At 37.5% G+C, this 72,089-nt stretch overlaps 2 protein-coding genes across 2 annotated transcripts; one reads left to right on the forward strand and one right to left on the reverse strand.

Moving 5' to 3' along the window:
- Positions 1 to 36,918: 36,918 nt before the first annotated feature.
- LOC145129326 (uncharacterized) lies at positions 36,919 to 38,850 on the forward strand. The gene is made up of 3 exons (XM_079064023.1): positions 36,919 to 36,997; positions 37,304 to 37,920; positions 38,170 to 38,850. Exons 1-3 carry the CDS (start codon positions 36,919 to 36,921, stop codon positions 38,848 to 38,850), a joined length of 1,377 nt encoding a protein of 458 aa, XP_078920149.1.
- Positions 38,851 to 59,993: 21,143 nt separating this feature from the next.
- Positions 59,994 to 64,646, reverse strand: HDG11 (homeodomain GLABROUS 11). The gene is made up of 10 exons (XM_079068484.1): positions 64,130 to 64,646; positions 63,923 to 64,040; positions 63,485 to 63,673; positions 62,627 to 63,151; positions 62,415 to 62,516; positions 62,107 to 62,319; positions 61,771 to 61,951; positions 61,313 to 61,587; positions 61,120 to 61,209; positions 59,994 to 60,897 (listed from the first exon to the last, which is right to left on the reverse strand). Exons 1-10 carry the CDS (start codon positions 64,246 to 64,248, stop codon positions 60,469 to 60,471), a joined length of 2,241 nt encoding a protein of 746 aa, XP_078924610.1. The 5' UTR covers positions 64,249 to 64,646; the 3' UTR covers positions 59,994 to 60,468.
- Between the last annotated feature and the right edge of the window lie 7,443 nt (positions 64,647 to 72,089).

The raw sequence follows: 72,089 nt of genomic DNA on the forward strand, positions 1-72,089 counted from the left end.
TGAATAGTATGATGAATGAGAACTTTCAAGCATTGGAAAATCAAGACTAATTACTTGTTCACATGGATGTGTGAGTCAAGTGAAGGACTAAAGGGATCGAGTACACATTCTTGTGCACTGGTCATGTACACCACAAAGCTCGTTAAGACTATTTGATTTACTAAAGTTTAGTAAATATGGTTATACTTACAAGTTTAAGTATAATTCTGAAACATTGGAAAAGTCTCAATGTATGGCAGAACGAATGGGGAGAATCAAATTAGGCAGAAAGATAAAAGTTTCTCAAATCTGAAAAGATGGGAGAGTACTTTAGTATCATGTTTGTGATCATCTTAATGATTTAGAAATCATATCACAATTAGTCCTCTAAAGGTCATCTTAGTGCATTCTTATGACTAAGAAGAGGAGTCATGAATTGTTGAAATGGTTAGATCAGGAAGATGAGTCATACTTCGTTCCAAAACAATTCTTAGAGTCATACTCCAAGATTGTAACTTGAGTGACATATCTTTAAGAAAGGTTTAAAACACTTGTCAAATGTAAGAGTAAAAGTGTCCTACTCTTGTACATTTGAAATTGGTAAGTTGTGATGTTTTGGATAAAACAAAGACCAACTAAGGCCAATTGTGTGAAGTGTTTGTCTTGATAAAGAATCCGCACTATCTCTTGAATATTTGGCAAGATAGTCTTATATGTCAAGAGGATAGTGGGAGTCTTAAAGATCCTAAAAAGAATTTCAAGAACTAATCAAGAATAAAACCTGAGGTTCTTCACTAACACACGACTTGAGGTTTATAACCTATCGTGTTGACATATTCTGTGCCCATTCCAGTTAAAGTTGGCTTTGCATAGGAGTTCTAAAAGTTCTCAATTGGTTGCATAACAACTTGGAAGCAATGGCAGGCCCTGTACTGCCAGGTGGCAAGAAGTTAAGATTGCATAAGTTCAGTCCATATGAGTTTGGATTTGTCATTATCCTTGTCTTATGACTATGGTTTTGACGATTCACATGGATAAGAACACATACACCATAAAATCTAAGGGTCATAAGGTTTCTCTCCGATTCATGAAAATGATGGTGAGGAAACACTTCCACCAAGTAGATTTGAACCAGATGGCAAAAGGTCTAAACAATTGAGACTATGATTACGACATCCCTTTTCATAGTTCTGAAATTGTTTAGACACACATGCATGCTATCTAAGGAAAGGTGTATGATTTTGATAAAGTTTTATCAAAGCATCTCGTATCAGAAATCTGAACTTTGGTAAGGAAGTCAATAAAATATTGATTTCTAGAAGTCCAACTGATTTCTGAGTACATGTCAAAGCTAGTGGGAGCATAAGTGTTATGCTAATAATCATCATGTTAGTGGGAGCATGATAATTATTGTTAGTGTTGCAAGTTAGCAATGTTAATTATAGAAAACAAAAATTTCAATTCGTGAGGCTGCAGGGATTGGAAAAGTTGTTTTGCTATAATTAAGGGAGAGTATATACTTCATTTCAGTTCTAAAGGCTTAGATTGAGACATTAATCATCTTTAGTCAAGAATATATATATATATATATATATATATATATATATATATATATATATATATATATATATATATATATATGAATTTCATGTTGGATTGGTTCAACTTAAGGAAATTCTATATATTGCGTTCTCAAAATTCGATTATGATTACGGCATCCCTCTTCATAGTCAAATTTTGAAAACATGGCAAATAAAAATATTGTAGCAAAAGACTGGTCTAGAATCATGTCTTTATGTGAGACATCATGAATCGTGTACCATTTGCTTTGGGTACAGGATCGATTGCATGTGCTATAATATGTGTCATTTCTAAATTTTTCCAAATGCCCAGAGGCATTAAGAAGGGAAAAGGTCTAGAATTGGATATGACTAAAATGATTAAGCAATTGTCGAGGACAATTTGAGGTTTACCAAAGATTGGTTGCTCAGGGACAGTTGGAAGTATAGTGCTAATTTTGGAAGGACCATATTGACATATTCTGCAAAGAGGCATCTCTTATTCAGAAGTGATAGTCAAAATGAGAATATGGAGTTGTCTCAATAGGTGGAAGTTATCTGTGTAAGATTAGAAAACTTAATGCAAGAAGCATGTCCAAAGCAATGTACTTTGAATATGAGACTTAGTTTCCATGGAGTTGATCTCTATTGGAATACCTTATAATGACTGTTGACAAGTCTTTGTGACTTTGTACATATTCATTACAGGAGGGTCAGTGCATATAAGTTTAAAATCTAAACAGATTTCGATAAATGATAGGAATTTGAAATTCTCACATTTTTCGATAAGGATTTGGGAGTGTGAAATTAGAATCATTGAAATTATGTTCAATTGGTTTATTTCACAAAGTAAGGATCATAGACAAACATAGAGTGCATACTTGGTGTATGGCAAAGCTATTGTTTAAGAAAAACATAGTGTACATGCTTGGAGCATGGGACAACTAGTGTTTTTAATTCAAGTATAAAGTTGATAAAACTGAAACAATGAATAATGAGTAATCAGTATGGTGATAAATAAAAGTTTTTATTTATATTCATAGGGTTTGATACCATATTTGATTCATTCATTCTTGTGTTTCACTTCGCATGTTTTGACTTCCAGAATAACTAAGTCGCTATTCCTGAATGATTAAGTTATTCAAACCATCCACAGTCGGTCATATGTTGGAAGTAGATATGAATCAAGATTGTCATGGGTTGGTTTGTAGAGGTCCAAGTTGGTGGACAAAGTGGTGCTACAACACTCATGAGTGCTCATAAGTTCTGAGTATTGGATTCAACCCGCGCTCATTTGAATCACTTCATGGATTTTATCACGAGTGATCATGAGACGATAATATCTTATATTCTTCAAACCTAGAGATATGAGTTGTTACTATGAGTTGGTTGTACATTGATTGCACGAAAACGCATTCGGTAACTCGATGTTATAAAACGTGCCTTTGTGTATGATTCAACAAGTAGTAGAACAAGCCATATGAGTCGAAGTTTATCCATTCCTTTTACCTTCAGGATAAAAGCGATATATGTGGACCCCTCGATGATTTAAAGATGATACATGTGAGTGCTTGGCCAAGCCAGGACTGATTTGATTTGTTCAATCAGTCAGTCATCATGAATCGGAAATCGAGAAACAACAAATGGACAGAGAGAATGATTGATAATCCATGTCTCAGTGCATATGATATCTAGAATGGAGGAATATATGATCCCTTATCTAATAGACAAGTCATTGACAAAGGTCAGAGTTCATCGACAAGGTCAGAGTTCGACAGAAGCTTTTGAGAGCTACGATTGCTGATCGGTTCCTGAAGTCATACGCAATAATAGTTTTAGACTTATCCAAGTGGGAGACTATTGGATTAATGTCTAAGTCCATAACTATAATTGGTAAGACTTGACCCGACCCGACATGGTCCATTTGGGTTGCATGGCATCATGCATTTGGATAGACTATAATGAGAGAAATAACACTTAAGGTTGGTTAATATATTATAAGTTCTAATACATTAATAAGGTTATTTAATTAGTATTGATCAAGAATTAATTTGGAATTAATTAAGTGATCAAAAGGAGACTAATTAAATATATGGGTTGATTGTGTAAATCATTCATTCTTATATATGTGGGCTTGTGATCCAAGATTCCTTATGTTGGACTAAGTCCATGGGGTGACCCATGGATACTCCATGGAGGTTAAAATCCATGGAGCATAAGGAATGGGTAAAGTTATGAGTTACATGGTGTAACCCTAATAGCCACCATATAAAAGAATCCCATGGCTCAAGAAATCGTGCACTAATGTGTGAATATGAGGGCTAGACGATTTCAAGGAGTGTTCCATTTCTCTCAAGTCATTCCATGTGCATTTGGTGTTGTGTGAACCATTTGAGGTGTCACACTTGGGGCACTAGGCACTCAAGCTTCATGGAGACAAGCTACATCAAACAAAGGTATGTATTCTATCCATTTGATTACCCAAGTATCAAGTATTGTATGCTAGATAGGGTAATACCTTGGAAAGTTCATAATTGCATGTATAATAGAGAAAAACATAGATCCAAGGTATTTCGGGTTGCATGTACACTTAGGAGTGTTAGAATGCTCAAAACCCATCACCTAGTTCTATCTCATCCCTCCTTGACTCGAGTACGGATCCTCTGCTTTCAGTAGTATAGGCCCATACTACCTTTCACATCTATCCATACTTTCCTTAAGGATTGACTTGACTTCACCAAGTCCCTTTCACTACTACTGCTCGCTGCACTAATATCATCCTAGGCTTACCCTAGGGTAACTCTCCGCCATCAGCTGCATAAGAAATCCCTTCTACCTTTACCTAACTAGCTCGCGAATACCATTACATATCACTAAGACCAGATAAATATTTGAATGAGAGGTCCTACCCTACAACGGTTGGACTCAGACAAGAGCTACGAAATAGGGCTAGACCTAACCTTCTGAAATTATTTAGTCCTTGCAATATGTAACTTAACGTATTCGTTTACTAGTTAATTAAAGATAACTAGGAATCCTAAATGCACAAAACACGCAGCATTCGGGCATTGAGTAACCCAACCCAAGCATATCCTAATCAGGCTATCATATCTCTGACTAGTCGGTACTATCATGCAGCTCAACAAGCGCATACAACAGGCATATACGACATCTTCCTAGATCCTTTGCCCTAATCTAGCATGCAGTTCTCATGATCATATCATATATCATAACAAACATGTATGGGTATCTTGGGGAAAACTTACTTGAGCTCAACCGATTGCACACATCACACACCTTGTTCTTTCTCAAAACTCTTTATTTTAATTTTTAGAAAAAATATTTTCTTGTGAAAATCCTTCAAACCCTCGATTTGAGTCCAGACACCCCTGAAGGTGTGTCCGAATCCCTCACACCATGGCTCTGATACCAACTTGTAATATCCCAAAATTTACGTCCAAAAATTTCATTTTTACTTTAATAATTATAAAACCTTTTGTCTGAAAACATCATAGTACTAACTCATATCAAAACCAATGTATCCATAATCAAAACATGTCATGACAAAATAATATCAGAGTACAAATCCCATAGATCTCATGTGCGGAAATCCTGGTGTGATGCGCTGCAGTCATGCCGAATCCTTTCCCATCGAAGAGGAAGTACCTGAACCAAATTTGAACACCGTAAGCACAAAGCTTAGTGAGTTCCCCTATCATACCTGTGACATCCCCTAATTTCTCGTCCAGAAAAGACCGATTTATTTTATGCTTTTTAAAATAAAATCAGAGTAATCCTTTTAAAATATGTTGCGGAATTTGTTCCCAAAACAAAACATGATAAAAGTTTATCAAAACCTTTCTTTAAGAAATATATAATTTCCTTTTATATCAAAACCTCGGGATGTCATGTTCCGATACAGATCAAAAGCATAAACAATACATTATAAGCCTTACAACAGTTTTTTTACAACTACTGGCCTATAATCCAAAAATCACTCATCATCATCATCCGACTATGCTCGGGGTCCACTACCTGTAATATAAAAAGCTGAGTGGGTCAGGCTTGGAAGCCTGGTGAGCATATAGGATTTTCAACCCATAATAAATAAATTTATTATACTTAAACATCAATCAATCAACCAAATTACCCCAATCCCATTATCTTATTTATTTCTTAAGGACTTACCCTAAGATTCAACTATCACTCATTCCTAAGGATTCATCCTAAGGAATAGGCACGAAGTCACATCGTCGCCAGGGTTTATACAACAGACACTAAGTCCATGGCTGCCAAGGTTTATTCAACATGTGCTAAGTCCATAACTCTTATTTATCGACAGTATTATTCACGGAGAGTGACATGATGACTCCCATTGGACCGAAGTTCGGATGCGAGGGCAGGCGAAACGCCTCGCCAGGTGGCCTCGGGTGACTCAGCAATTCGGACACGTGGCACGTTTTGAGCGAGGGTGACGTGGCTTTTCCCGGTGAAGCTTATCTATGCGAAATTTCTCGAATTTTGTGCCAAAATCTTCTAAAATTCATAACTTTCGCATACGAGCTCCGTTTTTGACGTTCTTTATATGCACGCGTAGGTAAAATTACGCTCTACAACTTTCGTTTAGACTTCGTTGGATAATTTTGATTTTAATTTTTATATTATTATTTTTAACAGACCGGGACAGGAAATCCGTTAAAAATTCATAACTTCTTCATCCGACGTCCGTTTTCGTCTGTCTTTTTACCGTTGTACTACTATATACGAGACCTTCGATTCTCGTTTAGGTCGTGTCGGCTAAACATCACTCGATCATAAATTCGAGTTTTTAGCTGTCTACTGCTAAGCTGGAACTTGGAAAAATCATAACTTCCTCATACGAAGTCAGATTTAGACGTTCTTTTTATACATACTATCGGTTTAACGAACACTACGACTTTCGTTTATATCACTAAGGCTAAAAAGTAGTTTATCCAAAACTCACTTTTTCCGACATTCGGCACCGTGCCGGTTTTGTCGCGAAACTTCGATAGGTCATAACTTCTTCGTTATAACTCGGATTTCGGCAAAATGAGTTACAAAGGTTAACCTAGACTATTATGTCAACATTAATGCCTAGCCTAGAAACACGGGCGTTACAATTCTCTCCCCCTTAGGATGATTCCGTCCCCGGAATCACACATCAACAAACAACTACGGGTAGCGACTCATCATGTCACTCTCCGTTTCCCAGGTGAAATTTGGCCCATTCGTATGTTTCCAACGCACAAGCACTAAATCGACCATTTTGCGTCACAAATTATTAGTCTTACGGTCAACGATTGCCTCAGGTTCTTCAATTAACCTCTTGTTTTCATCCAACCTTAATTCAGAAATGGGAATTATGTCGGGCACATCTGCCGTGAACTTTCTCAATTAACAAACATGAAAGGTATTATGAATACCCTCCAGTTCTTCCGGTAATTCTAGCTTGTAAGCTTGATTCCCGATCCTCTGAAGAACTTTAAATGGTCCAATAAACCTTGGACTCAACTTTCCCCTTCTACCAAACCTTATAAGTCCCTTCCACGGCGAGACTTTAAGTAAAACTGAATCTCCAACTTCGAATGATATCGGTTGTCTTTTCTTGTCAGCATAGCTCTTTTGACGATCTTGAGCAGCTAACATCCTTTCCCTAATCACTCTCAACTTTTCAGCAGTCTGATAGACTATTTCAAGTCCCATAAACTGCTTCTCCCCAGCTTCCAGCCAACATGACGGCGTTCGACACTTTTCCCCATACAAAGCGTGATAAGGTGCCATCTTGATGCTTGAGTGGAAACTATTATTATAGGAAAATTCTACTAAAGGTAAATGTTCATCCCAGTTACCTTGGAATTCCAGGGTACATGCTCTCAGCATATCCTCCAATGTTTGAATTGTTCGTTCGCTCTGACCAGCGGTTTGCGGATGGTAAGTTGTATTCAAACACAACTTGGTACCCAATTCCTCTTATAGACTCCTCCAAAACCTTGAGGTAAAACGGCTGTCACGATCGGATACAATCGTTAACGGAACACCGCGAAGCCTCACAATTTCCTTCACGTAAGAGTTCGAAAGTTTATCCATAGACCATTTCTCGTTGGCTGCTATGAAATGCGCACTCTTAGTGAAGCGATCAACGACCACCCAAATCATGTCGTGACTGTTCCTTGTTCTGGGCAGTTTAGTCACAAAATCCATGGTGATGTCTTCCCATTTGCCCATGGGTACAGGCAAAGGTTTTAAACTCCCAGACGGTTTCTGATGTTGTGCCTTAATCCTAGCAAAAGTTACACACTCGGCCACATACTTAGCAACATCGAGCTTCATCGTCGGCCACCAGTAATAGGGTTTTAGATCCCTATACATTTTTGTACTGCCGGGATGAATCGAGTACATGGTCTTGTGAGTTTCTTCCATCAGAAGATCTCTTACTCCTCCTGTCTTAGGTACCCAAATCCTATCTTTGAATACCTTCAGTCCTTGACCGTTTGTATCAAACACCAACGTTTTATCCAAACGTCCTTCCTTTCGGTCATTTTTTTTTCTCTAAAGCTTCCTCTTGAGCTTTCTTTATACCTTCCCCAATTGTCGAGACAACTTCAATTCTCAACGCTCTTGGCCTTTTCTTTTCAAGATTTACCTTCCGACTGAGAGCATCAGCAACAACATTTGCTTTACGAGGGTGGTAAAGTATCTCACAGTCGTAGTCCTTGAGTAATTCTAGCCAGCGTCGTTGCCTCATGTTCAATTCCTTCTGATTAAAGAGATATTAAAAACTCTTATGATCAGTGAAAAGTTAGCGTTTAGTACCATAAAGATAGTACTTCCATATCTTTAAGGCGAATACTACCACTGCCAACTCCAGATCATGAGTGGGGTAGTTCTTTTCATGCTCTTTCAATTGCCTCGTTGCATACGCTATCACTTTATCCCTTTGGGTCAGAACACAACCTAACCAAACTCCAGAGGCATCACTATAAATTGTGAAGTCATCAACTCCTTCAGGTAACGAAAGAATCGGTGCTTCACACAACTTCTTCTTTAACTTCTCAAAAGCTTCCTTATGATTCTCATTCCAAGTATAAACAGTTCCTTTGTGGGTCAAAGCTGTCAATGGAGTCGCGATCGAAGAAAAGCCTTGGATAAAACTTCGGTAATATCCAGCTAATCCTAAAAAGCTTCAGATCTTCGTAGGACTTTCAATCGTAACCTTCGAGTTACAAAATAAATCCTTATTGAGGACTCCTTCTTCTTCTTAGAATAAGTACTTTCCTTCATTCATTGTAACAGACCGATGGGTCATGTTCTAATGATCTCTCATCGTATAATGCACTACTTAGACTCAGATCTCCTAGGGACAAATTTCGGAACAAACTATACCTTCCTTCATGTTCTAATGTGATACAATCACAGTTCAACATGTATCATTTCTAACTACCAACTTCTTTAACAATGAGTGTGATACTTCTATTGATCGCTTTGATCATCTTTCACTTCAATCTTCTGGCTTAAGTCAAATGCTACATCGAACTTGGTTCTCTGAACCACATATTAAACTCATCGTAGTCGGACTCGATTCGATATGACCTCTAGGGTCAGAATAACAATCATCTTCTTAGTCATTACCGAAACGATGGTAACGACAAACTAGAGGCTCGGACACGTCAGGAGGAGGCACGCGTCGGACTCCCATTGGACCGAAGTTCGGATGCGAGGGCAGGCGACACGCCTCGCCAGGTGGCCTCGTGTGACTCAGCAGTTCAGACACGTGGCACATTTTGAGCGAGGGTGACGTGGCTTTTCTGGGTGAAGCTTATCTATGCGAAATTTCTCAAATTTTGTGCCAAAATCTTCTAAAATTCATAACTTTCGCATACGAGCTCCGTTTTTGACGTTCTTTATATGCACGCGTAGGTAAAATTACGCTCTACAACTTTCGTTTAGACTTTGTTGGCTAATTTTGATTTTAATTTTTATATTATTATTTTTAACAGACCGGGACAGGAAATCCGTTAAAAAATCATAACTTCTTCATCCGACGTCTGTTTTCGTCTGTCTTTTTACCGTTGTACTACTATATACGAGACCTTCGATTCTCGTTTAGGTCGTGTCGGCTAAACATCACTCGATCTAAAATTCGAGTTTTTAGCTGTCTACTACTAAGCTGGAACTTGGAAAAATCATAACTTCCTCATACGAAGTCAGATTTGGACGTTCTTTTTATACATACTATCGGTTTAACGAACACTACGACTTTCGTTTAGATCACTAAGGCTAAAAAGTAGTTTATCCAAAACTCACTTTTTACGACATTCGGCACCGTGCCGGTTTTGTCGCGAAACTTCGACATGTCATAACTTCTTCGTTATAACTCGGATTTCGGCATTCTTTATATATCCGTAATCCTTGTCACGACCACTACAACTTTGTTAATAGATATTGGCTTTATCTAATATTTATTTTCGACGCTCATTTTTATTCTTAATTAATTAAATCCTAGTAATTAAGCATAAAACATATAATTCACATAATATTCACATAATTCCTTTTCATTTCTTCAAAATGAGTTACAAAGGTTAACCTAGACTATTATGTCAACATTAATGCCTAGCCTAGAAACACGGGCGTTACAATTCTCTCCCCCTTAGGATGATTCCGTCCCCGGAATCACACATCAACAAACAACTACGTGTAGCGACTCATCATGTCACTCTCCGTTTCCCAGGTGAGATTTGGCCCATTCGTATGTTTCCAACGCACAAGCACTAAATCGACCATTTTGCGTCACAAATTATTAGTCTTACGGTCAACGATTGCCTCAGGTTCTTCAATTAACCTCTTGTTTTCATCCAACCTTAATTCAGAAATGGGAATTATGTCGGGCACATCTGCCGTGAACTTTCTCAATTAACAAACATGAAAGGTATTATGAATACCCTCCAGTTCTTCCGGTAATTCTAGCTTGTAAGCTTGATTCCCGATCCTCTGAAGAACTTTAAATGGTCCAATAAACCTTGGACTCAACTTTCCCCTTCTACCAAACCTTATAAGTCCCTTCCACGGCGAGACTTTAAGTAAAACTGAATCTCCAACTTCGAATGATATCGGTTGTCTTTTCTTGTCAGCATAGCTCTTTTGACGATCGTGAGCAGCTAACATCCTTTCCCTAATCACTCTCAACTTTTCAGCAGTCTGATAGACTATTTCAAGTCCCATAAACTGCTTTTCCCCAGCTTCCAGCCAACATGACGGCGTTCGACACTTTTCCCCATACAAAGCGTGATAAGGTGCCATCTTGATGCTTGAGTGGAAACTATTATTATAGGAAAATTCTACTAAAGGTAAATGTTCATCCCAGTTACCTTGGAATTCCAGGGTACATGCTCTCAGCATATCCTCCAATGTTTGAATTGTTCGTTCGCTCTGACCAGCGGTTTGCGGATGGTAAGCTGTATTCAAACACAACTTGGTACCCAATTCCTCTTATAGACTCCTCCAAAACCTTGAGGTAAAACGGCTGTCACGATCGGATACAATCGTTAACGGAACACCGCGAAGCCTCACAATTTCCTTCACGTAAGAGTTCGAAAGTTTATCCATAGACCATTTCTCGTTGGCTGCTATGAAATGCGCACTCTTAGTGAAGCGATCAACGACCACCCAAATCATGTCGTGACCGTTCCTTGTTCTGGGCAGTTTAGTCACAAAATCCATGGTGATGTCTTCCCATTTGCCCATGGGTACAGGCAAAGGTTTTAAACTCCCAGACGGTTTCTGATGTTGTGCCTTAATCCTAGCAAAAGTTACACACTCGGCCACATACTTAGCAACATCGAGCTTCATCGTCGGCCACCAGTAATAGGGTTTTAGATCCCTATACATTTTTGTACTGCCGGGATGAATCGAGTACATGGTCTTGTGAGTTTCTTCCATCAGAAGATCTCTTACTCCTCCTGTCTTAGGTACCCAAATCCTATCTTTGAATACCTTCAGTCCTTGACCGTTTGTATCAAACACCAACGTTTTATCCAAACGTCCTTCCTTTCGGTCATTTTTTTTCTCTAAAGCTTCCTCTTGAGCTTTCTTTATACCTTCCCCAATTGTCGAGACAACTTCAATTCTCAACGCTCTTGGCCTTTTCTTTTCAAGATTTACCTTCCGACTGAGAGCATCAGCAACAACATTTGCTTTACGAGGGTGGTAAAGTATCTCACAGTCGTAGTCCTTGAGTAATTCTAGCCAGCACCGTTGCCTCATGTTAAATTCCTTCTGATTAAAGAGATATTAAAAACTCTTATGATATGTCAAAAGTTAGCGTTTAGTACCATAAAGATAGTACTTCCATATCTTTAAGGCGAATACTACCACTGCCAACTCCAAATCATGAGTGGGGTAGTTCTTTTCATGCTCTTTTAATTGCCTCGTTGCATACGCTATCACTTTATCCCTTTGGGTCAGAACACAACCTAACCCAACTCCAGAGGCATCACTATAAATTATGAAGTCATCAACTCCTTCAGGTAACGAAAGAATCGGTGCTTCACACAACTTCTTCTTTAACTTCTCAAAAGCTTCCTTAATTTTGATTTTAATTTTTATATTATTATTTTTAACAGACCGGGATAGGAAATCCGTTAAAAATTCATAACTTCTTCATCCGACATCCATTTTCGTCTGTCTTTTTACCGTTGTACTACTATTTACGAGACATTTGATTCTCGTTTAGGTCGTGTCGGCTAAAAATCACTCGATCTAAAATTCGAGTTTTTAGCTGTCTACTGTTAAGCTGGAACTTGGAAAAATCATAACTTCCTCATACGAAGTCAGATTTGGACGTTCTTTTTATACGTACTCTCGGTTTAACGAACACTACGACTTTCGTTTAGATCACTAAGGTTAAAAAGTAGTTTATCAAAAACTCACTTTTTACGACATTCGGCACCGTGCCGGTTTTGTCGCGAAACTTCGACAGGTCATAACTTCTTCGTTATAACTCGGATTTCGGCATTCTTTATATATCCGTAATCCTTGTCACGACCACTACATCTTTCTTAATACATATCGGCTTTATCTAATATTTATTTTCGACGCTCATTTTTATTCTTAATTAATTAAATCCTAGTAATTAAGCATAAAACATATAATTCACATAATTCCTTTTCATTTCTTCAAAATGAGTTACAAAGGTTAACCTAGACTATTATGTCAACATTAATGCCTAGCCTAGAAACACGGGCGTTACAATACCACATACCATACAATAAACATTCTGCCAGACATATATGGGTGCCCGACCTACCCTGTTGAGCATATCTGGGTGCTCAACCTACCCTTGTCAGGCATACCGGGGTGACCGACCTACCCCTGTCAAGCATATATGGGTGCTCGACCTACCCTGCCAGGCATATCTGGGTACCCGACCTACCCTCCGGTTTATTTCGACCAGTTACGGGGACTATTTCCCACTCTACCACTACTACATAATAACACATCATAACATACTGTCGGGCATATCTGGGTGCCCGACCTACCCTCTGGTTTATCTCAACCGGCTACGGGGTCTAAACTACCCCTCCAACCACTATTACATAATATCATAGCATACTAGCACATAAAGCATAACAGATTGTGGCGTACCAAACAATTATCACAAAGACAATCATCTTATTTATAATCAACTACTAGTGGCCAACATTGCTGTCTTCGACCCACTTCTACTGGAAGGTAACTCACCTCAATGTCGTGAAGTAACTGAACTGTCCTCGGCTCTGGATTCAACTCCTCTCAAAGTCCTACACATAAAAATCTCCTTTAATTACCCTTTCATACTCATAACCCCTTTAAGGGTCAACTCCGGTCAAAGTCCAAGACAAAGTCAACCTTCTGGATTAACTCAACTCGCCGAGTTCCATAAATCATAAACCCTGAAATCGCAACCCAACTCGTCGAGTTCTTTCATGAGCTCGTCAAGTTCCTTCCTATAATAGAATCAGGACATTTCGCTACAACTCGTCGAGTCCTTCCTTGAACTCGTCGAGTCCTTCCTTGAACTCGTTGAGTTCTTTAATCTTCAAAAATCGGAAAACCTTAACCAACTCGCTGAGTCGTCTCCTAAACTCACTGAGTTTTCTCAGGAATCAGAAAAGGTTGGGGATCACAATCCAACTCGCCGAGTTTCACGAAAAACTCATTGAGTTCCCTTAGTCTACACCCATTCAGATGTTTCTAATCGAGTTCAGTGCTTCCAAACCATAGATCTGGTCCCCTAGGACTAAGTTAACACGTAAAATTGCTAATTTTACGTCCATGCATGGTGTCATGAAGCTAGAAACACCAAAACTAAGCTATATAAGATATCTAGGGCATGGGGAAGGGCCAAGGCTTGATAAAGCTGACAACTTTAAGCCTCATAAGCTCATGAGTGCCTAGATCTGAAGTCACAACTTCATGATATACTCAAATCCCGAAAATGACTTCAATATGGCCCAAAAGTGACAACATACTACCCTAAATAAAGATCTAAGTAATAGAAAGCCAAGGTATCAACTTTATACCTTAAATGAGTCAGAAATGCAGCTCAAACTCTGGATCTACTACCTTCCTCTTAAATCCCCAAGCCTCTCCTTCCTTCACATGCTTCAAAATCACAAAGAATGCATAAAATGGCTCAAAACTCTCCAAAAGTGGATTAGGGTTTCTTGGCTAGGGTTTGGGATGATGGAGGTTGTAAATGAGGCCAAACTTTGGAGGTTAAGGTGTTTAAATAGGGTGAAAAACCCTTAAAATTAGGGGTTTATTCTGGCAGCCCTACTCGTCGAGTTGAGTCCCTCAACTTGTCGAGTAGACTTTAAGTTCCACGTCCAAAATCCATTCCTATTCGATGATTTTGGGGCCTCCAACTCGTCGAGTGCCTGAACAAAAATGAATAAATCTTATTTAAAATACATACCAGGAACCGGATGTTACATCTGTTTTTTGTATTAGTTTGTTTTCATTCCTAGTGCATTTGATTGTGGGAAAATAGTTATTATCCAAGCGTTGTCCAAGGTATTTGAAGTGTGTTAGGATTGATTATGAACACAAATGATATTATGAAAGCAGTAAAGAACACAAGATCTAAATATGATCCGGGTCACTCAAATATAATTCTGAAAGAGTACAAGAGTTCGAGAGTACAAGTTGAAGATGCCACTTAAGATCTTACTCTACTCCATGTACCAATCCTATTTGTAGGAAAAAAACAGACTCACAAAAAATTACAAGGGCTAAACATTAAAGTGTCGAAAAAACTATGCCTTGTAAAATAGATAGAGTATCGAAGTCATGTTGATTTCGACACCTTACGAACTCTTACTATTTCGACTCCTTGCTAAACACATTCGACCCTAACAATCTCTCCCTTAGTAAGAGTATTCGAAATTAAACAATCATCTTCATAGTTTGTAGAAGCTCCCTTCTGAGTTCTATATACCACAAAAGAATATTTCTAATCTCAGCTTTGTCTTCAACATCATTCTTCTTGTAGTTATTGATGTGAATCAAGATGTTAGTGAAATGGGAGTTTGTATATCTTTCAAGATCAGTGAGTTGAAATAAAAGCTTTGTTAAATTCCTCCTCTTGTTCTTTCCCTGAAAAACCACACCATAAGGTTGATGGATAATTTCACCGTCCTCAAATTAGTTGATGTTCAACTTTACCTTGGCAAGAGTTTGAGGCACATTCGCATTCTTCTTGATCGCCAAGGAAAGATCATTATCTGTAATGGCCAGATATTCGTAGTAGCTCTCCAGAAAAGCCTTGATATGACCAAAGCCAATGATAAAATCATTTCGATTTGACTCAGGGATCTTCGACACATCCACATTGATTAGGATCTTGGTTATCGAAATAAGATCATTCAGGTTCATCAATGGAAAGTCAGAAATTGTGAATTCAAACTCCATATTATTAACCCTCAGAACTGAATATCAAAAGTTTTGAAGCATACCCTCGAACAAGGCATCCCTTTTAATCTTTATCACTTTCAATATTTTCACCAACAGCCACACTTCATCTTTATTTTTCGCCAAGATAGCATGAAAATGAATCTTCAAGTTCTTGTATTCGTTTTGATCTTTGAAGTTATCTGCTACTTTGAACCGTGGAGATGTGAACAACATGTGGTTGATAGGAAAATCGAGTTGATTGAAGTCAGAATTTTCAGTTTCAAAGCTTTTCTTCGGCCTTTTAAGAAATTCATCATTCTTCCCCAACACTGCGATTTCAATGGTTTCATAACACCAGTGTTTGTTTGGGTCACCTTTGTTTAGGCCAGGTGGACATTCTCCCTTTGACGAAGAATGCTATTGATTTGCCTTTGTCGTTCCAATTCAGCTGCTTGTTGCTTCTTCTTTTCTTCATCCGATTGTTCTATCAGAACGACCTTTCCTTTGTCTTTTGGATCAATTGTTGAAGTTGTTTTTACAAGATCTCGACTTGAACCTCATTCTCCCTCCTTAATCAAAAATTTTGATGGAGCTTTTGGCACATTTGCTGTTGAAGAGGTTATTTTAGTCGAAGACACCATTACAAGCTTCATGGGAATTGAAGTTGGAATTTGAGTCGAAATTACTTTCCCAACAACTACCCCTTTCTTATTATCAGAGTCTTTTGAAGATCCAGCTCCTCCAACTCCTCTTTCTTCACTTTGCGAGACTTGCACAGTACGTGGAGCATTGGTTGGTAAACGCACCAAATCAAGAATTGGAGCGAGCTCAGTTTTAATGTTTGACTCGATGTTCGAGACCATTTTTATAGAAATTCTGGAGAAATTGTTGATAGTGTCGAAAGCAGAGTTCTGATTTCGGTCAATAATTCTTCAACTCTAGTAAAAGGTTGAGCATCCCCTTTTGTCTTATCTTGAAGACCAACCATATAATCATTTTTGAAAGAAGAAATGACCAATCAATCGGCTAGTTACTTTAGCTACCACATCCACCTTCTTCTGAAGGGTTGCAGAACTGTCACCAAATTTCTTAACTTCAGAGTCCAATAGCATTCAAATATCTTTTATTTGAGTCTATAAAAGACTTTCGTTTCCTCCAGCTATTTTGCAAGAAGTTCATGACGTTCTTTCGAAACATCACTAAGCTTAGAGATTTCACCATTAAGACTTCGAGAGTGATTAAGAACCCGTTCAACATTTCGTTTGTCAACATCATCGATTAGATCTTTCAGTCGAGACTCTTGAGCTTTAAGAAGATGGTCGCCTTCGACGCTACTCAATGAATTATTGCTTCCTGTATCAGCCAAGAACTGTAATAAAATTCATCTTGGAATTCAATATTTTGAATTGTTTTCCTGACATGATCCTTTCATTAGGAATATTCTCCTCTTCTGGATCAAAGTGAAGATCAACAAATGACACCATGACATCTTCATCGCTAAATTCTTCGGTGTATTGAGATGAGAAAAGTGTTGTGATAGATTCTTGCATGACACCAAAGAATGTTAGTGATATAGTCAAAACCCGAACTAAAGTGGGAATGGGTGATGATGGTGGTGGTAAAGTTGTTGAAGTTTTGAATGTAGATGTGACAGTAGATTCATTGTTGAGCATCCATTCATCCATGTTGTCATTTGTGCCCTTATTAGATAATTCCACAGTAATGTCTGGAGTTCCGACATCCTCCTCATCAGACTCGGTATTCGAAACCCCAAATGGTTTGTCTAATGCCTTCTTAGGGATATTTTTTTGTTGTGGATCACCCAAATTGATGTTTGTATCCGTATTAGATATGTTTACAGTGACAACATAAGTCCTTGTCTCCTTGAAAGTCGACATAACAGGGGAATATTTTCGTGGTGAACTTTAACTTCACCTTTATTCTTTTTTTAACTTTTGAGCCATATCAATAGCTCAATGCTTCTTGGAGGTTGGTGATCCAGGAACCGATATTTCACGAAATAGAACACCCCTCCTGGTAAATTGTGGCTTTCGAACCTTCTTTGGACCACCCTGAGAAGAAATAGGATTTGAAGATTCAACATCCTTGGGATCAGTACTTTTGACTACAGGTTCTTGTGTAGTTATCTTGATTGGAGATTCAGAAGGCTTCTTTGCTAGTTTCTTCATTTTTTAAGAACCCCAGTTTTCATGGGTATGGTTTCTTTGACAATTTCCTCCTCCATAAATTGTGGTTTTTCGACTTGTTTCTTCTTCTTTGAAGCCTTTGAAGCTTTAGATGTTCCTTCTACCCCCTTTTGTGGAAGAACCCCAGTTGGAGTAGACGAATCAGTAGAGGCCAAGTATTGCACCAATAATTGATTTTTAGGATCCACGAGCCTGAACATCGAATCCGAAATTCGAGCAACATTGGGAAAAACAATAGGATCATCCACAAAAACCCATGTAGTAGCCATTATCGGAAACTCGACAGTTTCGACACCATAGGGAACAAGAATATTCTCTTGATTATAAAGTTCCTGTAGAATTAAGCTCCAAAATCGAGCACTCGAAACACCATTTGTTAGATTTGTGTGTGAGATTGAAGTTCCAAACTCTTCCCATAAATGTGAAGCATAACACATTCAGACCATAATACAGTCCTGTTATGATTGAGTATACTTCAAGCTTAGCTTTGTCGAGCCCAAAGATTCTTCCAGTTAAACACCAAAGTACAATCCCAAACAAAAAGCTCCAAACACAGGGAAGACTATACTTCTTAAAATGACAGATGGCAGTTACGGTAGGTTGATGCCCCATTTCATTGAAAATATGAATCACCTGATCATTTGTAACTTCATAGAAAGTACCTAATGTTAGTAATTTTAGAATTTTTTCAAACTACTTTCGAGTGAGCTTCTTTGTTTTTGAATTCAAGAGCTGGAACGTAACCACCGATAGTATAATCGATAGTATAGAATTTTTTCAAGCGATTGAAGCAACACTTGAAAGCCATTCCACCAGGATTGCAAACCATGAGGAAAGTGTGATCGATAGTACAAATTTTTTCAAAGTTTGAACAAGCATTCCGTAGTTCCTCGGGGTATTGATCAAAGGATGGAACAAGACAAATATTAATGGTTTGGATATTTATCATCGGTTGTGAGACTTCTTCATCATTAGTAGTTGTTAGATCAACATTGTGATGAGAAGCAGCCATTGCAAAGAATTTTGGAGAAATTTAGAAATGATGAACAATTAGGTTTCTTTGAGGTTTAATCAAAGAGCATAAAGTTTGATAAGGAAATCAACATCTTCCTTTTATAACCTTTGATATTTCCAAATTTGAACTGTTATCCAATAAGAAAAAGCCATGTATTGTGTTGGTTACTTAACTGTGTCCATAAAATTCGGCACATCATAAAAGTGATCACCGCGCTCCTTGATTCCATTGAAAATCCCGAACTGTCAATTCCATCGAGTCTTTAGATATTCCCAATTGGATAAGAACGGTCACTAGTTTCATTCCCCAAATGAGTACGCTATGTGTTTCGACAGTAAGATCATAAACATACATTGCATGGAGAATAGGCTCATTTACTTATGGGAAGGATAAGTAAAATCGTTTTCCAGTCTTTGCGAAATATAAGTTTCGAGTTGGTAAGACTAAAAACCTCAAGGATTTAATTGTTTTTGTGTGCCAAAGAATAAGATAGAAGAAAATAAAACAAAATGTGGATTTTGTGATATCAAATTTCATTTGATACGAAAGAAAAATGATCCTGGGAAAATATCTCTTCATTCGACATCAAGAGAGATAAAGAATAGCTTGTGTGGTATCCCGTGAATTAGAATTCAATACTCGTTGATGAGCATCAAATGGCTTCTTTTTCTTTGGATTCTAAGGCGACTTCAATTTTGCACAAAGTCACAACTTAACATAAGTGTGATGCATCTGAGCAAAATTACTTGGATGACCAGTGTAGTCAAGAACAAGTATGGTTGGTTATGATTTTTAGTGACAAAAGTTCAGAACAGATATTCAGACGGAAATCTCATTCCAAAAAAAATTAAAATACTGGATCTTTTTGGGCAAAAACGTCTTGGTGTTAGAAAATTTTATCAAGATCACTCAGTTCGAATGGAATGAGATTTTGAATATCGAAATGGTACAATGAAACATATGTTTCGTGAAAATATTAAACAATGGTGTTCACCGTCAATTCTTTGATAGTTAGGTTCGTTGGGTTTCACCATCATCACGGAAGAATGACTCAGGATCATTAACACAAAATTTTGACATATCTACATTCTGGTAGGTTTCAACCAGAGATGTCGAGGATATGTAGTGTAGTGTGTGATTGTGAAAGAAATTTGGGTGAAAAAGATTTGGTGAAAGAACTCATTGTACCTCTGCTAAAAACTTAGACAAAGCGGAAAACTCTTGACTCATCATGAGATGAGTAAGGTAGCTCATCTACTAATGTGAATACAGCCTGATTGGGAAGAAATTTTTGTGTGAAAATTTTCATTAAGGCTTCGACACACATAGTGTCTTTGAGGCTTAGAGGACAACATGCAACAACATGCTTCTAACGACACTTAAGTAATACATAATTTCGATTAATACTTGTTCCCTTGATGAATATGTTCATTTGGCATGGAAAATAGCATCATGTTGTTAAAATGAGAGTTCAACGACAATATTTTCGTATTTTTGGATTTATCAAAGAAAAACAAATTTAAGAAAATCTTTTTGGATTTTTGATTTTTGAAAAAATAGAAACAAAAATAAGAAAATCTTTTTGGATTTTGGATTTTGGATTTTTGAAAAAATAGAAACTTAAATAAGAAAATCTTTTTGGATTTTTGATTTTTGAAAAAAATAGCAAAAACAAAAATAAACAAACTTAAAAATATTACCTAGATGCGTTCGCCACATGGTCTAGCAGTCATCAAACATAAGTTGAGTGTCGAAATTAGAATCATGCACTGAATGATGTAGAAGGAAGTCAAATGCGAAGCCAGTCGAACGCTAAACATGAACCGTAACCTATGAACATAACAAAAACAGAAAAAATTGAGTTATAACCACACGAAAGAAATACCTACTAATCGAAAGTAACATTAACCATCGAAAGTAAGATAAAACTTATGTTCGAGTCAGATTTAATCAGAATGAGGAATTGAACATGCTTCCATCATACCCAGACCATTGAAAATCCTTAAGAATGATTTTTCATCTAAAGGTTTTGTTAAAATGGCAGCGAGTTGTTCTGTTATTTTGACAAAATGGACTTCTACGTTTCCATCTTCAACATGGTATTTGATAAAATGATATCGAGGAGCAATATGTTTTATTTTTGAGTGTTGGACCAGATTGTGACAAATGCAAATTGCGCTTTGAGAATCACAATACAAAGGTATTTTCTTCATGTTGATTGCATACTCACGCAATTGAATTTGAATCCAAATCACTTGTGATGTGCGCAGCAACAACAACGTATTCTGCCTCAACAGTCGAAATAGAAACACAAGTTTTCTTTTTCGATTGCCACCTCACAAATTTCCCATCCAATAATTGACATCCTCCAGTTGTGCTCTTTCGATCCAATTGACTTCCACCCAGGTCCGCATCAGAAAATGCTTGGATAAAAAATCATGTCTTTGAAGGATACCATAATGCTAACGAAATTGTTCCTTTGAGGTATCGAAAGATATTCTTTACTGTAGAAAGAAGGGGGTTCTCTTGGGTTCGATTGGTACCTGGCACAATTACATACAATAAACATAATATCAGGTCAACTTGTAGTTAAATACAAAAGCGAACCTATCATGCTTTTATATGTCGTTAAATCCACAACAGGCTTATCCAAGAAAGGACTTAAGTGCATGTCAATTGCCATAGGTACTTTGACTTCCGTGTTATTTGTCATGTCAAACCTTTCAAGCAGATTTCGAGTATATTTCTCTAGGTTGATAAAAATTCCTTCCCTGCTTTGACGAATATGCAAACCCAAAATGTTATTAATTTTACCCATCATACTTATTTCGAATTGACTTTTCATGAGTTCCTAAAATTTAGGTGCATGAAGAGCTTAATGGGTTAAGGACTTGTGGGTAAAACTTTGGCTTTATGAAGGCTTACAAAGGCTTTCATTTTGGCTAGGCAAAACCATAACATCCTCCCATTTTCTCTCTAGAATTGTTCTTGCAAAAGGCATTAAAAGTTCTTACTTGTTACATGCTCTCTTGAGAATAAAACTTGGGTTTTATTCTTCAACCTTAAGAGTTAACAAAAGAACTAGCATTCTCTTTAAGTTGATCAGTTGTTGGTGTCTCAAACTGTTGGATTAGGTGTCTAAGCCCATAACTGTAATTGGTATATACTTGAATTGATAGTAGCACAGTCCTTTTGGGTTGCCTTCATACTAGCAACTAGACAGGATGACCTATTGAGAAAGAGGACGAATTTATTATTTGGAATAATAAATTGATATAAATGATTTATTAATGTATTATGGAAATAATATATTAATTGGAAATGATATTATTTAATTAATATTTAATCACAAATTAATTTAGAATTAATTTTGGGATTAAAGGAATTAATTAAAGTGCAGGGGCTGTTTGACAATTTATTGATTGTTGTGGAATTGTGTTCTAGAACCCTCCTAGATGGGTTGGGCGAAATTCTCTAGGAAAGGCCTAGAAATTTCGTCCAAGGGCATCTTGTTGGATATAGTGTCTAAGTCCATAACTTTATTTGGTATGTACTTGACCCGACCCGGCATGGTCCATTTGGGTTGCATGGCATTGCAATACTTGGATAGACTAAATGAGAGAATAAGGCACTTATCATTATTAATATATTATAAGTTCTAATATATTAATAATAGTATTATTTAATTAGTATTGATCAAGTATTAATCTAGTATTAATTTGGTGATCAAAGTGAGACTAATTAAATATATAGGGTTGATTATGACAATCATCAATTCTTTTATGGTGGATTAATGATCCATGGTTTATGGGTTATGGATGTAACCATATGGAGCTCCATGGATAGTCCATGGGAGTTACAAATCCATGGGTCATGGGAAATCAAGAGTCATGACAATTAAGGGCATTCATGTGTAAACCCTAATTGTGACAACACTATAAAAGGAACCCTATGGCAAGCAAAAAGTGGAGCTAGTGGACCTAGTGTTACTAGAGAGGGCATAACCGATTTTGAGTGCTAGAAGTATTATCTCAAGTTATTCCAAGTCTTGTGGTGTTGTGTGAAGCATTTGAGGCACAACATTTGGGGTGCTAGGCTCACAAAGTCTTGAAGGAATCCAAGCAACAACAAGGTATGTATTTCTACTAGTTTTATGTTTTATGTAATCCCCATGCCATGCTAGTTAGGAAATAACCTTGAAAAAGAAATTTGCATGTATATAGAGAAAACATAGATTCAAGGTTATTAGGGTTGCATGTACACTTAGGAAGTGTTAGAATGCTCATAACCCATCAGTGGTATCAGAGCCAGGTTTGTTTTCTGTATACTTGATGCAAAACTGCTTAAAAATCGAAAATTCTGCATTCTGACGACTGGACTCGCCGAGTCCATGGGGAGGACTCGCCGAGTCCATGAACAAATTCATTCTACTCGTCGAGTAGAATAGTGCACTCGGCGAGTAGGAGCGTGTTGGGCAGTTTTTTCGAGTTTTGTTGCTGGAAATGGATTAAGATCATTATCCCAATCTGTTTTGGACTTGTAAAATCTGTTTTTCAAAATGATAATGATTATGTTAACCCATTTTTGCATGACTTTTATCAATTTTCAAGTATTGTATATAGTTATATGATTTCTTGAAATTGCTTGACATGAATTTGTGTTCTTATGAGTTTTTAGAAGATCATAGGAATTATGTGTAACCACCATGTGTGTTTAATTCATGATCTTAATGGCTATGATGGTGTCCATAACTTGTCCTCAAGTTATGGATAACCAAAAGTCACTTCTTTTAATTGTGATTAAAGAACTAAAGAGGTTTCATAAAATGAAGAGTCTTCATTTTATGAACCATTAAAACTCATAAGTTACAAATTGAAGAGACTTGGAATAGTTTCAAATCTTGCCCTCAAGTTTTGGAATTTGAAAAGTCTTATACTTTAATACTTTAATTCCAAATTAAACCTTAGATTTTTAAAAAGTTTAAAAATCAACACTTATACTATTATTATAATTTTATTATATAGATATGTATAAGAATATGTCATTCTTACCGTTAGTAGGCCTCATTCACGAAGCCGGTCTATAAGGGGGGTATAAGGTTGTTGCCTATAAAATGGTGACTTAATGGGTGTCCACTCTCACCCACCGCTTCCTTGATCGGTGGAGGGTCGTTAGCCGAACGGGTAGGATACGACTTTAAATACTCGTTAAAAGTATAATGAATTATAAAGTAACTATACATTATAAATTCCCAATCTTAGTTACTTTAGGAAAATGTGAAATTGGTGCTAGCCCATAAAATTACACTTTGTACCTTACCAAGTCGTTAGTGGAGCGTGTGTGGTTAACCGGCACACTAACATGGACTAGTAAGAGTGGCAAAGGGTAACTTGACTTTATTATAGATCGGTGGAGCGTGTGTGGTTAACCGGCACATCGATTAGGTAATATTGTTGAGGGTACCAAGTCAATTTGTATGGTTATTCACACCTTGTTTGTGATCCTCGGCATCCCAGTCACAAACTTGAGAGGGCACAATCGAGATACAAACATGCCATTGAAAGTTCAATGTATCTCAAAAGATCTAGGAGTTTCAAATCCAATTAAAAACTTAATTATATTTCGTTTTTATGGTAGGAAATTGGTAAATCGTCATTTACCTACCTTCAACTATTTTATAATTTGGATTACGGCATCCCTCTTCCAGTTATAAATAGGTTGTTGGGTCCTAGCCTTAATATTTCATATTGGGTGTTATATTAAGGACTTTAAATCAACTAACTTGAATTTCTCCCATTATAGATGTCTAGTTTAGACAGCTATGGTCTTCCCAAATCTTTAGGAACAAGCTTCCTCATGAAGATGATATCCCAAATGGCAACCAAGGTGAAAGATCAATCCCTTTGTTGTGCATTAGTGGGACTGGAAATCATACTTCACTTCCTCCACCTCCTCCAATAAATCTCCTTATCCCACAAGTTTCAAGACATGATAAGTTCTAAGTCACTCAATCCCTATTGGCAAACAAAGTCTATATGTGCTTAGGTCTTGGAGATTAAGTCACATATTGACAAGCCGGGAGAGTAGGGTGTCGAAGTCTCAAGGTAGCTGGCTGTTGACTTGGTCACTCCATGATAACAGATCACGACATGACCCTTAATGATCTTACCTATTTGCTTGATGATGCTGAATCAACAATGATTTGGAGCATTGGTAAAGCAAAATTTGATTGGAAGATCAACTTCCCAAACTTCCATGGACATTGACAATGGTAACATTGGAAGTCCAGAAAAACTTTCTCTTCCCAATTGAAAGGGATTGGCCATAGTCAACTCGGTTGACCAAATGGTAAAGAGAAAGGCTAAGTCTGTGATAGTCCCGTGTACCGTTTCCAAAGAGTCCATATGTTTCTGTTGCCAAAGGAAGGGCATTGGTTGCGAAGCTGCCAAATTTACCTAAAAGTCCATAAGGATAGTAAAGTCAAATGTTTGACTCTACTTCAGGTAAAGTCCATTGTCTAACTCTATTAAGTTTCTATTCTGAGATTCTTATTGCATGATGTGACTGGGTCACATGTTGATATTTTAAGAATCAAAGAAAAGTTAAGAAACTTAAAGGAAGTATATGCTGATTCTGATCGCGAAGAGGGATTTTGATCGCATGGTTCGGTGATCAGAATTTTGAGCTATTACTTAAGAGTTGAGACATATTGCTTAGGAATAGATAACAACAAGGTTTTCATATGGGTTGTAAGGATAAGTTTTCCGCAAAGTTTTAAAATAAAGAAAAGTTTTGATTTTATTTATTTTAAGTATCCTTACAATGGCATTTGTGAAAAATTGTTGATTATATGTTTCCATTAATAGCAATATTTGAAAATGGATTTGATTCTTTCATTTGTGGTAGTATCATAATTTACCAAATAAGGAAAGATTCTCATCGCCCAAGTTTCAGTTAGATAGAAACTTGGAATCATGCAACTTGTATTGTATGATGAATGAGAAGTTTTCATCTTTGGGAAATTAAGCTAATTCCTTGTTCACATGTACATGTGAGTCAAGTGAAGGACTAAAAGATTGGGTACACTTGGTTGTGTGCTGGTCAGGTCCACCACAAAGATAGATAAGATTATTCGTTATGATTTACTAAAGTTTAGTAAATATGGTTATGCTTACGAGTTTAAGTGTAATTCTGAAACATTGGAAAAGTTTCAATGTACGGCAGAATGAATAAGAAGAATCAAATAAGGCAGAAAGATAAAAGTTTCTCCAATCTGAAGAGATGGGAGAGTACTTGTGTATTTCGTTTTATGATTATCTTAGTGATTATGGAACCATATCACAATTGATCCTCTAAGGACACCTTAGTGTGTTTGTTGCCTGAGGAGAGGAATCGTGAATTGTTGAAATGGTTAAATCAAAAGATAATTCATACTTCGTGCCAAAAACAAATCCTGGAGTTATACTCCAAGATTGTAACTTGAGTGACATAGTCTTTAGAAAGTTCATAACACTTGTCAAATGTAGAGTAAGATGTTTCCTATTCTTGTACATTTGAGATTGGTAAGTTGTGATGTTTTGGATAAAACAAAGACCAGCTAAGACCAATAGTGAGAAGTGTTTAACTTGATAAGAATCCGCACTAGATCTTGAATATTTGTTTTGTCAAGGAATGGTTCTTGACAAAGAGAAGTCTTATATGTCAAGAGGATAGTGGGAGTCTAAATGATTCTGAAATAGTTTCAAGAACTAAATCAAGAGTTTTGTTAATCACTAGCCCACGACTTGAGGTTTGTAACCTATCGTGTTGACATATTCTTGTTTCTGTGTCTGTTCCAGTTGAAAGTTGATTATGCTTGTGAGTTCTATGAGTTCTCAATTGTTTGCATAACAACCCGGAAGCAATGGTGGGCATTGTGCTACCAGGTGGCAAGAAATTAAGATTGCACAAGTTCAGTCCCTATGAATTTGGAAGTGTCACTAACCTAGTCCTGTGATTATGGTTATGACAAATTCACATGGATAGGAACACATACACCACAAAATCTAAGTGTCATAAGGTTTCTCTTCGATTCATGAAAATGATGGTGAGGAAACGCTTCCACTAAGAAGATTTTAAGTAGATAGCGGTTGTGATATTTGCATTCTCATATAGTTAGTGGAGCGTGTGTGGTTAACCGGCACACTAACTAGTGAGAATTGCAAAAGGTCTAGACAAACATGTGAGCTATCTAAGGAAAGGTGTATGTTTTTGATAAAGTCTTATCAAAGCAATCTAGTATCAGAAAAATGAACTTTGGTAAGAAAGTCAATAAAGTATTGATTTCTAGAAGTCCAGTAGATTTCTGAGTACATGTTAAAGCTAGTGGGAGCATAAAGAGTTATGCTGGTAATCATTATGCTAGTGGGAGCATGACGATTATGTTAAATATTGCAGGTTAGCAATGTTAATTATAGAAAACAAAAGTTTCAATTCGCCTTGAAAAAGTTGTTTTGCTATAATTAAGGGAGAGGATTTTATACTTCACTCCAATTCTACAAGCTTAGATTGAGAATTTAATCTACTTTAGTCAAGAATATATATGAATTTTATGTTGGAATGGTTTAACATAAGGAAATTCTATATATGTTGCGTTCTCAAAATTCGATTATGATTACGGCATCCCTCTTCATAGTTCGAATTATGAAAACATGGCAAATAAAAAATTTTATAGCATAAATCATGTCCCATATGCTTTGGGTATAGGTTTGATTACATGTGCTATAATATTCATCCATTCTAAATTTTCCAAATGCCTAGGGCATTAAGATGGAAAAAGGAATAGAACTGGAAATGACTAAAATGATTAAGCAAAGTTGTCGAGGACAATCTGAGGTTTACCAAAGATTGGTTGCTCATGGACAATTAGAAGTATAGAGTAAGGACCATATTGACATATTTTGAAAAGAGGCAACTCTTGTTCAGAAGTGATGGTCAAAATGGTAATATGGAATTGTCTCCATAGGTGGAAGTTATTCTTTGAATCTGTGTAAGATTAAAGAACTTAATGCTAAGAAGGATGTTCAAAGGAATGTACTTTGAATTTGAGACTTCATTTCCATGGAATTGTTTTCCATTGGAATACTTTGTAATTTCTGTTGCCAAGTCTTTGTGACTTCTGTGCATAGTCATTACAAGGGGATCATTGCATATAAGTTTAGAATCTAACAGATTACAGTAGATGGCAAGAGTTTGGTATTCTTTCATTTACAACGAGGATTGGAATTGTGAAATTAGCATCATTGGAATATTGTCAATTGATCTATTTCACAAAGAGAGGACCATATGTAAACATAGTATGCATACTTGGAGTATGGCATAATTGTTGTTTGGAAAAACATAGTGTACATGCTTGGAGCATGGGACAACTAATGTTTTAATTCAAGTATAAAGTTGATTAATCGAAACATAAATAATGAGTAATCAATATGGTGCTTAAATAAAAGGTGTTTTTATTTACACTCAAAGTGTTGGGGCCATATAATATTAGTATTATTCTTATGTTTCACTTTGCATGTTTTGACTTCCAGAATAATTATGTTATGGTATATATCATATTATTCAAACCATCCACAGTCAGTCATATGTTGGAAGTAGATATGAATCAAGACTGTCATGAATTTGGCTTGTATGATTTGTCTAAAGTGTTTTAGACAATGCAATGGTTGCTACAACATTCATGAGTACTCATAAGGGCTGAGTATTGGATCCAACCCACGCTCACTTGCATCACTTCATGGAATTTATCTCGAGTGATCGTGAGACGGTAATATCATATAAATCTTCAAACCTAGAGATATGAGTTGTTGACTATGAGTTGGTTATTCATTGATTGTACGAAAACGCATTGGTAACTCGATGTTATAAAACGTGCCTTTGTGAATAATTCAACAAGTAGTTAGTACAAGCATATCAGTCGAAGTTTATCTGTTCCTTCTAGAAATAGAAGCAATATCTGGGCCCCTTGATGATTTGGTTTTGACCTATGTACCGGGCCCGGTCAGAACCTAATTGATGTCTTCAATTTAGTTCTATGTCGAAACAAATCAGAGATCGAGAAACAAATGCTGGACAATAAGTAAGACCATGTTCCATGTGTTTGTCCAGCTGATATCATGAGAACAGAGGATTATATGATCACTTATCTTAAAATGGCGTATCATCATCATCTCAGTTCCGAGAGACTTTGAAAGAGCTACGATTGCTAGTCGGATTTTGAAGTCATATTTGCAAATATAGTTATTAGACTTATCCAAGTGGGAGACTGTTGGATATAGTGTCTAAGTCCATAACTTTATTTGGTATGTACTTGACCCGACCCGGCATGGTCCATTTGGGTTGCATGGCATTGCAATACTTGGATAGACTAAATGAGAGAATAAGGCACTTATCATTATTAATATATTATAAGTTCTAATATATTAATAATAGTATTATTTAATTAGTATTGATCAAGTATTAATCTAGTATTAATTTGGTGATCAAAGTGAGACTAATTAAATATATAGGGTTGATTATGACAATCATCAATTCTTTTATGGTGGATTAATGATCCATGGTTTATGGGTTATGGATGTAACCATATGGAGCTCCATGGATAGTCCATGGGAGTTACAAATCCATGGGTCATGGGAAATCAAGAGTCATGACAATTAAGGGCATTCATGTGTAAACCCTAATTGTGACAACACTATAAAAGGAACCCTATGGCAAGCAAAAAGTGGAGCTAGTGGACCTAGTGTTACTAGAGAGGGCATAACCGATTTTGAGTGCTAGAAGTATTATCTCAAGTTATTCCAAGTCTTGTGGTGTTGTGTGAAGCATTTGAGGCACAACATTTGGGGTGCTAGGCTCACAAAGTCTTGAAGGAATCCAAGCAACAACAAGGTATGCATTTCTACTAGTTTTATGTTTTATGTAATCCCCATGCCATGCTAGTTAGGAAATAACCTTGAAAAAGAAATTTGCATGTATATAGAGAAAACATAGATTCAAGGTTATTAGGGTTGCATGTACACTTAGGAAGTGTTAGAATGCTCATAACCCATCAGTGGTATCAGAGCCAGGTTTGTTTTCTGTATACTTGATGCAAAACTGCTTAAAAATCGAAAATTCTGCATTCTGACGACTGGACTCGCCGAGTCCATGGGGAGGACTCGCCGAGTCCATGAACAAATTATTCTACTCGTCGAGTAGAATAGTGCACTCGGCGAGTAGGAGCGTGTTGGGCAGTTTTTTCGAGTTTTGTTGCTGGAAATGGATTAAGATCATTATCCCAATCTGTTTTGGACTTGTAAAATCTGTTTTTCAAAATGATAATGATTATGTTAACCCATTTTTGCATGACTTTTATCAATTTTCAAGTATTGTATATAGTTATATGATTTCTTGAAATTGCTTGACATGAATTTGTGTTCTTATGAGTTTTTAGAAGATCATAGGTATTATGTGTAACCACCATGTGTGTTTAATTCATGATCTTAATGGCTATGATGGTGTCCATAACTTGTCCTCAAGTTATGGATAACCAAAAGTCACTTCTTTTAATTGTGATTAAAGAACTAAAGAGGTTTCATAAAATGAAGAGTCTTCATTTTATGAACCATTAAAACTCATAAGTTACAAATTGAAGAGACTTGGAATAGTTTCAAATCTTGCCCTCAAGTTTTGGAATTTGAAAAGTCTTATACTTTAATACTTTAATTCCAAATTAAACCTTAGATTTTTAAAAAGTTTAAAAATCAACACTTATACTATTATTATAATTTTATTATATAGATATGTATAAGAATATGTCATTCTTACCGTTAGTAGGCCTCATTCACGAAGCCGGTCTATAAGGGGGGTATAAGGTTGTTGCCTATAAAATGGTGACTTAATGGGTGTCCACTCTCACCCACCGCTTCCTTGATCGGTGGAGGGTCGTTAGCCGAACGGGTAGGATACGACTTTAAATACTCGTTAAAAGTATAATGAATTATAAAGTAACTATACATTATAAATTCCCAATCTTAGTTACTTTAGGAAAATGTGAAATTGGTGCTAGCCCATAAAATTACACTTTGTACCTTACCAAGTCGTTAGTGGAGCGTGTGTGGTTAACCGGCACACTAACATGGACTAGTAAGAGTGGCAAAGGGTAACTTGACTTTATTATAGATCGGTGGAGCGTGTGTGGTTAACCGGCACATCGATTAGGTAATATTGTTGAGGGTACCAAGTCAATTTGTATGGTTATTCACACCTTGTTTGTGATCCTCGGCATCCCAGTCACAAACTTGAGAGGGCACAATCGAGATACAAACATGCCATTGAAAGTTCAATGTATCTCAAAAGATCTAGGAGTTTCAAATCCAATTAAAAACTTAATTATATTTCGTTTTTATGGTAGGAAATTGGTAAATCGTCATTTACCTACCTTCAACTATTTTATAATTTGGATTACGGCATCCCTCTTCCAGTTATAAATAGGTTGTTGGGTCCTAGCCTTAATATTTCATATTGGGTGTTATATTAAGGACTTTAAATCAACTAACTTGAATTTCTCCCATTATAGATGTCTAGTTTAGACAGCTATGGTCTTCCCAAATCTTTAGGAACAAGCTTCCTCATGAAGATGATATCCCAAATGGCAACCAAGGTGAAAGATCAATCCCTTTGTTGTGCATTAGTGGGACTGGAAATCATACTTCACTTCCTCCACCTCCTCCAATAAATCTCCTTATCCCACAAGTTTCAAGACATGATAAGTTCTAAGTCACTCAATCCCTATTGGCAAACAAAGTCTATATGTGCTTAGGTCTTGGAGATTAAGTCACATATTGACAAGCCGGGAGAGTAGGGTGTCGAAGTCTCAAGGTAGCTGGCTGTTGACTTGGTCACTCCATGATAACAGATCACGACATGACCCGATTTTGTTATATATATATATATATATATATATATATATATATATATATATATATATATATATATATATCATGATGATTTGAATGCCTAGAAATTTGGAAACAAATATTTGACTTGATAGATTATTTGGTGATTAATATAATTGATTTTTTAAGTGTTTAAATAATTATTTTGGTTATTAATTGAACTTAATAATTAATGTCAAATATTATTGGGTTGTTTTAGATTTAAATTAAAAGGTTAATTTTTGAAATTTAAGATGTAAACCTTAAAATATATCCATATGGATGTTATTAATAATTTAATTAAATGATTAATTAAAGGATAATTAATAAATCTGTTGGGGTACAAAGTTATTCATGATTGACTTTGTAAATGTTTGACTTTTGTAAAACCCACTTGCATGTGGTGCATTAGCCTTTTGACTCATGAGATAGAGAGTGAGAGAGAGACATGTAAACACCTCTATATAAGGTGGGTTCATACCACTTGTAGAGGTGTGCTTGAGAGGTGTAAAAGTTGAGTGTGTAAGTCTGTGTTATTTATGTAGACTAGATCTAGATCCTTTTTTGTACACAATACATAATCAATACATCTCTTGAACACCCAAATCACCATGTTCATTGTGCAATCTTTAATTCCGCATGCCAAACCATGTTCTTATGTCACTACAAAATCCATATATGGTTTAAATTTAATTAAATTAAAGGTTTAATTTATTAAAAGATTAAACCCTTGAAATTTTAAAATGTTTAAAATTCACCTTATACTATATATATTATTAAGAGTTTAATATATATTATATGTATAAGAAAAGTCAGTCGAACCGCTAGTACACCTCATTCACGAAGTCATACTATAAGAGGAGTTTAAGGAAGCGGACAATAAAATGACTGTCATTGGTTATCCATTCTTTCACACCGCTCTCTTGTATGGTGGAGGGTCGTTAGCCGAACGGGTTCGATAGGAAAAATTAAATCTCATTAATAAGTATAATGCGATATAAAGTAACTAAACCATCTTCTAAAATCCCACTCTTAGTTACTTTAGGAAAAATGTGAATTTGATGCTAACCCATGAAATTGCACATTGCACCTTATTAGCTATTATTGGAGCGTGTGTGGTTAATCAGCACACTAATATGGACTGATTTTGTTGGCAATGGGTGTCTACTAAATTATTATTGATTAATGGAGTGCATGTGGTTAACCGGCACATTGATTAGATGATAAATGACATCGAGAGTACCAAGCTAATTTGCATGGTTATTCACATCTCGTTTGTGATCCTCGGCATCCCAGTCACAAAGTGAGAGCATAATCGAGATTAAGCATGCCATTGAATAGTTCAATGAATCTCATAGATATAAGAGTTTCATGAGATTGAAAATGGTAAATGCTTTACCTACCTAAAATAGATTCAAATTTGATTATGACATCCCTCTTCAAAGTTCGAATCGAAAATATGGATCCTAGCCTTAATTTAAATTTTTAGGTTAATAATTAAGGATTAAAAAAATCAACTAACTTGAATTCTCTTTTATCCTAATATAGATGTCAAGTTCAGACAATAATGATTCTCCTCGCCCTTCTGGAAATGTTTTTCCTTCTGAATATGATCTTCCACATGTTGATCAAGGTGAAAGAATGTTCTCTTCTTCAAGCAATGGCGGAACTGGAAATCATGCTTCTCCAAATCTTTCTCCACCTCCTCCAGTGACTCTCCCCTAGTTATTCCTTCTTCAAGTTGAAAAGTACGAAGTCACTCAAGCCCTGTTGGCATGTAAACATCAAGATGGAAAGTTTGTGTGTGCGCATGTTCTGAAAATGAAATCGCACATTGACAGATTGGGGATGTTGGGTGTTGTTTTCCCAAGGGATCTGGCCATTGACTTGGTTCTTCTTTCACTTCCTGAGTCATATAGTCAGTTCATCAAAGACTACTATATGAGGGATCACGACGTGACCCTAATTGATCTAACATATATGTTGATTGTTGCTGAAGCAGAAATGCTTAAGAGCAAAAGTCAAGCAAAAATATTTGAAGGATCTGTCTCCAAAATTTCTATGGACATTGACAATGGCAACATTGGTAGTCGAGAAAAGGTTTCTCTTACCATAGGAAAAGGATCGGCCATGGTCAAACCATTTGACCATATGGTAAAGAGAAAGTCTAGTTCTGAGATAGTCCCATGTGTTGTTCCTGAAAGGTCCATATGTTTCTATTTCCAATTGAAGGGGCATGTGTTGTTCCTGATAACTTATTTTATTTCCTTATTTTTATTAGTTTATTTTAGTATTTTTAGCTCTTTTTATTAGTATTGCATTATATATTCTTTATTTTCTTTATCACGAATCGTGTCTGGTACTTTCTGTTTTGCATGAGATATTTTGCAGGGTTTTAGAGCTCGTTGTGGTTGCGGTTTGACTGCAGTTGGCTTGTTGGGCTTTTCGATGCATTATTGGGCTTTACGGATCCATCAAAGGAGATTTGGGCTTAAAAAGTTGAAGGCTTGGACGAAGTGGGCTTGTGAAGATGGGTCATGGATTGTTATTTTGGGCTTGGAGCATCCATATTTGAAGCTTGAAGGTGATTAGCCAATTTTAAATCATATGACTCATGGAGGGGACCAAGGGAATCTTGGGTAGTGGAATGGTTAGTGGAGAGGAATGGACCAATAGCATTCCAGCAACACCTGCGAGGGTGGAATCTCAGGCGCGCGGGTACCCGCGTAACTGTACGCTTTTGGGCATTTTGGTCATTTTGTTTACCATTTACCTTGGGGGTTGGATCTTTCAGCAATAACTTCGATTTTCCACCATTAGAGAGCTGGAGAGGCAATTTTGGAGCTTGAAACTCATTCTTCTCATCTTTCTAAGTAATTGGTAGTTTCTTGATTCAATTATACTTTTGTGACTGTTATTTTGTTGCCATGAGTGGCTAATTTCTCTATTTTGGTTAACTTTGGCTAAAACCCTTGGATGTTTGTGGGTTTTTGAAGGATTCATGCTTAATTGTCATTTATCTTATGTTTATGATTCTAGTTCATATTTCTTATACTTGTTTAATACTTTGATCATGAGCTTGGTACTTGAATGATCAATTGTTGGTTTATTTCTTTGGTTTAGCATTGAATCATTGAATTTACTTAGAACAATGGCTTTATGATGGTAGAAATCATCTCTAGATTATGAATCATGACTCCTTTATGGATGTGTAAGCATTGACATCCTCTAGGAATTGATGATTCATTCATTCTTAAGGCTAATCAACTTCTTGGGTTCAATTGCTTCAATTGGATCTTTGATTTTGATTAAGAAGGTGTGTTGTGGGCTTCCCTAACCTCCATACTACCTATGAGGAATCTTGACATATCATGCTTCATGATTGCTATAACCAATTTGGGATGAATGATAAGCTTCATGTTGAATCCTAATGATAAACACACAAATGTTCATTGTGTTGAATTGCCTTGGTTAACCAATTCCCTCCAATATTTGAGCATCTCACCATCTTGCTTAATTGCAAGCTTTTTAGTTATTCAAGTCTTTTAGTTTTCAAGCCATCACAACACCCCCCCCCCCCTTTAGTTTAATTGTAGTTAGTTAGTTTATTTACACTAGTTCTATTGGATTGCATTGGTGATTGAATACAGCCATTTCCCCGAGCATCGATACCCCTTTTACCATTATATTACGTTTTATTTGCAAACAAATGGTGTAATTTGCTTGGTGAACTTGACATCCCACCAAGTCTTGGCGTCGTTGCGGGGAAATTGGTTATTGTTATTTGATTGTTTATGCCTAGGTCTACAAGAACCGGTGAACTACTCTACAATCCAGAGATTGAAAAAGAAGCAAAAAGGTTGAAAAAGTTAGCCAAACAAGCAAAGCAACAACAACTCGTTCAAGCCTCTTCATCTTCTCAACTAATCAACATAGAAGATCAAGTTCATACTTCAAGTGATACCGACACCGAACCGAGTTCTCCAATTGTTGGTCATTGCTTTGAAGACATTCAGTTTGAAAACTACATAGCCATGAATCACACTCCACCTCACAATCCCAACCCAAACCCAAACAATCAAGATGCCAATACCCCACCCCAACAACCAAGACAACAACAACAACATCAAGAACCTCTCATAGATATGCCACCTTGGAATCAACCCCCTCATCAACCAAATCAACCCAATTATCAACAACCACAACCACAAAACCAAAACTTCCATCAAAACAACCAACCTCAAAACAATGCTTTTAAAGTTCAACAACAACGAGCACATCAACCAAATCAACCTAATTACCCACAACCTCTAATGTACCAACAACTAATGTACCCCCAACAACAACCTCCCTACAACCAATACCCTAACTACCAACCTTATCCACCACAAATGTACAATCACCAATAATACCCATACCCACCATACCAACAACCTCCCAATTACATGCAACAATATCCCAATAACCCCAATCCCCCTCAAGAGTTGACACTTCGACAAATGATGGAGACGGATGTTACTCACACACCTCTTGGTATTGTTCATCCCGCAAACCGCCGAGGGATAGAGTTGAAGTCAAGTTTCATACATCAACTCACCAAGTTCCATGGTTTGGATAGAGAAGACCCTCAAAGTCATTTGAAGTCCTTTCATATGATATGTGTTAGCATGTTGCCCGAACATGTGACATTGGATAATTTCAAACTAACTGCCTTCCTGCTCACCTTGGAAGATAAAGCTAGAGAGTGGTTATTCAACTTACCACCAAGATCTATTCACACATGGGAAGAGTTACTCAAAGCCTTCAATATCAAGTTTTATCCCACCTCCCGGATATCAAGTCAAAGAAGTGACATTTTGGGGATTCGTCAAGGGGAGAATGAGACTTTTCATGATTTTTGGGAGCGATTCAACAACTTGTGTACAAGTTGTCCTCAACACAACATACACGAACAACTACTTCTTCAACAATTTTATGAGGGTATGAATGAAAAAGATCGAAGGATGATTGATGCTTCAAGTGGTGGTGACATCTTCAACAAGACACCTCAAGATATAAGATCACTTTTTGGAACCATTTCTCAAAATCAAAGGAACTTTGGGACTCGAAATGAAATGAAGAGAAATTCTCCACAAGTGGTTGGTGAAGTTAGCAACACCCAACACTTAGAATCAAAGCTCTTATATTTGACTAATGTGTTAAGTCAAATGGTGGTGCGAATTGGTCAACAATTGATGGTATGTGGTATTTGTGCAATGACGGGACATTACACGGATAAGTGTCCCACACTTGGTAGTGATCCGGAGGATGTTAATGCAATGGGAGGATATCAAGGTCAACCAAGACCCACAGGGTTTCAAAACACTTACAACCCAAATTGGCGGAATAACCCAAACAACCCATACCCACCAAAGAAAAACCCACCACATGTTATGATGAGACCCCAATTTTCTCAATACCCATCACAAAAACCTCCATATCCCCAAACATCTCATCCCACTCCAAATTACCAACATCATCCACAACAAGGCCAATCAAGTGGTAACCATCAAATGAGCCTTCAAGAACTTGTCACTTCTCTTGCTCAAAGCCAAACCCAATTTTAACAAGAGACCAAGAACACTTTCTCCAATATTCAAGTACAAATTGGAGACTTGGCCACCGCTCTCAAAAAGCTGGAACAAAGGGGTAAACTTCCTTCTCAAACCGATAAGAACCCCAATGTGAGTGAAATAACCTTGAGAAGTGGGAAAACACTTGGAAAAAGCAATCCTAAAAGAAATTCAAGAGAAGAAGAAGATGAAGTTATTATTGTTGAACCTTCGAAAGTTGTAGCTACTCCAAAGGACCCGATTATGCCAAACATTGATCAACCCGAATCTTCCAACAAGACCATCAAGCCATTGGTCATATCGCCACCTTTTCCTTCCCGGTTGGCTCCCTCAAAGAAACAAGAGGAAGAGAAAGAGTTTCTTGAGACTTTCCGCAAGGTCCAAATCAGCATTCCCCTATTGGATGCCATAAAGAAAATTTTGCGCTATGCCAAGTTTCTTAAAGATTTGTGCACCAATAAGAGGAAATTTAAGGCGAATGAAAAGATTCAAGTCAATGCAAATGTGTTTGCGGTCATCCAAAAGAACTTACCACCCAAATGCAAGGACTCGGGAATGTTTGCTATCCCTTGCACTATTGGTGGTTTTCATGTTGAAAGTGCAATGCTAGATCTTGGAGCCTCGATCAATGTGATGCCATACTCAGTTTTTCAATCTCTCAATGTTGGACCTTTGGAAGAAACCGGAGTAATCATTCAATTAGCGGACAAGTCGAGTGTATTTCCAAGAGGCGTGTTGGAGGATGTACTAGTGCAAGTCAATCAACTAGTATTTCCTGTGGAATTCTATGTCATTGACCTTGACGAGAAGACTCCTTCCAAGTCATCTACGATCCTTCTTGGAAGACCCTTCATGAATACCGCTCATACAATTATTGATGTCCATAATGGGAAGATCACCATGGAATTTGATGGAGAAATCATTCACTTCAACATCTTTGAAGCAATGAGATACCCTAGCAATATTTCTCCATTGTATCGGGTTGATGTGATTGAGCCAATCACCCAAGAACTATTCGAGTTATCACATGGAGACATTTTGAAGATGGTGCTCAACATGAGTCTTGATTGTGAAAGTTTGAAGAAAACATTGGATATGTATACATTAGACTCCGAAGTTGAAGAGATTGTGAAGACTTTAGAAGTTAACAATTCAACAAAGAATGATGTTTCTCAAGTTGCCCTATCTCATTCTCCAAACAAGATGCCCCCTTCCATAATCCAACCACCCACACTTGAATTGAAAGTCTTACCTAGCCATTTAAAGTATGATTATCTAGGTAAAGAAGAAACTCTCCCGGTGATCATCTCCTCTCAATTGAAAGAATTTGAAGAAGATCAATTGGTTGAAGTTTTGAAAGATCATAAAGAGGCTATGGGGTGGACAATAGCGGACATGAAGGGGATAAGTCTTAATGTATGCACTCACAAAATCCTCATGGAAGACGATTGTAAGCCTAGGAGGGAAGCTCAAAGACGATTAAATCCCCCTATGATGGAAGTTGTCAAGAAAGAGATAATCAAGCTCCTTGATGCGGACATGATTTACCCCATTTTCCGACTCCAAATGGGTTAGTCTGGTTCAAGTGGTTCCCAAGAAAACGGGAATCACGGTTATTGAGAATAACAAAGGCCTCATGGTTCCCACTCGAGTTCAAAATGGATGGAGGGTGTGCATTGATTATCGAAAGTTGAATTCAAGCACACGAAAATACCATTTTCCTCTTCCTTTTATCGACTAAATGCTCGAAAGATTGGCAGGCAAATCGCATTATGTTGCCTCGATGGCTACTCGGGTTTTCACCAAATACCCGTTGCCCCCGAAGATCAAGACGAGATGACTTTTACATGCCCTTTTGGCATGTTTGCCTACAAGCGGATGCCATTTGGATTATGCAATGCCCCCGCCACATTCCAACGATGTATGGTGAGCATCTTCTCTGAGTATGTTGAGAATATAATTGAAGTGTTCATGGATGACTTCACAGTGTATGACAATTCGTTTGATGAATGCTTGGATAGCCTTAAGAAGATTTTGAAAAGGTGCATTGAGAAGAAATTGGTGTTAAACTTTGAGAAGTGCCACTTCATGGTCAATCAAGGCATCATCTTGGGACACATCGGCTCCAAAAAGGGAATTGAAGTTGATAAAGCCAAAATTGATGTCATACAAACCCTTCCTTACCTACCATGTGTTAGAGAAGTGAGATATTTCTTGGGCCATGCGAGATTCTATAGAAGATTTATCAAAGATTTCTCGAAGATCACGAGACCGATGTGCCTCCTTCTCTAAAAAGATGTTGACTTTGACTTCAATGTAGCATGTCAAGAGGCCTTTGACAAACTTAAAGACTTGCTCACCTCCGCTCCAATAATCCAACCTCCAAATTGGGAGCTTCCTTTTGAAATTATGTGTGATGCAATCAATTTTTCCATTGGATCGGTTTTAGGTCAAAAGGAGGGCAAAGCATCACATGTTATCTACTATGCTTCCAAACCTTGGATAATGCTCAAGCCAATTATTCCACCACCGAGAAGGAACTTCTAGCCATTGTTTTCTCCATGGAGAAATTTCGACAATACCTTCTTGGGACAAAAGTGATTGTATACTCCGACCATGCGGCCTTGAAGTATCTAATGACCAAGAAAGATGCCAAGCCACGGTTAATTCGGTGGATTCTTCTTTTACAAGAGTTCGATCTTGAGATAAAGGACAAAAGTGGTGCCGAAAACCTAGTTGCGGATCATTTAATTCGGTTGAATATTGGTGGTTCTTCTTCTTCCATTCTTGATGAATTTCCGGATGAACACCTCTTCTACATTTCAAACACCATTCCTTGGTATGCGGATATTCTCAATTACTTGGTTACTAAAGAAATTCCACACGCATTTACCAAGTACCAAAAGGCCAAGTTGAAGAGTGATTCCAAATACTACGTATGGGACGACCCTTATCTTTGGAAACATTGTCCGGATCAACTAATACGGCGGTGTGTTCATCAAAATGAGGTCGAATTAATTTTGAAGTTTTGTCATGAGTATGCATGCGGAGGACATTTTGGTCAAAACAAAACCATGCAAAAGGTGCTAGAATGTGGACTCTATTGGCCAACAATGTCAAGAGACACCTATATATTTTGCAAGAGTTGTGATAGATGTCAAAGAATGGGAACCGTATCCATGAAGAACGAAATGATTCAAATCCCTATCCTCATTTGTGAGATCTTTGATGTATGGGGAATCGATTTCATGGGCCCATTCCCCGTCTCTTTCGTTATACTTATATACTCTTGGCGGTTGACTACGTCTCAAAGTGGGTGGAAGCAAAGGCTACAAGGCATGATGATTCTAAAACTGTAATTGACTTCTTGAAGTCCAATATTTTTGCAAGATATGGTGTACCGAGAGCCTTGGTGAGTGATAGGGGCGCTTATTTTTGCAACAAAATGATGGAAGCCATGATGAATAGATATGGTGTCATACATCGGATTTCAACCGCTTATCATCCACAAACAAACGGCCAAGCTGAAGTGTCAAATCGAGAAGTCAAACAAATTCTTGAAAACACGGTTAACACCACACGAAAAGATTGGAGCTTGAAGTTAGAAGATGCATTGTGGGCGTATCGGACCGCCTATAAAACTCCAATTGGAATGTCTCCATTCCGCCTCGTCTATGGAAAGTCTTGTCATTTACCGGTGGAATTGGAACACAAGGCATATTGGGCGGTTAATAATTGTAATTTCAATATTGAAGAAATCGGGAAGCACCAAAAGATGCAAGTTCAAGAAATCGAAGAGTTGGGGAATGAGTCTTATGAAAATGCAAGCATCTACAAAAACAAGACAAAAGCGTTTCACGACAAGCACATCACTCGAAAACATTTTATTCCGGGCCAAAAAGTTATTCTTTATCATTCACGCTTAAAGCTATTCCCGGGAAAGTTGCGATCTCGATGGCACATACCTTTTATCGTTATAAAAGTGTTTGATCATGGTGCGGTTGAAATTAAAAGTTTGGAAATGAATCAAATATTCAAAGTGAATGGGCACCGTTTGAAACCATTTTATGAAGTCTTTGACACGAGAGAATTCGATAACGTAACATTGAAAACCCCGATTTACGAAGGTTGATGGAAGCGGGGCTATGTCTTGGCAAAGATGTTGAATAAATGCATAATAAATAAATAATCTCCGTTTGAAGTTTTGGTGTTTCTAAGCTTGAAGTTGGTCAAAAATAAGCATCTTAAAGTTTAAAAATGATCTTGGTATTGTATAAAAAAAAAAGTTGTGCGGGTGCCCGCGCAAGCGTTGCACGACCCAGCCCCAGCCGTGCAAATTCCGAGCTCCAACTTACCCCCACATGGGATGCTATCTGATTGCTGCGTGCGGCCTGACTCCACCCTCGCAGATCCTTATGCGGCCAAGACCAAAATCCCATTCCCTTTTTGCGCGACCCACCCGTCTTCAAGATTCCACCCATATCCAAACCCATTCGGCTAGACCCGACCCACCCGGCGATTTTCCGACCACCGTCAGTCATCGCCACCTGCCGACAAAGACCTCCGCTGCCACCGCCTCCAGTCGTCACCATCGTCGGTCGCCAGCATTCTTCCCCTACAGCTTCCACCTCCGCAACAGCCTCCTTTTCTTACCCCTACGTCGCCGGAAAAACGCAACCCACTCCTACCGCCGTCCCCCTTCCTTCTAGCACCGGCGCTCACCATCCACCCTACTTCCCACACAATTCCGACCACCAAGCACCCATTTTACTAGGGGTGAGCAAAAACCGCACCGCAATTAAAATTAACCGCAAAAACCGCATAATCCGCAACCGATTAACCGCAACCGTAATAAAAACCGATGGTGAGGTTTCTGTTTTTCAAAAACCGCAAATTAGCGGTGCGGTGCGGTTATTAGTTTTAAAAAAACCGCAAAAAAACCGTACCGCACCGCATTTATTATACACAATTTTTTTATTAATTATTAATATATTAAATATAAAAAATAAGACCTCATGGATGAAGGAATGATAAAATTTTAGAAGACAAAAGTGTTTGTTTTTTCTTATGTTTAACTTTGGAAAATGGTGAAATTTGACAATTTTAAGATATTTATTTTTAATTACTGGTGATTTAACGTTTTTAAGATATTAGTTGTTTGTAATTTAAGTTAATTGTCTTATACCTTATACTTTTTTTATTATTACAAGTAATATGTTTAAACTCTTAAAACTGGTTGAACTCTAAAGTGCGGTTAAAAACCACACAAAATAACTGCACCAAATCCATGCGGTTAATAACAGAAACAAAAAAAAAAAAAAAAAAAAAACGCACCGCAAAAATAACTGCCTAACTGCACTGCAAAAATAACCGCACCAAGCGGTTTTGAAAATGGATTAACCACATTTGCGGTTAGTGGTGAGGTTTTGGCAATAACCGTACCGAACCGCACCGCGATCACCCCTACCTTTTACTACTGAGAACAGCCAACTGCTGCCACCATTTCTCGCTCGCCGGAAAATCGAGATAGCTCCATATCTCCGCCAATTCCTCTCCAAATTCAACATTTCTTGGGGCATTCTTCACAAAATACTCCCGGGCACACCGATCTATAGTCCATTTGGCAGATTTCACTCGCCGGAAACCCTAGCTCCGCCGTCGGTCGCCGCCACTCATTTTGACCAAAAATTTCAAAATTTTTGTTTGTCACCGGAGACTCAAAAGATTCAACCTTGCGGGTCAAATTCAAGCTTGGGGTGTGGTTTTAGCGGATTTCTTTTCGGTTTTTGACACTCGAATTTTGTACAATCTTTTTAATTTTATTGCATTCAATTTCTAATTTGAATAGACTTATGCTATGCATTAGATTGATTAGAATTGGTTTGCTTTGAATTGATTGGATTACATTGCATTGTATTTTTCCAAATTGCAAGTTTGGAGTATTTGCACGTATATATTTTTCTTTTTGTTTGGATTGATTGACTTGGTGTGAGGCGAGTGTGAGGGATAATTTTGGCCAAGTTTTTGTCTTTGTTAGGTGCTATTTACAGGTACAATGGGAAAGAACAAAACCATTCATGAGTCTCATGGTTCTTCCCGTGAAGGTCAATCATCGCAATCAACCAAAAAAGTGTCCACCGACCATGTCGATCGTAGTGATAACCTTGCCCTCACTAGTGCACAAATCAAACAATTCAAGTCCAACCTCCAAAAACGTGCGATCCAAGCCACAAAATTTCACCACCAGGAGTCGATTACCCACCTTGGCCTTGACGATTGCTTGCAACAACTGTTCTTCAACATAGGTTGACACAATTATCTAGATCTTTCCGCACGCACATACAAGCAGCCCACACTTGAGTTCCTCTCCACTTATGCACGGGATGACACAGAGGGGGTGATCACATTTAGACTCCAGGGTCGGCAGCACCGACTCCCATACGCCACCCTCAACACTATCATGGGCACATACGATGACCAAAACACCGACATCTACAGTTATCAATGGACTGAATTCAAGAGTCGGCCCAAAGTAGAGTTTTGGACTTAGATCACCAGTCTTCCAAACTTCAATCCAAGTCGACAAAAATATCCTTACATCATCCATCCTTGTTGGAGAATCGCCCACCGGATTCTTTCCACCTCCATCTTTGGTCGTCACGAACAGGGACAAATAAACACAGTCGAGTTATATTTCCTCTATTGCATGACTAGCCGCCGTTGGTCCTGCCCCGGTTTTGCCACTTTTTTCTTGGATAAATGTGTAGCATACGCACGAAGACCACTAGCGACATTTGCATTGGAGGTCCCATTACCCTAATTGGTTTGGGTATAGGCCTTCAATTTCCCGAGTCTGAGTATGTGCCAGTGGATGACCCACCTCTCTACCTCCTCGACTGCTTCGCTCTCACCCGAATGGAATTATTGGTACCTATCAACAATCGTCAGTACTCTTGGCTCAATCATGCCATAGATTAAGTTTACATCTTACCTAATATCAGCATATCCGCCTTTACCACCAGCAACCCTGAAACTTGGTTCTTTCCTGAAGAGTTACATGATAATGATGCAGGAGATGATGACGACATGCAGGTAGACACTGGCCATGTTGATAGCCCATTTGAGGCTGAAGACCAATATGACCTCCCACTCCGACAACTGCGGCCACCATCTTATGCTCAGCCTTCGTGAGCACACTTCGAGCCACAACATGAGTACCAGTCCTATCAACAACACAACGAGCCCGAGCCCGAACCCAAGTTTCCTCTTGATATATATAGTCAGCTTGTTGCCTTGCGCCTCCAGGGCAACCGAAATACAGCAACCATTTGGCACATCGAGGAACAGCAAGCTCGCACCAACAACTACATGGATGATCTTTGGCATCACTTTCAGCCCGAAGGCGATTACCGTCCTCGCGGGCCTCCTCCACCTTGATCCCGATACGATCCTTCCTTACTCTCATCCTAAGCATTGAGGACAATGCTTAATTTTAAGCTTGGGGTGTGGTATTCTTTATCTTTTATTTTTTTTGCATTTAAGTTGTATATAGTTGCATTTAGAGTAAGTCATTTAGGTCATTCATAAAAATTGCATAAAAATTAAAAAAAAATATTGCATGTTTTGTTTCTTTCTTTTCGAATTTTCATACTTTTTTAGATGCATTCTAGTTTAAGTTCGTGCATTTTTTATCTCTATTGTCTTCTCATCCCTACAGGTACCATAGCGACGAGTCATAAGTATTGAATCATAGATTGGTCCCGGGTCTTGATATGGAATTCCTTGTATTGGATAAATGGGACATGTTTTGAGCCTCACAGACCACTTTGAGACCGCTTGTGTGGGGATCAGATGCAGGTAGCTTGATTGGGTCTAGGTGCGGAGGGATGTGGTTGGTCAAACCGATGTGTGCGAGCAAAGATTAGCCCGGTAAGGTATTTTGAAGACATTGAAGACTCGCATCTTGGTTTTGGGGGGAGTACCCCTTAGTACTCCCTAGTCTCGTCCGAGTCTTACTTAGTTAGATTCTCACCACCTTTTTTAGGATAGGTCATCATTTTTTCTTGGGGTCTAGAGTAGATTGTTAGATATATTTTGTTTATCACACCTTGCATTGAGGTGCTCGATGAACTTTGAGGCGGGTCCCCCAATTCACATTTTTTGGGACCAAGTCTTTTCGGTAACACCCATTTTTGAGTCATTCCCCACCTTTTTTTAGTAGATAATGGCTTATTGTCAATGATCATTAGGTGTTCATGTTAGCCTCCATCTATTACTCCGTTCTCACTATTTGAGTCCTATGTTACATGGTGAAATTCCTTAGACCTTCCAAGAAGAAAACACAAAAAAATGAAGAAATTGGAAAAGTGAAGACAAAGAAGAAAAATGAAGAAAAAGAGCAACACAAAAAGAAGAACAAGAATCAAATTTCAAGACTTCTCTCCAAAAAAAAGAGAAGAAGACAGAAGATCGAGCAGCAAACAGACTGAAAACCAAATAACAGAAGTTCAAGATTGAAGATTTAAGCTATTAGGTTTAGATTTAGGTTAAGTAGAATTTATTTTATTTTATTTTATTTTTGATTTTTGGTGAGAAAAGGCTATCACGATGAGAAGGTAGATTGTAAAGGACAGTACAAGGGAGAAGCCTCTGAAACCGGATGTTTTCCCGGAGGCCGTGCTGCAAAACCCTATTTCGTTACTATACACTTTAGCCTGTCAAATGTAGGAATTATAATGTGTGAATAGGTGCCTTTCCTTCATGCATTATGGTCTGCATTAGTGATTTAAAGTGCCCCCACTGGGCGCATCCTCTGTTTCCTTTGTCTTGTACACCGCGACTACATCCAACCGTGATCTATTCGCCCATCAAGAGGTTCGAGAATGTAGTTTATGGCTCTAAAGTGGGGAACATTTTGAAGATGCATATGGTCCATGAAAGACTAATTCTGACCATGTTGACTGATATTGACCAAGTTCTATGGTATCTTTCTTTTTCCTTTTTAGTTTAGCTCATCCCAAGCTCATTTTAGTCTTGTTCTAACTTGAGGACAAGTTAGGTTTAAGCTTGGGGTGATTTGATAGCTTATTTTATTTCCTTATTTTTATTAGTTTGTTTTAGTATTTTTAGCTCTTTTTATTAGTATTGCATTCTATATTCTTTATTTTCTTTATCATGGATCGTGTCGGGTACTTTCTATTCTGCATGAAATATTTTGCAGGGTTTTAGAGCTCGTTGCGGTTGTGGTTTGACTGCAGTTGGGCTTGGTGGGCTTTTCGATGCATTATTGGGCTTTGTGGATCCATCAAAGGAGATTTGGGCTTAAAAAGTTGAAGGCTTGGATGAAGTGGGCTTGTGAAGATGGGTCATGGATTGTTATTTTGGGCTTGGAGCATCCATATTTGAAGCTTGAATGTGATTAGCCAATTTCAAATCATATGAGTCATGGAGGGGACCAAGGGAATCTTGGGTAGTGGAATGGTTAGTGGAGAAGAATGGACCAATAGCATTCTAGCAACACTTGCGATGGTGGCATCTCAGGCTCGCGGGTACCCGCGCAACTGCACACTTTTGGGCATTTTGGTCATTTTGTTTACCATTTGCCTTGGGGGTTGGATCTTTCAGCAATAACTTCGATTTTCCACCATTAGAGAGCTGGAGAGGCGATTTTGGCGCTTGAAACTCATTCTTCTCATCTTTCTAAGTAATTGGTAGTTTCTTGATGCAATTATACTTTTTTGATTGTTATTTTGTTGCCATGAGTGGCTAATTACTCTATTTTGGTTAACTTTGGCTAAAACCCTTGGATGTTTGTGGGTTTTTGAAGGATTCATGCTTAATTGTCATTTATCTTATGTTTATGATTCTAGTTCATATTTCTTATGCTTGTTTAATACTTTGATAATGAGATTGGTACTTGAATGAGCAATTTTCTTTGGTTTAGCATTGAATCATTGAATTTACTTAGAACAATGGCTTTATGATGGTAGAAATCATCTTCGCTTATGAATCATGACTCCTTTATGGATGTGTAAGCATTGACATCCTCTAGGAATTGGGGATTCATTCATTCTTAAGGCTAATCAACTTCTTCGGTTCAATTGCTTCAATTGGATCTTTGATTTTGATTAAGAAGGTGTGTTGTGGGCTTCCCCAACCTCCATACTACCTATGAGGAATCTCGGCATATTATGCTTCATGATTGCTATAACCAATTTGGGATGAATGATAAGCTTCATGTTGAATCCTAATGAGAAACACACAAATATTCATTGTGTTGAATTGCCTTGGTTAACCAATTCCCTCAAATATTTGAGCATCTCACCATCTTGCTTAATTCCAAGCTTTTTAGTTATTCAAGTCTTTTAGTTTTCAAGCAATGACAACACCCCCCCCCCTTTTTAGTTTAATTGTAGTTAGTTAGTTTTTTTACAGTAGTTCTATTGGATTGCATTGGTGATTGAATACAACCATTTCCCCGAGGATCGATACCCCTTTTTACCATTATATTACGTTTTATTTGCAAACAAAGGGTGTAGTTTGCTTGGTGGACTTGACATCCCACCAGCGAAGCTGCCCAGACTACCTGAAAGATCTTAAAGATAGTAAAGTCAAGTTGTGTGACTCTACTATCAAATTCCATTAAGATCCTGTTCATAGATTCTTAATACATGATGTGATAGTCACATTTTGATGTTTTGCAGGATCTAAGAGTTTTCATATTTTTTGCATTGTAAGGACAAGTTCCAAATTTTCGTTTATTATCAATAAAAGTGAAATTTTGGTTTATATATTTGGTTATATTTCCTTGCAATGGAACTTATGAAAATTGGTGGTTACATTTCTATTATTAGCAATGCTAAATGTGGATTTGATTCTTAGTTATATCATTTATGGTAAATGTCATAATTAACCAAGTGAAGAGGAATTCTCATCGCCCAAGTTTCAATTGGATAGAAACTTGGAGTCATACAATTCGAATTGTGTGATGTATGAGAATATTGATCGTTGGAAGATTAAGACTAATTCATTGATCACATGTTTGTGTGATTCAAGTGAAGGACTATTGGATCTAGTACACATTAATATGGACTCTTGGGATCCACCACAAAGGACGATAACTCTATTCGTTATGATTTACCGATGTTTTAGTAAACATGATTGTGTTTATAAGATTGAGCATAATTCTGATACTTTGAAAAAGTTTCAAAGAGTGACAGAACGAATATGAAGAATCTGTTAGGCAGAAAGATACAAGTTTCTCCAATCTGAAAGGAAAGGAGATTACTTTAGTATCACGTTTTATGATCATCTTGATGATTATGGAACCATGTTACAATTGATCCTCGAAGAGCATATTAGTGAAATTGTTTGACTAAGAAAAGGAATCAGATATTATGAAATGGTTTAATTAAGATAAGAGTCATACTTCTTTTACAATTAAAGTTTTAGAGTCATACTCTAGTAACTACAATTTGTATCTGGAAGATTGTTTTGTACTAAGCAGGTTTAGAACACCTTGCAAAATGTGGAGTAATAATGTTTTCTTACTCTGGCACATTTGGAATTGGTAGTTGTGATTTTTGGATTTAAAAACATAGGATGAACTAAGACCAATTCAATGAAGTGTTTTCTTGACAAGAATCAATACTAACTTTTGAATATTTGTTTTTGCTTGTCGAGGAATGTTCCTTAACAGAAAAACTTATATGTCAAGAAGTCAGTGGGAGTCTTATTGATCTTGAAAAAGTTTCAGGAGTCAATCAAGAATAAACCTTTTAGTAATCACCAGCACACGACCTGAGGTTGATAACCTATCGTGTTGACACATTCTTGTTTCTGTGCACCTTTCAGTTGAGTTGGAAAGCTTATGAGTTCTATGATTCCCATTTGACTACAAAAGGCAAAGCACGTTTGTCAGTGAAAGTACATTGATCAATATGGGTGAGCTGCTTAAACAACATGGAAGCATTGGTAGGCCTTTGTGCTACCAGAAAGCAAGAAATTAAGAATAAGCAAAGTTCAGTCCATGAAAGGAAAAACTAAATTTTATTTTGGTTTTGTCCTCAACTTTATCTTATGATTGTAGGTTGGAAATGATAAGATTTACATGGATGGGAACACATACACCATAAAATGTAGGTGGCAAAAGTTTTCACTCTAATTCATGAAAATGATTATGAGGAAACACTTTTGCTAGTAGATTTTAAATATGATTAATATCATTATGGTTAGCAGTTGTGATAATTGCGTTCTCAAATTCGCATATGATTATGACATCCCTTTTCATAGTTCGAATTGTGAGAAATGGCAAGAAATAGTTTGAACGTTCAGGACTTATAGCTATAAGTCCTGAAAGGGTTTAAACACACAAATATGCTATCTAATGAAAGGTGTATAAGCTTGAGAAGTCTAGATGGAGACTTATCGAAGCATTACGTATCAGAAATCTGCACTTTAGTAAGAAAGTCAAAAAGTATTGATTTCTAGAAGTCCAATTGATTTCTAGATACATGTCAAAGCTAGTGGGAGCATAATTGTTAGGCTAAGTGTTGCAAGTTGGAAATACTATTTGTAGGAAAAAAAGTTTACAAATTTGCTAGTTGCAAAGTTTAGAAATTGCTTTGCTATGATAAGCTTTGGGGAGAAGGCACTCATACTTCATTTCAAAGCTAAAAATTTAGATTGAAAGTTTAATAAAACTTAGTCTTGAATATATATATGAATATTGTGTTGTAATGATTCAACATAGGAAATTCGATATATGGAAATATTATAGCAATAAACTGATCAGATATCATGCCTTTATGTAAGACATTATGTATCAAGTCCCGTATGCTTCATATATAGGATTGATTACATATGCTATAATATTCACTTGTTCTGATTTTTCCAAATGCCTAGGGCATCGAGAGGGAAAAAGGACTAGAACAGGATGTGACTAACGTTGTTAAACAACTTTCAAGAACAGTCTGAGGTTTACCAAAAGATTGGTTGCTTGTGGACAGTTGGAAGTATAGTAGCATTTGGATGGACCATATTGACGTGATTCTGAGTGGAGGTGACTCTTGTTCGGAATTGATAGTTATATGGGAATATGGAAATGTTTCCATAATGGGAGTGAACGATTAAAATCTATATGTGAATTAGGAACCTTAATGCAAGGAAGGTGTTCAAGGAGTTATCTTGAATTTGAGACTTCATTACCATGAAATTGTTTTCAGTAAAAAAAATTTGATGGAATGTTTTGTAATATCGTTAGCAAAGTCTCTGTGATTTTGAAACCTCGACATTACAGAAGATCATTGAATGAAAGGTTGAACTTAAATATATTCTAGTAATGACTAGAATCAGGAATTATGAAATAAGCATCATTGGAGTAATGTCCAATCGATCTGTTCACAAAGAAAGGACCATAGAGAGAGACATAGTATGCATGTTTAGAACATGGCATGACTAATGTATAATTCAAGTATTTAGTTGATTAATCGAAACATTATACAATTAATAAAGTCTAATTAATATGGTGATTAAATAATAAGAGTTTTATTTATATTCAATAGCTTTGAGACCATAGTTAATTAGGTTATTATTGTGTTTCACTTCGCAAGTTTTACTTCCCGAATAATTGGATTATTCAAACATCCACAGTCGATCGTACTTTTGGAAGTGAGTAGCGAATTAAGACTGTCTTGAATTGAATTGTAAATTGTCTATGGAGATTAGACATAGCAATGGTTTTGCTTCAATGTTCATGAGTACTTTTGAAATGGTGATTTTAAGTATTGGATAAACCCACGCTCAGAGAATTACTTCATGGATTTTATCACAAGTAATTTTGAGACGATAATATCTTATATTCTTGAAACGGAGATATATGAGTTGTTGTTTAAGAGTTGGTTGTGCATTGATAATACGTAAACGCGTCAATAACTTGATGTTATAAAACGTATTGCTGTGTGTGATTTAATGAGTAAATAGTATAAGCATATAAGTCGAAGTTTATCCATTCCTTTTTCCCTAATGGGAAAAGCGATATTTGTGGACCCCTCGATGATTTGATGATGACATCTAAAGCGCTTGGTCAAGCCTGGACTGAATTGATGTGTTAAATTAGTAGGGCTTTCTGTTCTGTAGGTTTTGAAATAATGTATCAATGTGCCGAGGGCATCTATGGAAGGGCTTAGGGGTAACGAATGGCTTCAATTTATTGGCAGGCCAGGCACCTGTGCTTTGGTGTGGTTCGATCTGTGTGGGGTCAGGTAAGCATGGGTTTTCAGATTTTCAGATAGGTTTCATTATTTGATTGGGCAGTCTCAGTGTTTCGGGCAGCATTAGGGTTTCAGGCAGTATCAGTGCCTCGGGCGGTATTAGTGTTTCAGGCAGTATTAGTGATTTGGGATTTCATGTATGGGTGAAGTAATTGGGTGATTGGGAAATGCTAAGTCACTCGCAGCGGGATCAAATAATCTCAGACTAATTGATTTGAATCTGTTGCGCAACTCTCGTCTAAGTCGAATCGTTTCAGGGATGAATCTTCTACTCAAAGGATTATCTGAGCCTTCTTTCGGGTATAAGTGTCTTGTAGTTGTGCATGGTCAGTGACTTTGTTTCCCTTTGAAGCAGCAATGTGTTCAGGGATTGGAAGCATTTTGTTGGAATGAAACACTATGAGATTGGCATTGTAACGACTCGGTGTGAGAAGTCTGACAGGGAGTCAGACCATTGAGACGTTAGGTTTCAGATTTCAGGCGAGGTAGGATTGGTTTTATTCAAGAGATTGAGGATTCGTTCTTCATCGGGCTGGAAGAACTATTCTAAAGATGTTTTCAGGCGAGTTGGATAGGCCGTTGTATGATCCGAGTGGGAAGTGTTATGTTTTGTCTGTTATTCATTAAGAGTTTGTCATGGGTTGTTTCAGTGTGGGCGGTCTGTCGGGGAGTCATACCATTGTAGATTTCAGGTCTCAGAAAGGTAGAAGTGGTTTGCAGGGGCTGAGGGTTTGATTGTTGTTTTTGGGATGGAAGTTTCGGTTTGGGTTTCGGTTGCTTTAGTAAAGATGGTTCTATGTGCGGAATTTTTGATTGTGTTCTGTATGTTGTTCGTTTTGTTATGAGTATTAATAAAGAGCGATTTCGAGGATGAAATCTAATTTAAGTGGGGGAGAGTTGTAACACCCGGAATCTAGAAGGTTAATTGTGGAATTATGCCAAATTCAAGTTGAACTCGGCAAGTTAAAAATGAAGAATCGTGAGGATTTAATGGGTCTACTCGACGAGTTGAGGAGCCTCAACTCGGCGAGTAGGAGTTGTTTTGGTCACGAGATTAATGAGACAACTCGGCGAGTTGGAGGAGCCAACTCGACGAGTTGGGCACTGTTTAGGAAACCCTAATTTTGGGGTTTTGCACCTTATTTAAACACCTTAAGTTCCAAGTGTTGGCCTCATTTCCAGCCTCCATAGCCCTTAACCCTAATCTCGAAACCCTAGAGCCTCCTTGAGTGTTGTGAACTCATTGTAGGTGTGTTTTGGTGTGTTTAAGGCTCATTAAAGGAAGAGAAGCTTGGTGCAAGGTGGTGAATCAAGTAGGAGCTTTCAGATCTTGGTTCTCTGCTCCATTTCCAGCACATTTTGGGTATAAAGTTGTAACCTTGCTTAATATTGGCTTAGATCTAGTCTTGCGTTTATTTATATGCTTTTAGCCATGGATGGGTGGTTGTTAGGGAAGTAGAAGTCCCAAGTGTGTATCCTTTTCAGATCTATGATCATCATGAGCTCTTTTGGCATAAAGGTGCCAAATTTATGGTTGTAAGGGCTTCATGCATTCATTAAGTCCTTCTTTTGGCCTCTTTTGAACTTTTGAGCTTCTTCTAGTCATGGATAAGTGTAAAGTTGGAAATTTTACATAGTCATCTAGCCTTATGTGGTCAGATCTGCATTTTGGAGTTGTGTCCTTGTTGAATAAGTGCTTAATGATTAAGTCCTTACCCTTTTAAGTTAAGGATTTGGGTTTTGGACCCATTTTGGTGGTTCTTAAGGGTAAAGTTGGAAACTTTTCCCTTCTTGAGGCCATTTTCAGTTAAGATTGGAGTTGTGAAGCCCTTAGTTTTTGTAAGGTCGACTTAATGAATTAAGACGTTGGATTTTTGGCGAACTCGATGAGTTTGTGGGTGAACTCGGTGAGTTGATGGGGTTTTGCCTGATGTTTGCAGTCTAATGAAGAAACTCGACGAGTTGAAGGACAACTCGGCGAGTTGGGTCAACTTGGACTGTTGACTTTAACTTTTGATTTATGACTTTGAGAAAGTTTGTCCCAAGGAGTATTTGAGGTATTCTGAATTGTAATTAAGGGGAGTATGGGCTTAGGATAAGGCCCATATGGGATTGGGCCTAATTTGGAAAATTGGGCCATTAGTGGGCCTTTGTGGATCTATTGATTTTTGGCCTTTTTGTTTATTGAAATTGGGTCTCAGTTTTGGTTCTTGTTGAGGTTGGGCCCAATTTGGAAAATTGGTTCATTGGTTGATTAGAGGGCCCTTGGGTCTTTCAGATTGTAGTTTGGGTCATAGTTTTGGACAAGGTTAGGATAGGGGTAAAATGGTCTTTTTACCCCAGGTGTGAAGTTATGGTTATGGATTGGAACCCAATTGTTAATTGGATGTTGTTTTGATCTGTCAGTTCGGTGGTGTCATCAGGGCAGCAGCTAGGGGGTTTCTTTCAGTGTGTTTCTGCTTTCGAGGTGAGTTTCCTTACTGGGTTTAGCAGGTCTAAGGCACCAAGGCCGACCCATGTTTGATCATGTTGATTATACTTGTTGTCTGTGTGATACTTGTATGTGCTTGTATATGTATGTTTATTGGGTGATGCCCGTTATATGAGTGTGGGTGGGTCCCTATCTCATTGGGATCCGAGTGTGGGAGGGGCCCATATCTCACTGGGTGGGGCTCGTTATCCGAGTGTGGGTGGGGCTCGTATCTCACTATTATCAGAGTGTGGGTGGGGCTCGTATCTCATTATTGTATGATATGTATGGTATGTGGTATTTGGGGAACTCACTAGGCTTTGTGATTACTGTTTTCAGTTTATGTTTCAGGTACTCCAGTTTTCAAATGAGAGAGAGCTCGGGACGATCGCAACGCATACACTAGTGTTTTCGTTAATATGTGATCCTTGGGAATAAACTCTGATAATTTGTTTTATTTAAAAATTGTTTTCAATGTTTGGACAAAGTTACAATGGTGTTTTGATTATAATAAAAATGAACTTTTTACTCAGGATTTTTGGGATGTTACAGAAATTAACAAACTAATTTCATAACCAAATTAGTAAGTGTGGTGTGATGTTAGAAATGAAATGTTAAAATCTAGAGTGCTTAAGATTATTGAAATATGTCAAAGGCCTTGTTCATGCCCAAGATCCCGAGTAGAAAACTAAAATGCTCAGAAAAGTGTTTAATGAAAGTGTTACCTTTCGTAATATGAATAAGTATATTTTTGGGAAAAAAATAGTGTTAAAGTGATTAAGAATTGATTTTTGTGTAAGAAAGCAGCAAGATATTCGAAAAGTATCAAGATACCAGATAATATCTTCATAAGTTGATGTGAAAACTGAAAATAAAAATCAAATAAGTATGCAATAAATGTTGTAATCGATCAAAAAATCATAAATGAGTCAAATCAAAGCAAGAACACAATGATGTGCGAGGAAAGCCCTTAATCCTTTTTGATCTCCGACATAAAACCTCAAGAGGTCATAAACTCACCTATCTTAGAGCTTATATTAAATCGCAGATAAATGTTACAACTGCTAGCTGATCAGAGAAAGAATGTGATTGTTCTCAAGTGTCGAAAGAATCGAAGAAAAAGAAGAAGTGGAAGTGTCTTTGTGTGCATTGATCAACTATTCTTTTACACCTAACAAGAATAACTAAAACTTCGACATTCTTGGGATTCTCCTTGATCTTTGCTTGACTCAGCTTTCGTGAGGGTCTTTAATGTTCATGAGGCATTAACCACGTGTTATTTACTTGGTCTATTCTTTTTTTCTTATGCTTTAAGTCCCTGCACAATATACTAAATAAATCCAAGATCTTGGGCTTGTATGGGATGTTAGTTTAATGTCAAGATATAAATAGTTAATCAAAATTTCTACCTAAAACAATTTCCCATAGAAATCTTCAATTCAAGATCCTTGGTGATTGGAAATTTCTAGAATTCATAATTCCAAGTAATCTAGCCGTTATGTGCTGGAGAGTCGAGATATTTGTTCCATTTCCCAACAAACTTTGAATTTAAATCAATCTGTCAAGAAGGAAAAAGGGATCAAGGCTCATGCTTGGATTCTAAACCAACACCAAACCTCACATCTGAAATATATTCTAGAGAAAATGCCTCAATGATCCATAAAATTGCTAACTTTATGGATCTCATGCATGCTATCCCATATATATATTTATATATATATATATATATATATATATATATATATATATATATATATATATATATATATATATATATAACGTCCTATTTTCACAAACTTTTTATTATTTTTAATTAAGGTAAAACTACTCATTTTTAGAATACAAGATAAGAAAACCATTTGTTCCAAGGTCCATTGTTTAAAATCAGAGTATTATAGTAAACGCGAAATCATCATTGTTGTAGATGAATGTGTACAGTCATGCCTTCAATTTCCCACGATAACCGATGATACCTGAAAACAATAACAGTTGGGTAAGCACGAAGGTTAGTGAGTTCCCCCTAAAATACCCCACACAACAAACATACAAGCATGCATATCGGCTCCACAGTCATCAGACTGTATTACTCTCGGGTATGTTGGCCTGCTGCCAACCTAACCATTCTTCCCGAGCCTCCGTGCCTAAGGCTTATAACCGGCCCGCACCTGGTATCTTGGCCTACAACACACAGCAAGACCTCCTCAACCTTATCTGCCACAATATGTCAATATATAAACAAACAAGAGATCAACTAGGCACATAAATACATGTAATTAACAATCATACAACTAACTACCGCCTACTAGACCCCTCACAACACACTGCTCCGCTACCGACGAACCTCCAAGGAATGCATGGTCATATGTAACCAGAGGTGAGATAGCCACCCTTACATAGGATCCTGTTCTATAGCCACAACCAAACAAGGAACATGCAAGAAAGCCTAGATCAAGAGTTATCAGGCTATCCTACATGACTACCTACAGCCCCTAGGGCACTCCTCTAGACTATGACCAACCTACAGGTACTCAAACCAGCATACCACTGCTCATATATCCTAACATACAAGGATATATATATATATATATATATATATATATATATATATATATATATATATATATATATATATATATATATATATATATATATATATATATATATAACAGATCACTACTGCACTGCAACATCCTATACACGAGTATACATAACAATAATCTAGTGGGTCGGCATTTGTGCCTTCAACCCACGAGTATAGTGAGGAAATCTCACTTGAATCGGAAACCTCAAGGATACCACAACACGCTCACTTTTTGCACTTATTGATCATGCGCATCCATTAAGATGAAAACCAGGTGGAACCTTAATCAACAACCCAAAAACCCTCAAGTTAGATCCAAAGCCAAACATGGTCAAAAAGTCAATGGTTAATGGTCCACAAAAGTTAAAATTAACTTCAGCAAGATTATGCCATGTGTAATCAATCTACGCCCTGCGTATTGGTATGCCATGCGTACTCAGAGTACGCCCTGTGTACCATGCTGTTAAGCCATTTCCATTTTAGCTCGTAATTCATAAAAACCAACCATCTATTGCTCAGATCTGGTCCTAATAAACGTCTAGAGTGATAGACCTAACTTTATCCCTTTTCATGGCTTAAAAGAGAACAATACCAAATCTCAAGTCTAAAACACACCCCAATGCCCAAATACTCATGCATGGAAGGGTGGGAGTGACTAAGCTCCCATTTTTATCACTCTACAAGCTTAAAAATGCTAGAAAATGCCACTCAAGAGGTCTAGATTAGCTCATACTCACTAGACCCAAGACCAAGGGACAGAAAGCTCATAAAATACATAACAAGCTAGATACATCTAATGAATCATCAAGGTTCAACCTTTATACCTCCTGGAAGATGCTGAAGAAGAGTAGAGTCTGGATCTACAAGCCTTGGACTTCCGCAACATATCTTCAATCACCTTCTTTTTTACAACAAACACAAGGAAAACATCAAATGATTCAAAATCCTCACAAGATAGTTAGGGTTTCGAGTAAGAGGCTCAAAAGGGTGGAGGCTGATGATAAGAAGGACATCAAGGGGTTAATGTCCTTAAATAGGGCTCAAAACCCTGAAATTAGGGTTTTTACTCAGCGCTTTTACGCCCTGCATAACTTAGGCTACGCCCTGTGTAGCCCACTAAAAACGTGTCCCCAGCCTTCAGCCATTACACCCTACGTACCTAGTGTACGCCTTACGTAGTGCCAAACTCGCCTTTCCAGCTTAAATTCAAACAACCATAACTTTTTTGTTTCAACTATGTATTCGACGTTCTTTATACACACGGAAATGTATTGAAGAGCCCCAAAATCATATGTAATTACTTTTGCATTAACACCTGTCGAACTAAAACCCTCATCCATGCAAGAAACCAGACATATAACTTTTCCATTTTTTCCCTTCAGTTCAACACACAAATCAAGGGTTTAGATCTCACAACCAACATTATCAACCTTTAATAAGGTCTAAACTTTACTTCCTTAAGGCCCAAAGTGTTTACATGATCGAATTTTGGTCCACAACCCAAAATTAAGAAATGACGTGAAACCAAGTGTTACAATATATATATATATATATATATATATATATATATATATATATATATATATATATATATATATATATATATATATATATATATTATAACAAGTTTTAGATCGTTATATATTTTGAAAAATAAAAAATATAAGTAAGGATCATAAAATATCTTAATCAAAATATTTTTAGATCATAAAAAATTAATGATCATAAACATGTTGAATCATAACTTTTTTTTAATCAAAAATATTTTGAATAATCTCATTTTTTATCATATTATATTTCACATTAAAAAAAAAACTTGTATTTTTTTTTATAAAATTTATTTTCGAGAAGTTTATAATATATGATACATAATAAACCTTTAAAATGATTTTTAAATTGAAGAATGAAAATTATGTCTTATATATATATTTATTTTTTTAATAAAAAGATAGAATCATTTAAACAAATCGTTCATATAGTTAACAATAACATTTTTGAAATTTTTTTTCACAAACTCAAAAAAATAGTGTTACGAAGAACTCTATCATTTGTTGTTTTGAATTTGGATATTTTTTTTCGTTATATTATATAAAAATAGATATTTCTAAAAGAAAAAAAAATATAATCGATAAATTAAACCATTTTTTTTTAAATTACTCTATAACACATTTTCAACCGAGTTGCTATCGAACCAAGAATTAAATAAAAGATCCTGATTTTTTGGTAATCTTATTGTCTCCCACATCGTTTTACATTTACAACAGTTTCCCTATAAAAATATGTATTGATTTAACAACATTTTATTCAAAAATTATATGACTATATAATTATTTCTTGGACAATCACATACAGGAACATAAAATATTAGTCAAGAACACAATTTCCACTGAGTTGCCATCGAACCAAAAAATAAATATAAATTCTTAATATTTTTAGTAATGTTCTGGTCTCTTCTATCATGGGCAATGACCAACTAGTTAAGGAATTGTTTCTTAGTTTTACTTAAATCTTACAACTACATGCCAAATCATAGGTAATAATCCAAAATATGTTTACAACGACATTCATATTAATGATACTCATAGACGTGGGGGGTGGATTTATGTAAAATGGTGTATCTCTCTCTCTCTCTCTCTCTCTCTCTCTCTCTCTCTCTATATATATATATATATATATATATATATATATATATATATATATATATATATATATATATATATATATATATATATATATATATATATATATATATATATATAAAGTGATTTATTTATTTATTTTAAATACAATGACATAGTATGTGTGAAAAAAAAATTCGATGATTTACTTAGGCTAGATAACTGAAAAAGTATATTGCTATTTTATAACCTTAACCTTATTACTAAATATTACTATTACATATAAACCGATAAAAGTAACATGTGTTGACAGAATGTCATGGTTAAAATTTTTTAAAACCGAGTAGGCAAATAAAACAATTTTATTAACGTACCCATCTCATTTGAATTGATTGCATTAGTCAAGCACATGTGGTCCATGAAATAAAGCCATGCACTAAACAAATTGGCCCCTACCTTTTTTTGTAGGTCATGACCTTAAAAAGTGTTAATTCTTTTTTGTTTGAAATGATTGTTAAAATGATATTGGCCCCTACATCCGGCTAACATCTTTTAATTTATTAACTTATTCCTGATATATAATTATAGGATTTTGAGCTAAAGCATATACATATTATTGATTGTATTGGTAAAATATCCAAATATTTTAAATGAACTGTATTAATTACGTGGACAAAATCAGCAAGCCGTGTCTCGTTAGAAATGGATCTGGAACGTACGTATGGAACACCAACTATAACTATTCATATACGGTTACTCAATGGAAACAAAAAAACAAAGAAACGGAAACGGTAATTGGGTTCAAGAGACATGAATGTGAGGATATTTGTTTATAAATCATGCATATATAGACTGAACTGAAAACAAAGTCAATACCCAAACCATACATGGAAAGACAAGTATGGTGCGTTCTTGACTCCCTCTTCTCAACTAAAATGCAATAAATTTGAAAAGAACAAGAAGCACAATAATTATAAAAAAGAAGAAAAAAAAACTTAAAAACCAAGAAGGGTAAATGAATGTAGTAGTTGAAGATGGTAAATGAACTATGGCAGCGAACAACCAGCACAGTAGCAGGATGATGCAGCAATAATATTAACTCGGCTTCTGCTATTGATGATGAAACTTGCATTAAGAGCATCCCCAACTAACCCCAAAACTTCCCTTCGACTCATCGATCTCTACGCACATTTAAGAAAGAGAGAGAGAGAGAGAGAGAGAGAGAGAGAGAGAGAGAGAGAGAGAGATTGTTGATCAGGTGGTGGTAGAAGCATAATTGAAGGAGGCTTTAATTTGGTGGACTGTATTTGTGATCAGGTTATTAACGGTGGTTAATGACTCTGGGCTCATTTTAGCCGACGGAAAACTGCTAACTTGTATCTGAAACACTACGGTAACAAGTGAGCCTGTTGATGTCCCACCACCACCATGATCAGCAGCTCCGAGATCTGTAATATTACTGCTGGTGGAAGCACCGCCCAGACCCTGTGATGTAATTTCATGGCGGCCGTCGGTTGTGATGATGAAACCGGATGGTAGTAATGGAATATAGGAGGGATCTTCACCGTTCATGGCTATGTTGATAGCAGGCAAGTCAACTGGACAGTATACCAGCAGTGACCCCGATGCGTCTGTACAGCTTTCTTGTAGTATTAACATGTTGTTCTGGCTTGGAGTGTAAGCCTGTACGTAATTTGTGTTTAATTATTAGTACTTCAAACAAACAGCTTATCTAGTGAATAGCGATCGATGGGTTTATATTATATATATATATATATATATATATATATATATATATATATATATATATATATATATATATATATATATATATATATATATATATATATAAGTGTTGATAATTAAGTTTAACATAGACTTTTATATATAAATTGAATAAGTTACCCTGAGGACCGATATACAGTTCCCTGGGTGAGTCCCGTTGGCGATATGTGCTACTTCTTGTACTGGATTCTGGTTCGATAAAACATCCCACTGCATGCACCAATAAATTAAAAAATTAAAAAGGAGTCAGATATCAATTGAATGCTGAAATTAATTATTTGTATGTATGTATGTATGTACGTACGATACTTACCTGAGGTCTAGTCCTTCCATCTCGAAAGAAATCAAAGACATTCTGTGGAGGAACCGGAAGCCAAATGGTGGTGGATGCGCTAAGTACCATCCCGTTTGGATGACCTGCAGGATCGGTGGTCTTGTATAGAGTCGCCCGGACCTCAAATTGATCATTCAAACCTGAAACCGATGTCCATTGATGACCATTACTAGGATTGATGCCGGAACACAAGTTCTTCACCATTCTTTGTGACAACTTCATCATGCTTCTCTTCCCAGGTGCCGATGGGATTACTGTCCATCAAATCCAACGGAATTATGTATGATCATAAATCAATTTATTCAAGCCGTTGCTAAAGATAATTTTGACTGATTATTGGCAGTAAATTTTAATTACTAATAACGCGCGACATTTCAATTGAGCTAGATCAAACAGTGAGTATACGTAATGCTTGATATATATAAGATTGTATGTACCTCCTCCAATATCATGAGACGAAGTGCTAGCCATCATCAAAGAAGCGCTTCTTTCGCATGCCCGTTGAAGACAAGCTAGCCATCTTCTGGCTCCAAAGGCCAAACCACTGTGGACCAAATCTCGATAAAGCCTATCAATCGGGCTTATTTCTTCTACTTCCATATGTTCCACCCATGTAACCTATATATGTACGTATACAAATAAATTAAAACACCATCAATTACTCGACTTTGCTAACTTCTTATATATATATATATATATATATATATATATATATATATATATATATATATATATATATATATATAATAAAGAGTTGATCGAGATTTACAAACCTTTGAATAACCATTAGGAATATCTTGGATCAAACACCCAGAAGGAAGGCGGTGTGCTTTACATCGGGAGTGGGGGTATGCATTATGCTCAGGAAGATCGTACGAAACATTGACCACCGCCCATGACCCTTGCTCAATTTGCTGAACAAACCGAAGAACATAAAACTGCCTGGTGGAAACCAGCGGGGAAAGCACCTGTAATTCTTCATACATCTAGCAAAAATATACAAATTAAGTTTCAACCGAAAACAAGATACGATTAATAAAAACAATAGGAAATCATTGAATTGAAATGTGGTGTGATTTACCAATTGCAGGGAGCCACTTAGAGAACCCAATAATCTAGCTTCAAGTGCCTCAATTGTTCTTGCTCTTGACACGATGGTAGGAAACAGTTCCATCCATTTAGTCTGCATGTGGCCAAATAAATTAAATTACATCAAGCTCATGTACGTAAAATGCAGCACTGCTAATCCGAAATACATAAGCATTAAAATTTAAATAAAGGATGACACTTAACCGAATCCACAAACATGTCCACCAATTGCAAACTGTTCATCATCACAACACCAGAAGCCTTGGATGCTTCAATTCTAACATTAGGACTCTTCAAGTTATGATCATTAGACCGTGGGAAAACCCTCTTGTAGTTATCAAGATTAAGAACTTCGGTATGCATCCCGTCCTTTTGACATTTTGTCCACAATGGTTCGTTGGTCTGTACAAGCTTCATCAGTTCATCAATCGCATTACTAGCAATATCAGCCATGAGAGACTTGTCCATATCGGAAAGGTGCACGATGTTGTGAAACGGAGGGTCAGGATTGACGATGTTGCTAGATGATGCACCAATGGCGGAGCCGGTGAGAAGATCAAGGTCTAAAGAAGGACCACTGTTCATCATCACCATCCTATTCACTGGACCACCACCATAACTACTGGCCATGGATAAGTCCAGTGAAGACATGTGAATGGACTGCACCGGTGGGAGTTGCAACATCGGTCTACCTATGTACTTGGCCGCAATGCTCGATACTCTATCCAGCTGTAAAATTACAAAATTACCCGGTAAGAGAATTCGCAAATTAAGCCTACCCGTCCTAGCTACTTTATCTCTCCAATTTTTTCCGAAACATAATAATTAAGAGAGCACATGGAACCCATGGCATCATGTACAAGAATTCAAGGAGATAACAAGAAGCCAAAAATATATGCGAAAACTACAAGTGCTAGATTATCGCATGCACCCAAATGATCATTCAATTTAATTTTAAGAAAAAGGAGTACATACCAAACCTTACTATATTATCATTCACGTCAAGTTAATTAAATATGGAACAAATATAAAAGAGGAACTGATTGATTGATCACTTCTTACCTCTTCTTTCAACTGAGCATTTTCTAAACGAAGTTTTTGTTCATCAAAATAACAATCTTCCCCAATCGGAGGACCACCGCATGTTGGGCACACCAAATTCTTCAAGGCCTCTCGTATCACAATGTTTTCGCATCGTATCTTGTCGTTCTCAGCCCTCAATGCACAGTTGTCTGCTCGTTCATGTTGCGCCTATATACACAAAAGCTAGAAATGAGTATATATATATATATATATATATATATATATATATATATATATATATATATATATATATATATAATATACGTAGTCGCTGAAAAAGCTAGCGATGCCGGACCCTAAAAGGTGTGTTTGAAAACTTTAACAATAAAGAAAAAGTTAAACGAAAAAAAAATTGGCACTCTTAGTATACTTTTTGGCTTCGTACACAATCAACCAGAAAGAGAGAAGATAAAATACCTTCATCTGGGTTCTTCTATTTTGAAACCAAAACTTAATCTGTCGAGGTGCCAGACCCAACTCTCTGCTTAACTGCATTCTTGTTTTCTCATCTGGGTGTGGGCAATCTTTAAAAGTTCTAAAATTTTCCAACAATATATAACAAGCTGATTAAGAATTGGTGTTACTTAATTTGCTGAAAAAATCAAGGAGGCAAGAGGATCTTACGATTCAAGAATCTGAATCTGAAGAGCAGTATGACGGTGGTAACGTTTCTTCTTATCAGAGGAATCATGATGACTACCACTGGCGGAGCCATCTCCTTCTCCTCCTGCACCGTACTCCATCGCCTCTTGTCACCCCGACAAGAGGTCTTCGGACGATGTTAGTGATTATAGTAAGAACACTAAACAAATGCACATTAGAAGCACCTTATTATACTAACTAATCTCACTCTCTTGTGGCACTGCTAGTAATAGAACCATCAACGTACAAAACATACGGGAATAGACATGAATACCCGAGAAACAAGTTTGACTTTCCGACGAGAAACGCATGGGTAACGGCCGGTGATTTCCAGATATATACACACATAAATTTGGGTTTGTGATAAAGAGAGAGAAGGAAGGAGAAGATTGTGGGGTGTGTTAGGGAGAGTAAATGCTACAAAAATGAAAAGGGAATAAGTTAAGGGGTTGGAGTGGAAGGTGGTAACGTAATTACAAGGGTTTTTAGGAGCTTTTAAGATTGTTTGTCAGTCGAGCCACACTCTTCGAGTTTTGAATCCCGACATGACTTGGAAGTGCTTACTGGGTTGTAGTTTTACCATTATGACCTTCAAGGTACGAATATTTAAGTTTTTCAACCACACGCATGGCATCCAAATCAATAGGTAGTCTTATTGGAAGAATGCAATACATACATATATACATATATCCAGTTGTCACCTCCAAGTATATTTTCATCCTTTTGAAAATATATAGAAAATGATAGATAAAACGACACTGATTCTACGTACTAATAAAATATGATTGATCAGTTATTAAAGACAAAACTGCATAAATGGTCCCTGTAGTTAACTGAAAATTGTCATTTTGGTCCAAAAAGGTTTGAACTAGCACTAAAGGTCCAAACTTTTTATTTTGTTGCGAGTTTGGTCTAATTTTTTCTATAAACTCTTTTATAATGACTATTTTGCCCTTACTTTTTTTTTCTTTTTCAGTTTTTTTATTATTTAAATACTTTTTTTGATTATAAAAAAAAATTAAAAAGAAAATTTGCATTTTCTATTTTATTTTTATAATTTTTTACAACAAAAAAAAAATAATAATAATGAAAAATCTCTTTATCTTTCTCTCTCTCATTTCTTGCTTACCACCGGCCAAAGAAGAATAAATCGGTGGCTGTCGTCGGCCTAGGCTGCCCCTCCGCCTCCCACTGGTCAGGTAGCACCACCCCAAACACCCGCTTCGATCATTGGTGCCCTTCATTTGAACCTCCATGAGAGAAAGGAGATAAAGTTCTGAAATTTAGGGTTTCTTGGCGGCTAGGGTTTTCAAATGGGGCGTTTAATGACTAGAAATCGAGAGGGAGACACATGGGGTTGCTCCGACGGCTTCTGCTGCTTCGTTCCACAGCAGCAATCAGCGACGATGGTTCCACAGCAGCGACGTCAGTGGTTGCAGGGGTTGCTCTGACGGCTTTTGCTGCTTCTTTCCTTGCTGTTCCGACGAGCTCGACGAGAAGGAGGGCAGCGAGGCGATGGTTAGAGCTTGAGCTCGTTCCAATTCAACAGAAAAAAAAAGATTAGAGATGGTGGTGTCTTGCGGTGGCTGAGGAAGAACTCCGATTGTAGCAGTAACGGGGGCTTTTGGTTGGTGTTTGTTTGACAGAACAGAAGGAAGTAGGTGGTTGGAGTGGTGGTTTTCGGTGGTTATAGTGGTGGTGAGTGGTGAAGTGGTGGGTTGTTCTCGGAAGGGAAAAAACAGCCGAGGAAGGGAGAGGGAGGTGGCACCGGTGATGGTGGGTGTTTCTTGGTGGCTGGAAAACAGCTCCACCTCCGGTGGAGTTCTCTTGCTCGAAAATGAAGAAGAAGGAGGAGGGATAACCACCTCCTTTGACTAGTAGGATATGAATGGGAAGAAGAGAGAGATTTTGTGACGTTAGAGAGAGAGAGAGAGAGAGAGAGAGAGAGAGAGAGACTTCATTTTTATTTTTTTATTTTGTTATTTTGTTATAAAAATTATAAAAATAAAATAGAAAATGAAAATTTTCTTTTTTATTTTTTCTTTTAATCAAAAAAGTATTTAAATAATAAAAAAACTGAAAAAAAAAGGTAAGGGCAAAATACTCATTATGAAAAAGTTTATAGAAAATTGGACCAAATTCGCAACAAAATAAAAAATGTTTAGACCTCTGGTGTTAATCCAAACATTTTTGGACCAAAATGACAATTTTCAGCCAACCAAACAGAAACCATTTGTGCATTTTTGTGGTTATTAAAAGCCGTAAAGTTGTGAACAAAAGCTTGTGCCAAATATATCTTTTGAGACCTGGGATCCGAACTTTAACCACGCAATGTTTCTAAGGAGGCAAATATAGAGACCTTGACACCTAGTACCTTTTGATTGAGATCAAAAGATTATGGATAGAAACTGTGTACCTTGTCTTTTTTGGAACGAGTATCTGAGGATATATATATATATATATATATATATATATATATATATATATATATATATATATATATATATATATATAGTTTTAAGAATGATTATCTAGAATTTCGGTCAGTTGAAGGCCTTTTCATTTTACAAAAATATATGAACTTCTGTATATTCATTACATGATTGCGGAATTTAAATTTCTTTGCGGTTCAAATTAAAACAAATTCCTTTATGGTCCTTTGTTAATTTTAATGTTGATCATTTCTTCGTGCCGAAAAAAAAAATTGTTTGATGGTAGAGCTTTCATTGGAAAAGAATGAGGAAGTCTTTAGTCTTTACTCTTTAGTTTTATTGTTTAAGAAATATTGATATCATTATCTAGAACTCTATTATGTTTGACATAATGGGCCACGATTGAGATGTCCCTACATAATGTTTGATTTGTCCATTAGGAGTGTGTGTGATTTAGAGACCTGAGCTTGCGTGTAACTTATTCCATATTTTGTTTTCGTATATGTCAAACGGTTTGCTTTCAAGTGGTTGGACATGGTTTATTTGTACTTCCTAATTATTTTTCACTTATTTAAGTTTGAAAAGAAAAGAAACATGTAGGAGTGAAAAGAGCTTCATCGGTTATTTATATAGAATCATTTAGCTCAAGCCTCAAGCTATGTAAAAACCACGTACAAAGGTAAGACAACTTGGGCATACCATGTTCTACATATTTCTCTTGTTTAAAGCCGAAGGAAATGGTGTCATGCTCTCTTATTTTGTCATACTCCCTTACCACACACAATGAGTGATATACCATGAAAAGAGGCTGAGAGAAAGAAGAGAGAGATAGAGAGAGGGAGGAAATGTGTGTGTGTGTGTGCGTGCACGTGAGAGAGAGAGAGATGAGCACTCCCTCATTTGGCAGCACAACCCAAACCGCACACCCAAACCATATAGGAGGGGCAGTGTTCACTGCGGAAAAACATGTCATGTAGGCACTTACCACACTTCACTCCTCTAATCTAATAGAATCCACCACTAGGTCTTAGGCTATGTCAATTTTGTATGTGCATTGTCTCCTTTGTTCCCTAGCTACCATGTTCTATAAATATTCACTTGGGTTTCCTTTTGTAACTTGTCGAAATTATCTATGTTCAATGAAGTATCAAGATAATAGTTGTTTGTATTACTTGTTTTTACCCTTCAGTTCTTTGTACGTGTGTCTATATATATATATATATATATATATATATATATATATATATATATATATATATATATATATATATATACTTGCGTTGGTTGCTATTAATTCCATCTTTTATTATTCCGCAAATACTGGTTTTAGGACCTTACTCTATTACTCTATTTGGGGGAAAACATCGCAATTTGTTAGAAAATCGGGGTTTTTACTCGGTGGATTATTGAAAGTGGTGATTTCACTTTTAGATTAAAGTAATTAGATGGTACAATAGAAATCTAAAATATAATAAAACTCAGTATGAGGCTCAAGAATAGAGATTGTAATAAAGTTATGATATAATATATCATATTCAAATGACCAAAAACGGAATAATAATTCTATGCGCCTGAAAACTGCTAAAATTGTCTAGAAGCAGTTTTAGAACCGAGACAAAATTGACACTAAAAGTGGGTTCAAGATAAATGAAACAATCCAAAAATACGGTCCAAAAATTTCGTTTTAAATTATTCATAAAACCATAAATACCATCCACAATTTAATAAAAACAAAAGTAATGTATCTCAAATCATCATCATAAAATATTGTATAAAAATCATATGTCAAAATATCAGAGTCTAAAACATCCCATGTTGAACAAATGGTGTGTGCACTACAATCATCCCGAGCTCTTCCCTTTGCTATCGGAAGTACCTGAAATAAAAACTGAAAATTGTAAGCACAAAGCTTAGTGAGTCTCCCCAAACTACCACATACCAAAGAACATAAAGCTATGAGATACGGGCCTCGCCCACACTCATGGAGATACGGGCCCCGCCCACACTCCGCTATCTTGGAGATACGGGCCCCGCCCATACTCTGTTGGCTATGAGATACGGACCCTGCCCACACTCAACTACTATGAGATACGGGCCCCGCCCACACTCATCTACTATGAGATACGGGCCCCGCCCATACTCAACTAATAATCATACATACAAGTATCACACAGACAACAAGTATAGCTAAATCTATCAATCAGTCATATATCCTTGCTCAAACTAAACTATGAGATACGGGCCCCGCCCACACTCGACTAACTGGAAGATACGGGCCTCGCCCACACTCGGTTACTAAACATGCATATATGGGCCGACCTTGGTGCCTTAGACCCGTCCTACTGGAGGAAAACTCACCTCGCAAAGCTGACTGCTGAAATCTCGAGTAAGGAATCTCTGATGGCTGCTCCCACGACTCCCCGGCTATTATTATCACAATAACACTTAGCCAAAAACCTGATAATTCTCCTTAGGGTAAAATGACCATTTTACCCATGATCAAAGTCAACGCTTGGGTCAAAGTCAACCTTCTGGTTGACCCAACTTGTCGAGTTGCTCCATCAACTCTTTGAGTCCTACGACCAAAATCGCGATCTAACTCGTCGAGTTTCCCCCCGACTCGTCAAGTTCCCAGGCTACTTATAGTCGCGATCTACCGATTTAACTCGTCGAGTCCCTTCACCGACTTGTCGAGTTCTACCTTAAGCTAAAACGGGACAAACCAACTCAACTCGTCGAGTCCCTCTATAGACTCGCCGAGTTCCTCTGTCTGATTGGGCCATCTCAACGGATTTGTAACATCCCAATTTTCAAGACCAAAAATTTCATTTTTAATTAAGTGACTTGTAAAACAATTTACTGAAAAACATCATTGATTCATATCCATTTTTAAAACATAGTCACGTGTATCAAACTATATCATCAAAATAGTAATAATGTCAAAGTACAATCCCATGAATCTCAAAATGCGGAAATCATATGTGTGCGATGCGCTACTACCGTGTCGGCTCCTTCCCCTTCGCTGAAGAGGTACCTGAAACAAAACTGAAAACTGCAAGCACGAAGCTTAGTGAGTTCCCCCATCATATCACATACCATACTATAAACATACTGTCAAACATATCTGGGTGCCCGACCTACCCTGCTAGGCATACCAGGGTGCCTAACCTACCCCTGTCAGACATACCGGGGTGTCCGACCTACCCCTCCGATTTATCTCAACCGATTACGGGGACTATTTCACCCCTACTACTACCACATAATAACATAACATAATCATACTGTCTAGCATAGCTGGGTACTAAACCACCCCTTTGGCCCTATCGACCGGTAATCGGGGACTATTCCCCCTACTACCACTATCACATAACATCATATCATACTAGCATGTAAAACACCTCAGATAGTGGCAAACCCAAGTAATATCACAAAGACAACTACTCGACAAACAATCCTTACTAGTGGGTCGGCATTGTGGTCGTAGACCCACTTCTACTGGTGATGCGACATCGGCTCCGACCACTTGCCCTGAACGGGTGCTTCTACGCCGGAGATGGATCTGCGAGGTCACAACAGACAGGCCCGTTAGAGCCGCCCCAGGGACTATGCCCCGGGAGCGGACTCCGACGATCAAGTTAGATCAGCTGATAGATCTGCGATGGTTCTCTTTAGCTAGAGAGGACCATCTTGGTGCTGGTGGTGGTGTATGATGGTTGTCGGCGGATGGTGGCGGCTGAGCCACCCGGCCGGAGTATAGGGCGGCGGCTGAGCCAAGGGGAAGATCCCCTCCATGGAGGAGGTACTATTCATTATATAGGGGACAATTAGGTCAAGGGGAATTAGGTCAGGCCTTGGGCCAGCCCAATTCAGGCCCAGCTAGCAAGGAGCTGGGCGACGCCGCCCGGAGGGGCCAGGCGGGGCTGGCGAGCGCGCACCAGGCAAGGCTGGCAGGCGCGCACCAGGAAAGGATGGTAAGGGAGTGTACGGCCGGGCCGGCAGGAGAGTCCCCAGCGAGGCTGGCAAGGGAGTCCCCAGTAAGGCTGGCAAGGGAGAGCCAGGCCAGGGAGCGTCAGGCCGGGCCGGCGGGGTAGTCCCCAGCAAGGCTGGCAAGGGAGTCCCCATCGAGGCTAAAGGGAGCGCACCAGGCAGGGCTGGCACGCTAGAGTGGTCTAGGCTATGCTAATAGACCATACATCATCAAGTCCCCCCAGTCCGATGTTATTGGTACGCGGCCAATGACATTGGACTGGACTAAGTCATATAAACTAGCAGGAGAGTCCCCAGCGAGGCTGGAAGGAAAGTCCCCAGCAGGACCGGCAAGGGAGTCCCCAGAACGGCTGGCAAGGGAGTGCCAGGCAAGGCTGGTAAGGGAACGCCAGGCCAGTTTGGCGCTCTAGATCAGTCTAGGCCATGCTAATGGACTATATATCATCAACTGGAAAGTAACTCACCTCGATGTCGTGTAGTAACCGAACTGTCTGCGGTTCTGGGATCAACTCTCCTCAAACTCCTACACATAACAACCTTCCTTAATTACCTATTTCATACTCGTAACCCTTTCAAGGGTCAACTCAGGCCAATGTCAAAGTCAAGGCCAACACCCCGGTCAAAGTCAACTTTTGGTCAAAGTCAACATATGGTTGACTCAACTCGCCGAGTTGATCCACCAACTCGTCGAGTTCCATAATTTACCAAAATCATGGAACTTCTATCCTACTCGTTGAGTCTTTCAAGAACTCGTCGAGTTCACCTTCATACAGAATCGGGACCTTTTGCCTTTGACTCGCCGAGTTCATCCTTGAACTCGTCGAGTCCTTCTTCATGCAAGTTGGAATGTTAGTCCTTGACTTGTTGAGTCTTTCCTTGACTCGTCGATTTCTTATTCATATACCTTGGGACATTGCCTTGAACTCGCCGAGTTCATCCTTGAACTCGTCGAGTCCTTCGATCTCCAAGTCCATATTCCAGTACATCTTGTTGAGTCCTCTTCTATACTCAACCAGATCGATCAGAAACAGAAAAGGTTGGGGAACCATACCCCGACTCCCCGAGTCCTATGAGCGACTCGCCGAGTCCCCCAAAGCACAAGTCTACCAAGTCGATTTCAATTGAGCTAATTGCATCCAAAGGGTAGATCTGACCTCCTAGGGTCGATATAACACGTAAATTCACGAACTTTACGTCCATGCATGGGTCTTCAAGCTCAAAAGACCCAAAAATGAAGTCTACAAGATGCATGGGGCTCTCATGGCCATAAAGTTGGCACCTTTATGCCATGAGAACCCTCCAAGGTTCAAGATCTGAAATCATCACTCTACTATATACTCTACACTCGAATGTAACTTAGAAATGCCCCAAAAATGACAAGATTCAAGCCCTAAAGAAGATCTAACAAATGGGAAGTCAAGGTTGAAGCTTTTTACCTCAAACAAGCTGGAAATGTAACTAAGACTCTGGATCCACTGCCTTCTTCTTGAACCTCCAAGCCTTTCCTTCCTTCTCCAAGATTC

Source organism: Lactuca virosa, chromosome 8 (assembly GCF_052849685.1).
Source record: "Lactuca virosa cultivar CGN04683 chromosome 8, Lactuca_virosa_CGN04683_v6, whole genome shotgun sequence".
NCBI lineage: Eukaryota > Viridiplantae > Streptophyta > Magnoliopsida > Asterales > Asteraceae > Lactuca > Lactuca virosa.

Bases quoted from the DNA above. Each gene is read 5' to 3' on its own strand.
- HDG11 (XM_079068484.1), bottom strand. From the start codon at position 64,248: ATGGAGTACGGTGCAGGAGGAGAAGGAGATGGCTCCGCCAGTGGTAGT. The intron at 61,210-61,312 runs GTAAGTATCGTA...TGGTGCATGCAG, and splicing joins ATGGAAGGACTAGACCTCAG to TGGGATGTTTTATCGAACCA. The intron at 60,898-61,119 runs GTAACTTATTCA...AATTACGTACAG, and splicing joins ACTGTATATCGGTCCTCAGG to GCTTACACTCCAAGCCAGAA.
- LOC145129326 (XM_079064023.1), top strand. From the start codon at position 36,919: ATGACGGGACATTACACGGATAAGTGTCCCACACTTGGTAGTGATCCG. The intron at 36,998-37,303 runs GTCAACCAAGAC...CCAATATTCAAG, and splicing joins TGCAATGGGAGGATATCAAG to TACAAATTGGAGACTTGGCC. The intron at 37,921-38,169 runs GTTTTTCAATCT...CATAATGGGAAG, and splicing joins TCAATGTGATGCCATACTCA to ATCACCATGGAATTTGATGG.